This window comes from Neomonachus schauinslandi, chromosome 7, assembly GCF_002201575.2.
Source record: "Neomonachus schauinslandi chromosome 7, ASM220157v2, whole genome shotgun sequence".
Lineage (NCBI taxonomy): Eukaryota > Metazoa > Chordata > Mammalia > Carnivora > Phocidae > Neomonachus > Neomonachus schauinslandi.
This window is the reverse complement of record NC_058409.1, coordinates 89,743,328-89,814,045: the sequence shown is the minus strand read 5'-3', so window position 1 is coordinate 89,814,045 and position 70,718 is coordinate 89,743,328. Positions and strand designations below refer to the sequence as shown.

The window sequence follows — 70,718 nt, the reverse complement described above, 5'->3', positions numbered from 1 at the left end:
CTCTGACCTCCTCCCAGGCCCTGGCAGCCCACACTCTCCATGCCACCTGTCTGCTTGGGCATCCCTTCCATTCAGTAAGCCACTCCTGCTTTCACTCATTCATTCATTCACTCATTCATTCATTCATGCATGCATTCATTCAGTCCTTCACTCATTAGTACTCAGCAACTGCTCTTGGACCATGTCAGGCCCTGTTCAAGTCCTTAACTGTGACGCCTGAGGCCAGAGAGTGGCCTGCACAGGCAGGAGGCCCAGGCCAGGGAGGGCTTCACCACCTGCCCCCAAAGCTGTCTGAGTCCTAGGACGAGCAAGGACCCCAGCTGGGCTGGGTGGGAACCTCACTCTCTTACAGAGTGGCCCAGGGTGGCTGGGATAGGACAGAGGGGTGTCTGGTCCTGGAGCCCCTCCTCTGGGGTGCCGCTCAGGGGCAGCCAGAGACTGGACAGACAGGCGTCTGGAGGCGGGGGAGGCTCCCTGGGCCCTGCCAGGGCAGGCTGAGCAGAAGGTCCTGCTGCACTAACTTCCCGCACGGCGTCCCCAGTCTTCCCCAGTCTTCCAAGGAGGAGAGGCGCACTCTTACCTTATTACCATGGGGAGTACCAGGCAGCCGTATTCAGCTATGGAGACCTCAGGGTCAAGAGCTTTGGGGTTAGAAAGACAGGGGTTAAAATCTCTCAGCTCCGCCACTCACTAACTAGGTAGTCTTGAATGAGTGTCTTGGTTTTGTTCCTCTGAGCTGCCCTTTCCTCGGGTAAGACCTTTGTCATCTGCAGGACCCTGGGCTGCCTCTCAGCTCAAGCCGCGCGGTCCCTTTGCCTGGTGCACCCTGCCGTAACCAGCCACCTGGCTCCCTTCCTGTCCCCCTCACAGATCCCTCCTCAGAAAGGCCTTCCCTGACCGCCTGGCTGGAGAGGCTACCCTCACCCCTCACCCACACACCCTGCTCATTTGTTTTCCCTCATTCCATGCATCACCCTGACATTATATGAGACATCTGATTTCTTATCTGTCTTGCCCACCAGCCTGGACCTTCCTTAGGGCAGTGCCCTCAGCTCCCTCTGAGTGTGTATGTGGGTGTTGGGGGGGCAGTGAGGCGGGGGGACAGAGCTAAGAGTGTCCTACTCTCCTCCCCGAGCTGGGAACCTACCCATTACCTTCACTTTTGGTGGAGGAGGGATCGGGGAAGGAAATTCACTCTGTGGAGGACCCTGAGTCCTGACATCAATATTCTGAGATTGGTACCATTCCTAGTCCTATTTAGCAGACGAAGAAATAAGGCTCAGAGAAGTAAAGAACTTGTCTGAGGTCACATGGCAGTGACGGATCTAGGATGCACACCCAAGCTGGCTGACTCTGAAGCCCTGGTTATTTTCTCTTGGGGAGTATTTGACAAGAGGTAACAAGATGACCAGAATACATGGCCAGCTGCCCACGGTGGAGACTTACAGAGAGCGCAGTTTCACTCTGATCTTTCTGCCACTTTGGCACTGTTTGAACTTTTATCTTTATTATAGCGACTATCTTTTGTATTGACAAGGTCCCAAAGAGAGATGTAAAGGACAGGGTGGCCCCCAGCAGTCTCTGTCCCCAGGCAGAGGGCTAGGTGGCAGGATGGCCTTCCACCTCCCTCCCTGCCCCCCATCTGGCGAGGACGGGGCCAATGTTGCCAGGAGAGCCTGGCAATAGTGGGGGATGGGAGCTGGTGGCAGATGGGCGGGCACAAGGCCTTTTCAAGGCAGCTGCCAGAGTAGGGGGCCTGCTTTGTTGGGTCTTTTCAGGAGCCGTGGCCACACACAAGGGGGGGGCGGGGATGCCCCTTTTCTTTGCTTTCTTCTTTTACACCTGCTCTACCACCTGTTCCTCGAAGGCTCCCCAGCCCTTCGCCTTTTCTTCCTGCCAGCCCCACTGGGCTCTGCTTCCCCAGTCCCTGGGCCTCTTCCTGTTCCTGCTCCCCTTTCCAGGCCTCCAGAGAAACTCTTCAGGGCTCCCTGGCAGGCCAGATACCCACTCTCCTTTCTCCCCGCTAGCCTTCCCAGCATAGATTGGCTTCCAGGCCTTGCCTGAGCTCTTCCTCCCCCAGAGGGCCCTTCCTGCCTCTCTCCACCTGACAGGCCACTCAGAACACCTACGAAAACGGGGTCTTCAAATCTGGGGCTCACGTGGCTCTTACAAGAATTTTGAAAACTACATACAACGCACAAACATTTTTAATTGGCATCTAAATGTTTTTATTGCAAATGTAAACAGCTGCAAAGGATGTAATTTCTAGCACGCTGTACATTGAACAAGGGCTCTAAATAAAATCTCATCAAAACCTCGGAGCTGTAGATTCAGCTTCTTCATCTTTCAGAAAACTCCATCGTGCAAACCCAATGGCACAGCCAACCCTCTCGGCCAAACCATGAAGCCAGGTCGGCCTGACTTCTAGTCAGAAGACTATCTGAGTTTATTTTTCAATTAGGAAATGTGCTAATGGACATGTGAACCCTCTCTTCTAAATGTTATTTCTATTCTGAGACGGATAAGGCAGGTGACTCCTGGGTGGAGAGAGGCTTTGGTGGCTTCTGTGTCCGACTACCACTACCTTGCTTCCCTGCCCTAAGGGTGCTCCCTCAGGAGCTAGACTCTTGCAAACTGCCTTCCCTTCGGTGCCCTGCAAGGCTCTTTTTTCCCCCAACCTTTTTATTGTGAAATATAAAACGGGGAGAGAACACATGGTGTGTGGTTAAAGCTCACATCAAAACTAAAATGTGCAGTTCTATAATTTATCAAAAAGCAAACACCTACGTCAGGAAATAGAACATTTCTAGCCCCTCAGAAGCCCTGGGCCCATCCTACTCGGTACCCCTCCCACCTGTTCAAAGGTGACCGCTCTGCTGATGGTCATTCCTTGCTTTCTCCACAGTTTTATCACTGTGTTGGGACATCATATGAATGGAGTCATATAGTAGGTACTCTCGCAGAATATTATGTTGGTGAGTCACCCAGGTCGGTGTGTGCAGCTCTGCTTTGTCCATTCTCATTACTGTATGGTATTCCATTGTATGAGTATATCCCAGTTTACTGATCCATCCTACTGTTGGTGGACATGTGGGTTGTTCTCAGTTTGGTGCTATGTTGAAGAAAACTGCTCTGAGCCATCACAGTCTCTAGGTTTATGTAAATATGCATTTCTTTGGATGTTTATCTGGGAGAGGTTTGGCTGGATCATGGGAATAGATACATGTTGAACTATAGAAGATACTGCCAAATCCTTTTCCAAAGTGGTGTAGCACACCGTATTCCAATCAGCATTGTCTGCTCCACATCCTTGCTATTTCTTGGTATTGTTAAAATTTTTAATGGTAGCTAATCTGGCTGGGGTGCCCTGTTGTCTCATTGTGATTTTAATTTTTCATTTCTTTGTTGGTTGATGAGATTCAGTACCATTTTATAAATGTATTGTCACTGGAGCATTCTCTTTTTTTTAAAGATTTTATTTATTTATTTGACAAAGAGAGTAAGAGAGCATGAGCAGGGGATGCCGTAGAGGGAGAGCGAGAAGCAGGCCCCCCCGCTGAGCAGGGAGCCCAATTCGGGAGTTGATCCCAGGACCCTGGGATCATGACCTGAGCCGAAGGCAGACGCTTAATCCACTGAGCCACCCAGGTGCTCTAGTCATTGGAACATTCTTGTTGGGAAGTGCCTGTTCTTCTCCATCTTTATATTGAGTTGTTAGTCTTTTTTCATATCAACTTGTAGTTGTGTTTATTCTGGAAACAAGTAAGTCCTTTGTTGGTATATGTGGGCAATATAGCTTTTCCCACTTTGTACCTTCCTTTTTTATTGTCCTCTTTACTGTCTTTCAAAAGACTTTTAATGTAGTTATTTTATCAATCCTTTTTTATGGTCAGCACTTTGTGTGTCTTGTTTAAGAATCTTTCTACCACTCTGAGGTCATGAAGATATTCTCTTATGTTACTTTCCAGAAGTTTAATATTTTGCCTTTTAACATTTAGATCCACAGTCCCCCTAAAACTGATGCTGTGAATGGTGGGAGGTAGGAATCAAGTTTTATTTCTGTTCTATATAAATTTCCAATTGACCCAGCATTAGTCATTGAAAAGATCATCCTTCCCCCACTGCTTGGCAATGTCACATTTGTCATAAAACGTGTGTCCATATATGTCTGGCATCTCTCTTCTAGTCCCTTGATCTATTCATCTATCCTTGCAAAAAATACCACACTGACTTGCCTACCTAGCTTTATAATAGGTATTGTTATCCAGTAAAGCAAATCCTCCCACTTTGCTCTCCTTTTTCAAAAAATGGCTATCCTTCACCCTTTGTGTTTGCACATAGATTTTACAATCTGTTTTCCAAGTTATACTCAATCACTCAATCATACACACACACACACACACACAGGCACACACCTGTGAAGATTGTGATTTGGGTTGTATGCATTGAATCTATAAATCAGTTTGCAGAGAATGGAATTCTGTAACATATTGAGTCCTGTCCATAAATATATGTCCCTCCATTTAGTTTGGCCTTCTTGGATTCCTCTCAATAATGTTTTATAGTTTTCTGAGTATTTTTAGGTGAACCAATTTTTTAAAAACTAGGAAGGGAGTGGAAGTGCAGACAACATTTGGATATGGCAAAATCATGAAGACAGCAACATTCCCAGAATGTTTTCTTTGTACCCCCAGCCAGCTTGGTATCCAAAGTACTTCGAGCTGTGCCTCTCTCTGGGCCCTGCCCCCATACCCACGGCCCGTGCACACTCTGAAGCGGGCCCAACACCAAGGCCTTGTGAATATGGTTGGACTGAAATCTACCTGTCACATTCCCATCCCACAGTGTTCAACTCATTGCTAGAAAATTGATAATCCAATCCATGCCAACATGCCAAGAACAGATCAGGCAGGGTTTCAGCTCCCAGATAAAACTCTGTTCTTGAAAAGTAATTTATTGAATTCTCTCCCCTGAAAGAAGTTTTATACATGTTCAGTAGAGAACATTTAGAAATTGCCAGCAGGTAGACAAAAGAAAAAGCACCACCCATATTCCTATTACTCAAAGATAATCGCTGGTCATATTTTGATGCATTTTCTTTCATCTTATTTCTATACACATTTTGTATTTTCTTATTTTGTTTTTACAAGATTGACATCATTCTGAGTTTACCATTCTGTGATCAGCCTTTCTTACTTAACATTAAAACACCAGCCTGCTCTCCTGGGACTCTATAAACTCTTTGGAAACATCACAGCCAGGAGCTCGGTAAGGTTCTGTTAGTGACACCTAGTTACGAAACACTCCGCTATGGTAGGAGAGATTTGTGACTTTATGCTTGTATACATAGTGTGGAACATCTCTGGGCATTTATTAGCTGGTGTAAATGCCTCAGGCCTGTTAGCTCATTTATCCTCACAACCCTCTTAGGGAGTTTGTATTATTTACCTCATTTTACAGATATAGAACCTGAGGCACAGAGAGGTCACGTGACCAGCCCAAGGTCCCAGCCAGCGAGTGCCCAAGCTGGGGGTTACTGTTGGCTCTTGGAGACACTCACGCCTCCTCTCACTGGCTCCTTCCTTTTAATTGAAGGAGCCTCTTTTTTCTGCAAGTGAGGGGTCAGTGTGATGGAGGACCTAGCCGTAAGGTCCCCAGGATGGGCCCACGTCCCTCATATCCAGCTATGTGACCTCCACAAATCTTTCACTCCTCTGAGCTTCCATTTCTTCATCGTGAAATGGGCAAAAAGGCCATGACAGGGAAATGGCTCTGTGACCTGGAAAGTGCCCTCAGTGTTGGGTATCCACAGAGCGTTCATCTGCATGAGCTCTGGGGGCTAGAGGAGAAAGGAGGCTCCCTCCCAGTCACTACCCCCATGGGCCCAGGACCCAGCTCTTGCGACCTCACCTTGACTGACCAATTCTCTGGAACCAGATGGGGTGCGATGGGCAATCCTTGCTGGCGGCTCAGCGGGAGTGGCTGCTCATCCTGGGGTCCCCAGTGTCTGACACTAGGCCTGGCACAGAACAGGTGCCCCTGCAATGCTCGCAGGATGGAATTTTCAAGAGCCCTCCCGAGATGTCAGGGGTGGCAGAGCAAGCAGGGACTAGGAACTGTCGGGGAGAGGAGGGAGAGAAGAGGACATTGCTCTTTCTACACCTCTGTGGGCACTGATGGCCCTCGCTCATGCAGGGTCCTTGTTTCCCCAGAGTTTGCCCTGTCACTGAGTCCACATTGCTCTGAGACATAAAGGCAAGTAAGACATAAGTCACAGGGCAAGTAGGAGGGAGAATCAGGATTTGAACCTAGGTCTATGTGACCAAAGCCTGGGCTGCCAGCCGGGCCCCACGCATCCGACTGTGGGGTTGAGATACACATAGGTTGGATATCACGATCCCACTCGAATCTCATCTGATCCCCACAACAAGCCTGCAACTCTGATTTATTTCTCTTGGCCATTTTACAGATGAGGAGCCTGAGGCCTGCCTGAGGCCCCTGAGGCCCCGAGCTGATCCTGGGCTTTTCAAATCCCAGTCAGTGCCTGAGCTCCTCTGGGCACAGAACACAGGCATCTCTCCTCGAGCTGCACAGGACAGAAACCTCGAAGCAAAAGCCAGGCCACAGTGAGAAGGTTCCAGCATGGGCAGGGGTGGTTTGTGGATCCCTAAATAGAAGCATAGTCCCTCAGCACAGAAAGCAGACAGAGGCCCCAGCCCTTCTCCTGGGGCAGTAGTGGTGGTTCCTGAAGCTAAAGAGCCACTCTGTGCCAGGCTCCCTGCCAGGCACTGAGGCAACAGAAGGGCCATTTGGCCTCATTTACTTTTCCTATTAACCAGGGACACAGACCCTGCCACTCTTCTCATTTTTCAGGGGAAGAAACAGAAGCTCAGTGAAGAAAGTCTCTTGCCAGAGGCCACATGGCCAAGGAAGAGTAGAGAGGAGGTTTTGAACCCAAGCCATCTAGCCCCAGGGCCCAAAACCATAGCCTGCTGCACCTGCTGTGGCCCCCTGGCTTACATTCTTCCCCCAACTCATCTTGTCCCACTGAGGTCTGCCTCTGTTCTCCGGCCTTGTAATGGTGTCACCAAGCTCCTGGCAATGCCCTGAGAAATGCCGCTGAATCTTGCTTTATGCCACACAAGCATTTGGGAGGAAAGGTGTGCTTTACACTGGATCTTATTCTACACATGAGCCTGTTCTACCCTCAGGCAGCTGGGAAGATGAGGAACCTGAGGCTCAGAGTGGGCACGTGATATGCTGAGGGACCCTTAGCTGGGCAGTAGCAGGCTGTGTAGGCACCTAAGCTGGGGCCCAGAGCGGGAGTCTCCCTCTGCAGCATCCCCTGCCGGAGCTGGAGGAAGCCCTGTGTCTGCCCGCCACCCACCCCCACCTTCCCACAGCCCACCTGAACCCGTCAGTGGTGCAGGGTGCCCTGCCCTCTGAACAAACAGGACCCAGCACATTAAGGTGTGGTTTAGGAGGACACACATGTCCCAGCTGCCCACGACCCCACTCTGCTTCAAATCCTTGCCAACCTGAGCTCCCCAGCTCAGGTTCCTGCTGCCGCTCACACAGCCCTGGGGCCTCTGTGACTCCTTTGATGCTTTGGGCCAGTGCAGGGCTGGCTGAGGGCAATGGAGACTGCCAGAAAGACCACAGGACAATAGGCATCCAAGCATCCCAGTGCACTAGGTGAGACCCGCTCCTCGTATCAACCCCAGGTTGGCACAACCCCCCGGCCCCGGCCCAGCCCAGAGGAGCTGCCCCAAGACATGGAGACACTGCAGTGTTCAGGGCCAAGAGGGGCAGCTTCCCCCACTAGGCCCACCTGAGTCCCCTACTCTAGGAAAATGTGCCTCTTTGCTGAGCAACTGACCTCAGGAATAACAAAAATCAGTAATGAATAATAATGATGACTTACTTTTATTGAGTATTTACCACATGCCAGGCACTGTTCTAAGCTTTGATATGTAAGGATTTAATCCTCAAAACAATCTTATAAGGCTAGTACTATTAGCCCATTTTATGCACGGGTAAAGTGAGGCACAGACAAGTCGAATAAGATGCTCAAGGTCACACAACTAGATAAGAGGGAAGCCAGACAATGAACCCAGCACCCTGATTCCAGGGCCTGAACTCTTGGCCAACACCTCATGATCTGTAAGTGAGACCCAGTTCCTGCCCCTGGGATTGTCCGTCCATTCATTCGTTAAACATTTATTGAGCACCTGTTCGGTGCTAAGGACATTCCAAAGACAATCTCACCGAAAGCTTGTATCACCTATTAGGTTGGCATTATTACCATCCCCACTTTAGAGATCAGGCAACTGATGTTCAGAGAGGTTCAGTAACTACAAAGACACACAGCCAGGCACGTGGGTGGCTCAGTCGGTTAAGCGTCTGCCTTCGGCTCAGGTCATGATCCCAGGGTCCTGGGATCGAGCCCCACATCGGGCTCCCTGCTTGGCGGGTAGTCTGCTTCTCCCTCTGCCTCTCATCCCTGCTTGTGCTCTCTCTCTCTCTAAAATATATAAAGAAAATCTTAAAAAAAAAATACAAAGACACCCAGCCAACAAGATGGGAGGATCAGTGAAACTAGAGGATGCATAGGCCAGGAGGCAGTGGGCCTCGTGTGCCCGGACAGGTCTGGCCGGCTTGCAGATGATCTCTCCATTTTACAGAGAAGGAGGTAAAACTGCAGAGGGATGAAATGACCTGCCTAGAGTTACCCAGGCAGGAAGAAACAGAACCAGGACTAGAACCCAGCCCACTCTGGCCCCATCTGGACCCTCTTTGCAGTGGAAAGGGTTTGGGGCAGAGAAGGGCTGCAACCAGCTTGTGGGCCTGCAGGGGTGAGTCCAGGAGTGGGAGAGCAGAGAAACAGACGAGCCCTTCCCAAGCTCACCTATCCTGACCATTTACTATATGCCAGGCCACTTTGATGGACACATCTACTCTTCTAAATATCCTATGAAATGTGGGCTCTTAGCAGCTCCATTTTACAGACGCAGAAACTGAGGCACAGAGAGGAGATGTAGCCTGTCCAAGGTTGCCCAGGTAGTAAGTAGCCAAGCTAGGATCTGAACCAAGACTCTTAAGCCCTTTACAATCCATTATTCCAGTTTTTCTTTGAAAGTCCACATTCCCCTGGGTGGGTTCTCCACAGCTCCAGGAAGTCAGCGGGGAGCGGTGAGCTCTCCCAGGGTCAGACCAGGGCTGGGTACTGGACTCTGAAAATGGGTCAGCACAGGCCAGCCTGCAGGTTGCTCTTCTTAGGATGGGCTGGGCTCTGCAAACTCTCGGCTACCTGAGGGGCCAAGAGGAGGGGCCCATAGACTCTGAGGTCAGAGCGGGCTGGGTCCCCATCCTGGGTGTGAGGCCTGGGCAAATCACTTCACCTCTCTGAGCTTCCCAGCAGGCCCCATAGAATGGAGATGAAGATTTTAAAAAGCGACCCATACGAATGCTGGGATGCAACACCTTACCCCTTATCTCCCTTCCTAGCTCATAGGGTTGTCGTGAGGATTACATAAATCAGCCTAGTATGTTCAGTCAGACTGCTCTATGCCTGTGTGCTGGTGGTTAAGCTACGTACATTCTATGGGCTTCGGCTTCCCCCTCTGTAAAATGGGCCCATTAATAGTACCACTGCCTAGGGCTATTGTGAGCTTAATACATCTAAAGGACCTAGGACAGCATCTGGCACTCTGAATGTTAGCTCTGTCTGTGTCATAATCAGCACTGTAAGTGCACAGTAAGTGCAAGCTATTGGAATCATAAATTAATTTCCCTTCAGCCACTGCCTCGCTCGTGTGACCTACCCAAAATGATCATGTGTTTCGGAGTGTCTGAGCTCTGTCCCTGTGTCATGAGAAAGCTGAGTTCCAGGCACCTATGCCCCCTGCCTCTCACAGAGCTGCCTCTGCCGGATTCCAGGAAACGGCCAGCCCTTGCTCTTTTCTGACGGCCAGCATGGGAGCCATCCATCAGAACGTCGCTGATTTGTCTTCAGGCAAAGTCAGGAGGAAGGTTCTGCCCATCAGCCTTCCCACACGCCAGGGAAGAGCTCCCCTTTGGCACCTGCTCCAGCGCCAAGTGTGTGTCTGCAAGGGAACAGGACAAGTAAAGCATGGGATAAGCCTCTTTCCCTTTTTGCCTTGGCTGCCGGGTAATGCGCAGTCGATTCCGTTCCACACAAGCATGATTGGTTCGCCGAGTGGCTTCACCGCTCTGAGCCTGTTTCCTCCTCTGTAAAAAGAGAGGACAGAGAACCCTCTGAGTTCTGCCTCCTCCTGGTTGTGTGAACTGGGCAGTTCTTTCCTCTCTCCTTGCTTCCAGTTTCCTCTCCTGCAAGGTGGGAACTGTGTCAATGACCACACTGTTAGATTTCGAGGAGGCTCACTCCCAGGGCACAGCCTGGTGCCCGCTCCCCGGTTGCCGCTTAGTAACCAGGAACTAAAAAATGTTGCTGTTGTGGGTGAAGACTTGCTGGGGCCGGGAATTGAGGGTTTGATAGGCGGAGTTTACTGAAAGGTAGAGCCTTCCTGTAGCAATTTAAAACACCCAGCTTTGTGGTTTGATTGCAACCTGGATTCTGTGTTCTTGAGTGAGTTGCGGGGAGAGGAGTGTAGGCAAATACCCTTCGGTTCCCTGGAAGAAGGGGTCTTTTCACACAACCTACCCCTGAGCTCAGTGTGTGCCCTTTTTACGAGGTGCACCTGACTGCCTGCTATTGCATGGGGCAGCACATGCCAGGGCGTGCCCTGTGGGAGTAATGCCAGTAAACCTGGCCAGGGCCTCCCCTCTATACCCACCGCCCTGGGAGGCCGTGCCAACACTGCACAACCAAGAGAGTCGGCCCCACCCAGGGGCCCCTGCAACCCAAGCACGGGCCCTGGTACTAAAGGAGGGCAGCACAGTCTGTGGGGTTCTGGGTGTGGTTAAGGGAAAGGGTGGGGGGGGCGTGGAATTCAAAGGTGGGAGAGGTTATGACCAGAGGCTGCTGCCCAGGTCCGAGGATGCTTCCCCTGTCCCCTGCTTCTGTTTGCACACCCCCTGTGCCAGGGATCTCTCTCTCCCAAAGCCTCCTTCCCCACCTCTGTGGACCAGCTTTGCCTCGCTTCTCAGGTACGGTGCCCAAAGCATCGTCTCCTCGAATGGCTGGAGCAGCAAGCCCCTGCTTTGTTTTAGAGACTATACTTCTGGGAAGGTGACCCCTATTCTGTTTGTTTCTCCCCACCCATATCACTAGTGATCACACCAGAATCCAAGGCTACTATCAACTAATTCTCATTCCTTCACAGCTCTTTCCTACCCATCCTCCCTCCTGCCCTTCTCTTCTTCCATTTCTTTTTCCAGTTCAGAGCAATACATCTCTGCAATCAGTTTATTCAAAGGTGTACTGACCATCTGTGTACACCAGTCCTGCTCTGAGCACTGGAGATTTATAAATGAATACGACCCGGGTCCTGCCCACAGGAGGCTTAGCATCTGCCAGTGGAGTGAATGGAAGGGTAACAGCTATGGCACCTACCCTGAGGGTATAACTGAGGGACAGGAGAAAGTGCAGACGTACCTCAGAGGGGTGAGCAATGACCATACATGCACAAATATAAGGCAACCCAAGGAAAGGTTAAGAGCAATCCCTTTTCTTCCAATGAGAAGATGCACAATAAAGTTGAATAATATAAACTTTAAAGGGTGGAGATAAAATAGACATCTACTTACAATATTTATTTCTTTAGCGAGACATACAGATTTTAAATAATTTTTACATAAAACATTAATTTGGAAAGACTGCCTTTGTCCACGCTCAAATTTCAAGAAACTGTTTGGCTCAAACTCTTCATGTGTGGCTTTGATGCCAGTGTCCCCATCATCTGGTGTGTGTTGGAGGGTGCTTTTTCAGTTTCCACAGCAGATCTTTTTTTTCTTTTTAAGATTTTATTTATTTATTTGAGGGAGAGAGAGAGAGAGAGCGCATGAGCAGGGGGGAGGGGCAGAGGGAGAGGGAGAAGCAGGCTTCCCGCTGAGCAGGAAGCCCTTTGCAGGGCTCCAGCCCAGGACCCCGGGATCATGACCTGAGCCGAAGGCAGACGCTTAACCGACTGAGCCACCCAGGCGCCCCTCCACAGCGGATGTTATTCACAGGGACCAAGAGGCTAACACACGGCCCTTTTCGATATGTGTCAGTTGGCCACCGAACAGTGTCCCCTCCACAGGCACCATCTGCATAACACTGGGGCAGTTGAGGCTTTATTTGCTGCAGATGTGCATTGTGGTCTGCACAGCACAGCCGCTTACTTGGATGCTCTGAAAGTGATCTTTAAACGGTCTGTTTGTACCAACCTCCCTTGCAGTCACCCTTTGTGACCCTCTCTTTGTGGCCCTTGTAGTCACAAAGTCCCATTTGCACCACATTGCTTTGCATGAGGAAAATTTCCTTGGCTTCTTAGGTGATAATTCTGACCTGTATATGCATCCCAAACTCATATGGATTGAAGGTGTTTTGAACCAATGTACCTTTCTCGAACAGGACTTGTGTTTAAAAATTAAGTAACTGAGAGAGCACCTGTAATAATGAGAAATCAGTAACTCAAATACAAGGCAACCTTATGTGCAGACGTACATGAGTCAGGGTGGGTGGGGTATAGAGAAGCCTTCCCAGAGGTGGAGGCTTTGAGCTAACCTTGAAGAATGAGAACCCTCTGGGATGCATCAGGAATCCTAGGCAGAAGGCACTGGAGAAACAGAGCTGGCGGTTCTGTCCTAGATATCCCTCTTTCATTCACATAGCTCCAGGCCAGCTTTGCCCCTTACCAGCTGGGACATCTTGGGCACCTCTTTTCCGTTCCCTGACCCTCAGTTTCCCTATCTGTGAAGTGGGAGTAATAACACATATTTCATAAAGGATACAAGAGCATGGAAAGTAGAGTTGGAAAAAAAAACTGGTTGAGAGCTGGGTCTTCTCGGGTAAGTCATTGCACCTTCTGAGCCTCAGTGTTCTAATCTGCAAAACAGAGCCCTGTGAAGGCAGGAACTAGCAGGCTTCACTTCCCATTGAGTTTGGTCTGGGTTCTTGTACAGGAAAGAGCTGCTCAGAATACCTGTGGGGTGAATGAGGAATACCTGTTACTCCCTCTGCCAGGAATATGCTCCCCAGCTCTTCCCATGGATGATTCCTTGTTGTTTCTTCAGATGGAGCTGGCATGGCCCCAGGTTCTCCCTGAGCCCCCCAAAGTTACTATAACACAGTTATCTTATTTTCTTGTTGGCTTTGATCATTATATTGTGTGATCTAAATTGCTTGTTATTTTGGGGCGCCTCGGTGGCTCAGTCTCTTGAGCTTCTGACTCTTGATTTCGCCTCAGGTCATGATCTCTGGGTTCTGAGATGGAGCCCGCATTTGGGCTCCCGCTCAGCGGGGATTCCGCTTGAGATTCTCACCGTCTCCCTCTGTCCCTCCCCCTGCTCGCCCTCTCCCTGCTCACTCTCCCTCTCTCTCAAAATAATAAACCTTAAAAAAAAAAAAAACTCTAAAAATAAAATTAAATTAAAAATAAAAATAATAAAGTGCTTGTTATTTGTTTTCACCACTTACATGCCTTGTCTCTACCTACAGTGTCCAGCACAGTGGCTGGCATGCGCTTAATAAATATTCTAATATGTTCCCTCCTCCCAACCTTTGGATACTGCCTAGGTTTCTATTTGTAGGTCCGCGAGCACACCCCCACCACGGTCACCCCGCCCTTTACACTGCCGTAGGCGACCTTCTGCCTGCGTGTACATCCCCACCCCCCCCTTCACCCCGCACCCCTCATTAGTGCACCGTCAGGGTGAGGGCTTGGCCCCCTGGGGCCCAGCGCCTGCAAGAGGGCCTGGCACACACTAGGCCTTAGCGAAGTGTTGGAAGGAATGAATGAAAGGCCTGGCACCCCGAGGACACCCAACCGGCGGCACGTCTTCCTGCCCCGGGCGCGGGAGCGGCGAGAGCGGGAGACTCGGCGGTTCTGCTCCCGCCGCCCGGTCCAAACTTTCAAAAGATGCGGCGGCCGCCGCCCCGCCTGTCCCTGCGCGGTTGGAGGCGGCGGGAGGCGGAGGCGGAGGCGGAGCCGGCGGGCTTGGGCCGGTTGGCTCCGCCTCCTCCTCCGGCTGCCGCCGCCTCCCTCCAGGCGCCCGCCCCAGCTGCCGCCCGCCGGCTCGCCCGTGCAGCCGCGATGCCCCGGGGCCCGACCCTGGCCCGGGTCCCCGGCCCACCGCGTTATTAGCCTCCGTGCACCCGGAGCGCGCCGCCGCCAACGCCGCGCCCCGACGCAGCGATGGGCAACACCGTGCACAGGACCCTGCCAGGTACGCCGGGGAGCCCTGCCCGGGAGGCGGGCGCTGGGGTTCTCCTCTCCCCAGGGGACCCGCTGGGTGACTTCCGGAGAGCCACCCCACCCCCTTGGAGCCCTCGGCGCGCAGCGGGCTGGAGTCTTCGGTGCCTCCTGGACCCGGGCTCCGCGCGCGCCCCTTGGCTGGGCTTTGCGCTCCGGGAGGACGGGTACCGCGTCCTGGTTACCTTGGGGACCCCACTCCTCGTTCTCCCTGCTTGGCCAGATGCGCGAAGGGGCCGCTGGGGCGCTGCCGCTCGCCCCCTCGCCTTTGTTTCAGCCCGAGGGCGCTGAGGAGGGAGCCCGGGGCGCCCTGGGGGGGTGACAGGAGTCGGGCTCCCCAGGGCTTCCGACGGCCAGAACCACCCGTTGTGCCGAGACTGCAGCTGCTGAAAGTGGGGGGGCGCTTGCAGGGGTACCCCAATTTCCAGCCGCCAGCGCCCCCGCGGCACATGCTGCCTTGGTTTGGCCATGTTCCCACGCGCACCCCGGCTGCGCCCCCCTCTGGTGTCCGCTCAACTGGGGGCTTTCTAGTCCCTCGGAGTCACCGCTGCAGAACGCATCGCCCCCTAGTTAACATCACCTTAGAATTTCCGGGGCTAGAGTAAGGGGATGGGGGTGAGGTGGGAAGGTGGGAGTGGGGGGCAGAGGAGGACTTACTAGAGAATACCTGGTGATTTGGGTGACAGATCACTGCACTGGGGGCTCTGTGTCAGGCATTTTGCATACCCCAGGGCCAGGGCGGCATGCAAAGCAGCTTTTTGTGGTAAAGATGTTTATCCCAATTTTACAAATAAAGAAATTGAGGCTCCGAGGAGAAGAAATGACTCACCCAAGGTCATACTGCTAATAGGAGGTGAGTCTGGGTTGGGCCCCCTGTCTGCCTGCCCAGTCGTCCCCCACACCCCAAGTCTTTAGAAAAAGTCTTTATCTTGGCTTAAGGCTGGGCATTGGTAGCATCTTTTAGGCAGAAAGTGAGAGATGTGTGTATTTTTAAAGTACCAAGGCCCAGTTCAGTGGGGAAGCAAGTCGGCTGCAGTGCAGATTTAGTGTGAGGTTTTAGGAGAGAGACCTATCACTGGTCTGTGCTCTAACACTCCCATATAGTCCCCCCTTCTAGGCTTTATATCAAAAAATCATTGTTTCTTCCTCTGGAGGGTCTTAAAATGGATGATGCTGTGCCCAGGATTCCCAAGGCTGGGCTATGCAAGAGGAGCAACTCCTAGTTTATAAGCTTCTGGGCAGCTTTAGGGCCACTGCATTCAAAACCCCCATATTCTCAGACAGGTAAAGTCACCAGGAGAGGGTCATCAGCTAGTCAGAGGGAGAGGTGGGATCTGAACCCAGGTCCACTTATGGGCCAGTGGCCTCCACCTCTTATGAGCAGAGATATTGACTGGGTGGGGATGGAAGGACCCACCCACCCGGTCCGGAGGTGTCCAGGGCTGTTGGCAAATATGGCAGCAGATATTCTCCTAGCCACAGACACCTGGCTGCAGCATGGGCCCCTTTGTAGGATTTCTTAATTAAAAATATTTATGCTGTTCTAGTAAAAAAGCCATTCTGCCACCTGTGGGTCGGCTGTAGGGTGGATGAAGGGACAGACACAGCCAGGCAGGCTAAAAATAGCTGGAGATTTATATATTGTCCATCCCACAGGGCTCTTCCTCTGTGGACTGGGCCACCTGGGCTAGGAGCCGAGGGTTAAGGTTGTTACCCACTGCAGTAACTAAGTGTGAAAATTTAAAATTCTCCACTGGAGCTGAAGCTTGACCTGAGTTTGAGGAAGGGGACAGAGCTGGAGTTCCTGAGACACATCAGGTTGCTGTGCTGAGAATATGAAGGGCCGTTTATTGTTTTCCCACCTGTGTGTAATTAGTTTCTCACACACACTCTGCCGTTTCTTACAACTCTGTGATGCTCGCCACACTTGAAATATCCTTCCTTGTCTAGTCCATTTCTTAAAATTCAGCTTAGTTGTCACCTCCTCCAGGAAGCCTTCCTTGACCACCCACACCAATCCCACCCTTTGCTCTGCTACCTAGATACCTTCTTAAGGCTCGGCTTGTTCATCTGACCACATTGCATTGTCATTACCCCTGTCCAGAACTTGCCTCAGGGCTGCCTGAGGACAGAAACCGTGTCTCAATTATCTTGTATCCCTGGTTGCCCAACCCAGAGCCTAGTGGCTGGCAGGGGCTCAAAAACCAGTCGTAGAGCTCACATGTTGCCTGCATCTTAGGCTGAAAGAACACTTGGCTCAGTCTTGCCCTGTAGAAATCCTTGTGCTTTCGTTCTCAGGAAAAGGACACATGCGTGGGGTTCCTTCTATGGGACTTGAAATAGAGAGCTGGCATTTGCTGAGCACCTGGATTCCATGCCAGGCTTCCTGCATATGTGGCTTCATTTACATGCCAAGCATGCTTCTCCTTAAGGCTCCCGCACTTGCTGATCCTTCTGCCTGGAGCATTCTTCCCCCAGACCTCCACATGGTTTCCCCCTCGCTTCCTTTAGCTCTCCGCTCCAGTGCGGGTCCTGCCATCACCCCTGCCCCCGGCATGCCCCACCTACTCTCCCCCACTTGGTGTTTCTCCTTAGCATGGTCACCATGTGCCACACGATATGTGTAGTTAGCTGTTTAATCACCTGTCTCCCCAGGGAGGATTTTGTCTTTTTATTCACTGCTGTATATTCAGCACCCGGAGCAGTGGCTAGTACACAGATGTTCAGTAAATATTTGTTGAATGAATGAATGAATTTAATGCTTGCAACAGCCCTGCAAGGTAGGGATCATCATCTCCATTTACAGATAAGGAAACCAAGGCTCAGAGAGATAAAATGACTCATTCCAGCTCACATGGCTCATCCAGTTGGTAGAACCAGGATTGGAATCCAGGTTGATTTAGCTCCAAAGTTCTACATTCTTCCTCCGACATGCAGCATCCTCCCAATCCATGGTTCAGACAACATGTGTTGGGTGCCCCAAAGTAAATATGTCATGTTATTGTGTGCAATAATGACATGTCAAAGAAAGGGAGGTCCTTTATGATTGATGTGGGAAGCCCCTTGGCAGTCTTCACAAAGGGCATCAGCAAATTCAGACGAATGCCCTATAAGGAGAACTGTCCAGGAGCCAGCAAGGAAACTCACATTTGCCACGCTCCTACTGTGTGCGTTACCCATTCTCTTTCTAGCTGCAGTTCAATACTGCAAAGTAAGGTGCCATTCCTCTCCATTTTATGGATGAGGAGAATGAGGCACAGAGAGGTTAAAACACTTGACCCAACTCACACAGGTAGGCACTAGCAAAGCTGGGTTTAGAAGACCCTGGTCTGTCTTATTCCTAATACCACATGGTCCTTTTCTCTGGGCCCTGTTTCCCTTAATCTGGGGTTTGTAAGGAAAAAAATAGAAGTGTAAACAAGCGGGGCCGGGAGAGGTTGGAATTCCAGGGCGGCGGGGCTCTTGCCCGTGCTCTCACCAGCACATTGCCACCCTTCCCTCAGCGCGCCTCTCGGGCTCACCCACAGTTCTGGTTGGAGAAGAGACAGAATTCAAACTGCCAGTTGGGTTTAATCATCAAGTTGGTCCATGCTTGACCAAGCCAATGGCCCTTTTTAGTGTTAGTTCAATAGTCAGGCATCCTGGAGCTTGGAGTGAGGGAAGTATGCTGACCTTGGTCTGTGCCAGGCTCTGAGTCAGGGGCTTTACCCATGTTATCTATTTCAAATCCTTGTAACAACCCTTTAGAGGGGCTATATTTAGCCCCATTTTCCAGGCAGGCAACATCTGTCCTTAGGGGCCGTGTGCCCAGGCTGGAGTGACTCCGGGGTCTGTCCTGCCCTACGTTTTCCTGAGTGTGCACCTTCATTCATTTAACGGACATCTTGTGGGCACCTGTCGTGTGCCAGGCCCTGGGGGTTCAGCTGTGAATGGGACGGAAGCCACCGGAGGCCCCCGTGGAGCTGGCCCCTAGTGGAAGAGGAATAGGGTGCAGGAATAGAATAGGACATGTAGCTGGTTAGGTGGTTAAGTGCGGCTGCCCTGTGCCTCAGAGAGGGAGGGGTAGGGGCCCAGGGCCCCAAACAAGGCCTGGACACCAGACCAACTGGTCTGTCTACTGTGGGTCATGCGTGACCAACTTTTAAAAAAAATCCTTAATGACATAGAATAGAATAAAAAAATATACGGTGCATTGAGGTAGTAAGGAGAATTTTTGCTTCATAGACTTTGTTTCAGTTGTGTGTGCATGTGTGTGCGTTGGACTCCATGGGCCCCGGCGATGAAGAGTTGTGGTGAGACCACTCGCTGGTCCACAGCAGCGGGAGGTCTGGTGTTTGGGTCTAGAACACAGATCCTGGAGTCCAGTTGCCTGGCTTCAAATCTCAGCTCAGCCATTGCTCAATAGAGTGACTCTGGGCAAGGTACTTACCTCTGTGTGCCTCAGTTTCCTCACTGTGAAGTGGGGATGATAGGGGGAGCTCCCTGGTGTTTGGGGTGGCAAGAATTAAATGGAATAGGGCAGGTAAACTTAGCACAATGGCTGGGGCTTTCATGGTCATGGTTATTGTTGCCGCTGTGGAAAGAGAGGACTTGAACCTACCCCTGGGGTCCCTGGGTCCCTGGATGGGGACGGATGAGAGGTGCATTTCACTTCCTGCCTTGAAAGCCCAGTCCCAGGTGATCATGAGCCTTGAGCCCAGGACTGGATTGGGAGGCATCCCTTTCATGTGTACCAACAACTGCAATTCCCAAGGCTTCTCCAGCTTTGTCTGGGACACCAGATTTCTGATGAGAAGACTCTTCTTAGCACGTTGCATTTTGCCATTTCCATTTGTTCACCAGACCTCCAGGCTGGGCTCTGTGCTGAGCCTGGGGTCACAGCCTGGGCTTAGGGACTCAAGGTCTAGTGGGAAAGACCAACAAGGACAGGGCAGTTACCATAAGTGGGGGCCCTTGAGAGCCCAGAAAAGGATGCAGGAAGGCTTCCTGGAGGAGGTGCTGTCTGGTGAGACCAGAAAGCAGATAAGTTAGCCAAGAGAGAAAAGCTGTTCAAGACAGAGGGGCTAGATGTGCAGAGGCCTGAGTGGAGGGAGAACAGGGCATACGTGGGGAGCTGTGGCGTTCTGGGGGTCCCAGTGCAAGTGGAGGTGATCCGTGGGGTTCGAGCGGTGGGCAGAGGCCAAGTCAGAGGAGGGGATGGTTTCTTGCAGGCCAGCCCGCAGTCAGGAGGCTTAGATTTCTTAGCTGCCGCGCTCCCTGCTGGGCTGATGGGCCGAGGTTGCCAGCAGGGGCGTAGCATTTTCACGGGCTTGGCCATAAGCACGGTCTAATCTTCCCCGGTTTAATCTTCCCCACTGAGAAGAAGAGTCAGCTCTGCCCTCTTTTGGACCAAAGGGCTTTCTGTACTTCGCGGTGCTCTGTGAGGGCTTAAAATAGAAGCCCAGAAGCCAGGTGTGCGCTTCAAGCGGGGAGGGAAAAGGAAGGAGGCCTGGGTACAGCCCTGTAGGTAGTAGGCGCTTACCTGGCCTACAGTGGAGCGCTCAGAGCTTCTGCATGCTTGCCGCATACCGGGCCCTTTATCTCGTTCGTCCTCTTTAAACCGTCAGGATCAGCCTTCCAGTAGTCTCCCATTCCACAGATAAGGAAACTGAGCTCACAGGGGAAAGGAGACGTGCCCTGAGACAGGCAGCCAGGAAATGGCAGAGTGGAATCTGACCCCATGCCTAGCCAGCTCCAAAGCTCCTTCTCCTCCATCGCCAAAGGGCACGGCGCCCTGTGGCCTCTTGGGGCTACTGCCCCTTGTCCTCATCCTGAGCCCCAGCTCTCAACATGTCCTGCCTGCAGGTGCATCTTCCCACCTTCTCTGTCCTGGGAAGATGAATCACTTCTGTCCACAGCAGCCAGAATGAAGCTGCCCATAGGAAAGGTTCATCCCTCACCCCTCCCGACCTCACCCCAGGCCTGTAGACTTTGAAACTCAAAAGGTAGAGGTGGCCTCTGGGAATCCTGCCCTGGAGAAGGGTGAACTTGAACTCTGTACCCCTTCCTCCTGCGTCTCTCGGGCTCAGGCTCCTGATGTTTCTGCCTGGTGAACACTGGCCAGCTATTCACAGGGCCCTGGGCGCCCAGAGGGCCAGCCAGTGGCCACCATCTGTCAGCGAGGGCACGGGGCTCGGGTGAGAGTCCTTTGTTGTCCACACCCAGGCTTTCCCGCAGGTGAGGAGCGTCCTGGCCCCCTGCTGTGCTGTCATTGTCGGCAGAGCTGGGAACAGCACAGGCTGTGGCCCTTCATGGCTGCATCTTGGTCCTGCCCCTTAGTAGCCGGACAAGCAACTCGACCTGTCTGTGCTCAGTTCTCCCTTCTGCAGAAAGAGGATGATGATGTTACTTCGCAGGCATGTGGAGCGTCTGACAGATAGTAAGGGCTCACACGGGGTGCCTGTTATGATTATGAATTTACTGGGGAAGCAGCCCCTGCTCTGCACTGAGCCCTGTGCTCCTGAGGGAGACAGACCCAGAGAAGAACCACTAACTTGTGTCCCGCAGCCGGTCTGTGCCAGCCACTATTCTGAGCAGGTCCCCGCATTTGACCCTCAGGACAAGCCTCAGGAGACAGCTACTGTTGTTACTCCCTTTTGACTGCTGAGAGAACAGAGAGGCACAGAGAGGGAAAATAACTTGCCCAAGGGCACACAGCTCCGGTAGCGCAACACGATTGCTGCTAGAAGGAGAGGATGTCAGTCTGGGGAGGATGCCTGTCGAGTCAGGGTGGGAGGTCAGGTGGGCACTGTTTCACATTGGCACTGGAAGCCTTCGTGGTATTAAGCAGAAATCTGTAAGTGTCCTGGCAGATTCGGTTTTGGTTGTTTACCTACTTCTTTAGGTGTCTGTCTCACGTCCTGTGTCTGGGCGTGGCAGGGTGGGGACGGTCTCCAAGTGGTCTAGGGGCTCACTGAGGGGACCCCAGCTGATAGTCCCCGAAGCCTGATGTGTAGATCTCCAACCCCCTTTCAAAGCAGCTCAGGGGACAGCTGATGTCTTGAGGGCTTTCTAGACAGCAAAGCGAGGCCCATGTCATCCCCAGGGGAGCAGAGAATCCCTAGCAATATGGCCTGAGAGCTCTCTGCAGATCCCGACGGTCAGAGAGCAGACCTGATGGGGAAGGGCACCGTGGACCAAACACAGACATGACCAGTGCAGGGCCATCATGTGGAGGCAGATTTCAGCTCAAAGGAAGAACTTTCTAACTGTTGAAGCAGTCTGCAGGTGGAACGAGGGCGTGAGGAGGAAGTGCCCTTAGCTGGAGTGGCACTGGTATTTAGCCCGACTGGGACTTGATATGGACATCATAGCGGCAACTGAGGATCAGATGGGTCCAGGATGAATTGTTCATTAAAGTGCTTTTTGACCCTGGGGTCTTAAGGGAATGCTCTCCGGTGTTCATCTGCTGAACACCTACAGGCCCCTTCACAGTCTTTCATTTATAACATCCTCCTGCCAGTTCTTCAAGTTGGAAGCTCTTCGGCCCATTTTAGAGCTCAGGCACTGAGGCACAGAAAGATGCAGCCACCTGCCCTCACCAGGGTCCGGGACAGTCATCCTTGGACATCAGTCCCAGCTCACCCTTGTCCCTTTTTCTCTCTTCATTCTTTTTTTTAAAGATTTTATTTATTTATTTGACAGAGAGAGACACAGTGAGAGAGGGAACACAAGCAGGGGGAGTGGGAGAGGGAGAAGCAGGCTCCCCGCTGAGTAGGGAGCCCAATGTGGGGCTCGATCCCAGGACCCTGGGATCATGACCTGAGCCGAAGGCAGCCGCTTTACAGACTGAGGCACCCAGGCGCCCCTCTCTCTTCATTCTTATTACTGGGACTCAGCTGGCCTCTTGCCTCACCTCTGGGCAGTGGGGAGAAAGTGCTTTTATGAGTAAGCCATTTGGGGAAATGGGTGGGGTGCGGGTGTCCGGGGCAGTACTGGCACTCAGCAGGGTGCCCACAGCTCTTCACAAGTGTATTCTGTTTATATCCTCAACATTACGCGTTGTTTATATTACAATTCTATCCCTTGGGCACGTGTTTTCTTTCCTTTTCCCCCAAGGATGATGGATTTAAGAGATGGGTGGGCACACGCATACCCTGCATCTCCCAAGCCGGGTCTGCTTGGTAACTTTCCACTCCACAGAAGAACTTCCCTTCCCCTCAAGGTTCGGGGCAATTCAAGGTCAGGAGATGGGACAGCGGAATTTCCCTCACTCTGAGGATGGCCGAGGCCTTCATCCCTGCAGACAAGTCCCCCAGGGGCTCTGTTCCTAGGACCAGAGAGTGCTCAGAACCTACCTCCTATCTGGCAGATGGGACACTGGGGACCAGAACTTTGTGCCGGTTCCCAGAACAATTATAGATGAGGTCTTTGGCTGGAATCCCAAGAGAGGTGATGGAAAGAGCACTGGTTTTGGAGGCAGCCTTGAGTTCAAGTAGTTCTACTATATCTAACCTGGGTCACCCTGGGCAAGGCATGTCCTTCTCTGAGCCTCTACTTCCTCATCTTTAAAATGGGGATAATGATGGTACCTCCTTTACAGGGAGGCAGTGAGGTATAAACAGGGAACTCCATGAGAAGTCTGAGCCCAACACAAGACGAGGACTCCAGAAGTCCCCTTGAAGGCAAGGAATCTGTGCTCCTGCAATGGGGGGACTGGGGTGGAGGTGGGAGGAACAAGAAGACCAACAGTCCTGTTCCTCTCAGGTCCCTGTGAGAGATCTAAAGTACCCGCTGGTTGGCTAGAGAAGCAATTCTGAAGAATGCTCAAGGGCATGCATGGATTTCGGATTCACATCAGAGTCCAATCCTGACCCAGCTGTTTACCTGAACCACACAGGCTTCCTGCAGCACCCTCAATCCTCACTCTCTTAGTGGGTGGTCAGCATGATGGAGGAGGCGGAGGGAAACGAGAAAGCTAGGTCTTCAGAGAAGGAAGCGGAGTGGGAGAGGCATCCTGCAGAGTCCCTTCTTTGCAGGCCTCCGAGACAAACATGGCAGGGAAGGAAACATTAGCTGAGGACCTACTGTGTGCCGGGCACTGTGCTCTGATCCTTCCGTGCAGGGATGACTTCTACACTTTGCCTGAAGCAGCCAGAGCATTCTTCTGCCTAGTCTTGTGAACCAGGCTGGTCTGGGTTCAAACGCTAACTCCACTGCGTCCTGGCCGTGTGGCCTTCGGCAGCTCTCCCAACCTCTCGGAGCCTCCCTGTCTCACTGGCAATGGGTCTGGTGGCAGTCACCTCCCCCAGGAGGACCACAGGAGGTCTGGTGAGCGCAGGGCCAGTTGTAGTCTCTGCACTGCCCCCCGGAAAGTCTGTCTCTCTGACTGAGCCCCACCCCCAATTCCTTTTCTGGGCCTTAGGGACGTGAGGCACGGGGGCTCCATCCCTGCCCTGCTGTAATCAGTCACCCGCTTTCCTTTTTTAGATGCTGCTTATTGTTCATCTTGAGTTCCGCCAAACTGTGGCCTTTGAGCAGCTCAAAACAAGCTGACTGATGACATCCACCCCCCCACCCCTCCCCGAGATCAAGCCAGGGCACCCCTCCACCTCTTCTACCAGAAGGTGGCTTAAGCTACTTGGACATAGTCTAGCTTTTTTCTTGCAGGTCAGGAGGCACCCCAAGAGACCTTGGAGTGGAGTGAGGCATAAAACAGGAGAGGTGCAGCCTCTGGAGTCCAACAGGACCAGATGTGAATGCAGACACTGCCCTCACACACCAGGGGGCCTCTGTAAGGGTGTGCAGAGAGGGGCCTCGGTGTCGCCATCTGGAAGCCAGCCGGCAGCGGGTGGTGAGGGGCGAACGGGCCGCACGGCAGGCACATGGCGCACACGTGGTGTGCCGCAGACGCGGGCTCCCCACCCCTCGAGTCCGCAAACGTTGCCCGGCAGTGGGGCTTGCAAAGAATACTGCCTCGGCTCCAGGAGCCAGAACAGTGGAGTTCAAGGAGAGCTTCCTTGTCCAGTGTTGCTTTGGCCCTGAGAAGGACCAGTGGATCCGCTGTTCCAAAGAGTCGGGATGGAGCCCTGCAGGTTAGTGAGCAGTCAGGCTGCTGGGCCCCACCAGGCCAGGGGAGAGGCTACACTGAAGGCGAAGAGAAGGAGAAAGGGGGCAGGCTCAGCCAGCTTATCACCAGGCGGCTGCCAGGGGCTGCCTGGAGGAGAAGCAGGTGCCAAGGGGCAGGACTGGACCAGCAGTTGGAAGCAACATTCAAAACCTGAACTGTTGGGTGCCTGGGTGGCTCAGTCATTAAGCGTCTGCCTTCAGCTCAGGTCATGGTCCCGGGGTCCTGGGATCGAATCCCACATCGGGCTCCCAGCTCAGCGGGAAGCCTGCTTCTCCTTCTCCCACTCCCCCTGCTTGTGTCCCCTCTCTCGCTGTGTCTCTGTCGAATAAATGAATAAAATCTTTAAAAAAACAAAACAACCTGAACTCTTTTTCTTACTCCCGCTATGCTGGGTCATTCTGATAGGCTGAGAAGAGAGAGAGGGACAGTTTCTATGGGAAGAAACTGGGCTTGACTCTCATTCTTTGGAGAGGTGGATCCGCAGGGGTTCCTCCCTGCTCCAAACACTTCAGTGGTCCCCAGTGCCTTCTTGAGGAACTTAACCCCCTTTGCATGGCCTTTAAGACCCTTTGTGATGCAGCCCCGGACTCCGGCTCCAGCTTCCCCTCTCCCTTCTGCCCTACACTCCTTCTAGTTCCTTAAGCGCTATTCCCTCCGCATCAAACACACTTCTCCATCCCTATCATCCTCCTAGCCACTTCTGCCTCAGTCCTGTAGAGGGGCTGCTCTGAGACGTGTCCCCATGGCCCGGGCCCTCCCCACCACCCACCCCGCGCAGTCCTGGTGTCGGTGTCTGTCCCTCTGCTGGTCTCAGCTCACAGGGCAGGGACCGTGTGTGGCTGGTCAGCGTATGGGTCCCTGTAGCAGTGCAGGCCCTGACATGGAGTGCACGCCCCCTGAATGTCAGATGAAGGAGGAAGTGATGTGCTTGAGAAAGAATGAGGGCACATTTCCCTCCACCCTGCCCCACTATGGCAGTGGGGCCCTAACTATGGGAACTGGCACCTGGGAATTTCCTGGGGCAGTTTATCAGGAAGAGACCTCAGTGAAGGGGCCTAGCAGAGGGTCAGAAAGGGCTAGGAAATCTTGACTCCACTAAGCACACTTCGAGGGGGCGTTGGCATGACCTCACCCCCTGGGAACTCGGCGCATCTGAGCCCACTTGAGCCAAGAGGGCTGCCACTTAGGCCTGGAAGGAGTGGGCCTTGCTCCCAACAAGCAGTGTCGCGTGACCTCCGGCCTCCCTCCCCAGCCTCCTCGTAACTGTTGACAGGAGCGCGGGGCCTTCCCGGCTGCACTGGGGTGACCGGGTTTTGTTTGCAAAGAAAAGGGGCGGGGAGGAGCAGGGTGGCAGTTTCCAGTGTGGGCTGGCCCCTTTCCATCCTGGGTGCTGGCCTACCAGGCCTCTAAAGCAGAGAACAAAGTCCCAGTCCCCTGGCGTCTGTCTCCTGGGTGCCCGTCACTGCCCCATTTGGCAGAGGTGAGGGAAGGCTCGTTAGTTTTTTTTCTAGCCCACTTCCAAACCCACCAATGGCAAAGGTACTTCCTGTTGCCAGAGAAGACTGATATTCTTGTCCTGCTTTGGGTGGAGGGAAGCCTTGCCAATACCAGCCTTGCGTTTTCCTCTCTAAAGGACAGGCTCACACGTGCGCGCGCGCACACACACACCATGTTGCTTCCTACTGCCAACAGCATTGATTTGAATTGTGGACCTGGGCAAATGTCACTTGAACCAGCGACTTCTCACCAGAGGTGCACTGTCTGAGGTTAGAGGGTGTGTGAGTCCAGGAAGTCCCTGAAATTGTATGCCAAACTGTGTGCACGGAGTGTGGGTATTTTTCAGGGGAGAAAGGCTTATACAGCTTTTATAGCCCTTAACAAGGGCCACGACCCATGCTCCCAATGGTTACAGGGGGCTGCCTTGGAGAAGGGGTGGGGTGTGGGAGGAAGGGCCCAGGCCTGGCCCTCTGCTGCCACCGCCCAGCTTTGCGACCTTGGTTTCCCCCCCTGGAAAACGAAGGTGGTAAAACCTACCCTTTAGTCTTTGGGACCGAAGACTAAATCGAATAAACAGAGGCACTCACCGGCCCATAAAGGGGCTCAGTAATAGGCTGCGTGTGAAAGGAGGGTACAGAATAGACCGTTCTCCCGGCTGGCGAGTCCCTTTCCCCGTGGAGCGGAACCTGCTGCAAATTTCAGCCAGGATGCCATCTGCTGAATGCCGGCACGCTGGAGGCTGTCATCTCGGCGGCCAGAGAAGCTGGAGCGCTGCTTCCTGCCATCCTCTTGGCCGTGAATGCCATTTGCTCAGGCTCTTTTTATATCAGTGGAGAGCCCGGGCTGGGGCAATGAGTGAGGCACACTTGGGACACTGCTGCGACGTCCTAAAAATGGGCTTCTGTCCTCGGACACTAAGGGAAGGCCACCCCAGGGTTTTCGAGAGGACTTTCCTGGCCAAGGTCACCAGCCCTCTATGGAGAAACATGTCCAGATGTATTTCCCCAGACCTACAAGTAGACGTCTCTGATGTCAAAGGACATCAGAAACCTTCTTGTCAAAGGAACGAAGTAAGGTGACTAATGGGAGAGACCACGTGTTTAGTGAACACCTACTACGTGCCACGCATCGTGTCTGACGGATTTACCTCGCAAATTCAAAACTCCTCACAGTGGTCCTGCAGGGTAGTGAGGACTCCTGCCAGTTTTGTAGCGCTGGATGGGGAGACCCAGAGAAGTTAAGCATGGACCTTAATCACACCGCTATGAGATGACAAAACAGAATTTAAACCCAGATCTGTCTGACTCCAAGCCTATGTTCTCTTTAACTGCCTCCTTTAGGACATGAAACTCTGGGAGGGATGGAGGTGAAGGGCTCACCCAGGAGTTGGATCTGCTGTTCCCACGGGGAAGGAAATGAACGTTTGGTGATCATCTACTATGTGCCAGGATTTCTGCCCGATCTCTCTACGCTCTCCCAGCCTCTTAGCAGCCCGAGACAGGGGTCTAAGGTCACGTGCCATTCCGGATGAAAAACTGCGGTGCTGGGAAGTGACGTGGCTGCCCAGGGCCCCCAGGCAAATGAGCAGCAAAGCACAGGCTCGAACCCAGAGCCCATGAGGTGTGTTCTAAAGCACAGATGCGGGAAAAACACATTAGCCACCACCCGAGCTGCTCTCATGTCCACCTGTCTAACCGAAGGACTTGTCTAAGGGTGGGCAGTGACAACATTTATTTAGTCAGAATAGAGTCCCGTCCTCCCTAACTGTCCACAGCCACTCAGTGCCACCCCCCTCAATCTCTGCCCCTACATTTAGAGTCCAGGCATTGCTTCCTTGACGAAACGCTGGAAAGACCCTCCCCTCTGGTCTTGGCAGGGCTAGAGTAGCCTTTGGTCAGCTGTGACGTTGGGTCAGGAATGTCTCCTGCTCCCTCCTAGGCTACTGCAGAGGTCTCCTGGGCTCCCACCGGACAACACCCCTTCTGCCCTGCCTTGTCCTTAGAGTCCCCAGGTCTGACTCCTAGCCAGAAGAGGAGGGGGCTCCCTGGCCATAGGCGGCACCCTCACAAGGCCAGCGGGTGCTCAGCCTTCGGTGGAAGAAAGGGGCCTGGGGCCTGTTCCCTGACCTGGTGTGGGGGCCTCTTCCTGGCAGAAGGTTTTCTCACCAGTGACAGCGTGCCCGTTTGAATCTGGTGCTGCTGCCAGCAGCTAGGAACCTCTGTGCCCACAGACTTGGCCATTTGGGGGAACAGCTGAAGTGATCCCCAGGAGAGGAACGGTGGGGGACACTGTGGCCCTTGATGGAATATTCTGCAGCCAAGAAACCTAAGCACTGTGAGTGTTCAGGAGCCATGTGGGGAAAATGCTTTTTATGTAATGTTGAGTTAGAAAACAAAAGGCAGGAAGCAAAACTGGATGCGGGCTCTGACTGCAGTGAAGTTGGAAAAGGTGCTGAGGACTACTTAGTACTCAGTACTTCCACACCGCTTGTGGAAAAAGGCTGGGACTGGAGGAAAGGACGCTGGTTTGGGATCAGACATTGCTGGGCTGACATCTCTACACTGCTTCTCGCAGCTGAGGGGGAAGTGTCTCTGCTGCCTGGAGTTTTGTTTCTCGCCTAGAAAATCCTGCAGGTGAAGGATTTTGAGAAGTAGCTACAATCCCATGTCCCAGAAGACCTCTGGCATGAGGCATAGCACACAGGGAGGGCACAGCCAGGGGCTCTTCCATGGATAAGGGCCGCGCAGAGACCATGGAAAATGCCATGTGAGTTAGGCTGTGAAGGTAGGTAAAAAGGAGGGATTTTCCTCCTCCTCACCAAACTATCACGTGACTGTGGTGTTTAAATGTCGGGTTTTCCGTTAACATCTCTGAACTAGGATGTTCTGTGGGGCCCCTGGGGCCCGCATTCACATTTCTCTGTTTCTTGTGGAAGCCACTTTCCCTGAGCCGAGCTAAAAGCAGTTGGTGGTGTACAATTTGGAGATTGCTTATTACTGTTCTTTCATCTTAAGCATTTTCAATTTGTATAAATAACACATACTCTTAGACACTTTCACTCTGGTCTTTCTACCTCATGTCAGGACACTGGCCTCTGAGGGGTAGAAAGAGTGCTTATCCCTCACTCCCTGAAGGAAGTTGGATCGTACAATCAAGATTCAACAAGTATGTAAACTTCGCAGATCACTTGGCTGTGTTTTGTCCTAACATATAGCTGGTTTTATAGGAAGCTTCCCCTTGTAGGAACAAAGCAGTGTGTCTCCCCAGCCAGTGTTCATTTCAACCGCCAGGTCGCTCTGAAAGGATATCTACTTAGGATTCCCAAGCTGTTTGGTAAAGAAATTCTCCAGTTGAGAGAGAAGGATGGGGAAACAGCAGAGATGTCAGGGGGAGAGGAAAGTAATCACATAACCGTGGCTTGTGGGCTTTGGTGCTCAGAAGGGCTTTTGATCTGTGGTCATATTTAATGTTCCCTGGAGAGTGTGTCAGCTGTGGGGACCTTGGGGAGGATTTGGCCTGTGGACACGGGAGGAAGCTGCAGCCCAGAGAAGCTGGGTGGCTTGCACAAGGCTACAGCGTGCATGGAGAACGTGGGCTCTGTGGTCCCTGGGCAGCCTCTCCTGATGGTTTACACCGGGTCGTATTTCCCCTTGTTTGATTTTTGTCCTCCAAAATAGCTCTCCAGTGGGCCCTTGCTCTTATCCTTGTGCTTCTGGAGATGACCCGCAGTGTGGCTCTGGGTCCACCCTCTGCGCTGCCTGGGGGGCCCCTCCCTAGCAGGCAGTGCTGGGCCTGCTCTGCGAAAGCCCTTTGTGGTCCCCTCGCCCCGCTGTCCCGTACAAGGTTCCTACCAATCAAGGCAGTTTGGGCTGCAAAGATCAGAAACCTGGCTCAAGCTGGCTTATAAGCCAAAGAGTGCTCTCCTTATCCTCCTTGGGTGAAAGTAACCTCTGCCCTTCTGCCTCCTGCCTCAGAGGCAGCCTGCCCAGACGCCCACTGACCTTGAAGTTGGCAGGTCCCCATCCCTCTTTGGGCCCATTTCCCCACCTGTAAAATGGGCTTATCAGAGATGATTTCTGAGGTCTGCTCTAGCTCTAAAATAACAGAGGCGGCAGGTGGCTTTTATCAAGTGCCTGGTGTGTGACTGGCCTTTGCTGAGCATGGGAGAATCAAAGATGAAATGGAAAAGCCCCTGCCCTCCAGGATCCAATCCTAGTATCTCCCTATCCCTCCTCACCACCTCTCTGCCTCCCCGTCAAGTATCCGTTACTAGTCTTATTTATTGACTATATTTTAACCATCCAAAGCAAGTACACGGAATGTTTCAGCTCTCATTAAAACCTTAAAACTCCAAATCTCTACTGCCTTCGAAACATATCCAGGATCTGACCCCTTCTCACCACCTTTACAGGTACCGTCCCACCTGCCAATCTCAGCCTTCCTCATCTGTGCCTGGGATAATCCAGTGGCCTTGCCCTAGCCCCCAGCTTCCTCGGCCACCCCCCTGCCAATAGTCCCCTCTCCACACAGCAGCCTGAGCGGTCTCACTACTTCTCAGTCCGAAACCCCCAATAATGTCCCTCTCACGTAGGATAAACTGGCTCAAGAAAAAACAAGCAGCGACCACAGCACCCCCTCCCTCCCTGCCACCCCTCACTGCTCGGGCCCTGCTCTCATTTGCCTCCACCTCCCCCACCTGCTCACACCACCCCAGCTGGCCGCCTTGCTGTTTCTCAGCCACACCAGCTCATTCCCGCCTCAGGGTCTTTGCACGTGTTGTTCCCGTGCCTGGAAAGCTCTACCTCCAGCTACCCTCATGGCTCACTCCCTTCACCTCTGCTCAAAAGTCACCGCTTAAAGAGGCCCTCTGTGAAAATCCTAATACTTCTCTCCCCCCTACTTCCTGACTGCGTTTTTCTCTGTGGTGCCTCCCACCAGGTAGAGTATGTTTTACTTCTTGTCTGACTTTGCCCCCCACCCCAGAATGCCCACTCCTGCAGAGTGGGAACCTTATCCCTCTTGGTGACTGCTGTATTTCCAGTGCCTAGCATGGTGCCTGGCACACACTAGGTGCTCACTAGACATTGTTAAATGAATGAATGATTAAAGTCCCTTAAGTTTGTTTGTTTTTCTTATGCAGGACCTTGGCTTCAGTCCTTGTATTTTGTCTTCTGTGGATCACTGGCTTCTGTTTCGAGAGGGGCCTCCAGCTTCCCAGCATGGCTTTCTACCTCCTAACTGGGGCATCCTCCCCCACGGGCTTGGGGAGGGGAGCCATGGCTTGCCTGCCTCGTCATCACATCTCTCATTTCCCCCTGCCCTCGCTCCCATTAGTCTCAGTATTAATGGAAGCCCAGCAACGTGCCCAGAGCACAGTGAACCCCATGGCTGGGTGTGGGAGGAGTGGTCCCAACAGTGGCCTCTCATTCCCTGAGGTGGCTATTCTTCTGCCACGATTACAGACCACTGTGTGCCAGGGGTCGCCTGCGATTTATAAGCACTTGCCATGAAAATTGTACTCAGCTGCTGTTGTGAATGAGCAGCAGAGACTCGTGCAGTAATGACCCACCCTGCCACCTCCCAGGCTGCCAGAGCCAGAACTGCCCCTGGGATGGAGGAGGACAGGTGGTAATGATGAAGCCCCCACCTCAACACTCAGCCACCTGAGTTTGTGGCCAGCAGCCAGCTCCTTTGAAAAGAGACCCTCCCAAGATTCTCGAGGTCCTTTGGTGCAAAATTCCCTTAGAAACGAACCCTCCAAGGGGCATGTTCTAGAAAAGCCAACCTTGCTTATAAAGAATGCCTTCATTTTCTATGGGTAAATGGGAGGGGAAGTCACAGATCATAGTGACTTTTTTGTGACAGCCTTGGGCAGGCTGGCGGTAGCTGGAAACTTCTCAAAGTTTATTACGGGTCTAATTAAGATGAAATTTAAAATGCAAATGACTATGAAAAGACGAACCTGTTCCCGGAGTTCTGAGGGGCTCTAACCCTCCTGCCTGTCTCTTCCCGCAGACCCGAGCCCGCCGGCTCGCCTCCTGGCCACCCGGCCGTGCTGCGGCCCCGGCCCCGAGCGGCGCCCAATCCTGGGCGAAGCGCCGCGCTTCCACGCACAGGCCAAAGGCAAGAACGTGCGGCTGGATGGCCACTCGCGCCGGGCCACTCGACGCAACAGCTTCTGCAACGGCGTCACGTTCACGCAGCGGCCCATCCGGCTGTACGAGCAGGTGCGGCTGCGCCTGGTGGCCGTGCGCCCGGGCTGGAGCGGCGCGCTGCGCTTCGGCTTCACGGCGCACGACCCATCGCTCATGAGCGCCCAGGACATCCCCAAGTACGCCTGCCCCGACCTTGTCACGCGGCCTGGCTACTGGGCCAAGGCGCTGCCCGAGAACCTGGCGCTGCGCGACACCGTGCTGGCCTACTGGGCGGACCGCCACGGCCGCGTGTTCTACAGCGTCAACGACGGCGAGCCCGTGCTCTTCCACTGCGGCGTGGCCGTGGGCGGCCCGCTCTGGGCGCTCATCGACGTCTACGGCATCACCGACGAGGTGCAGCTCCTCGGTAGGTCGCGCGCCGTCCAGGCACTGGGTCTCTGTGCGCATGGATGTGTTTTTTTTTTAATATTCGCAAACACGAAGGGCTTACTTTGCCAAGCCTTGTTCTAAGCAGTTTACACATTTTAACTCATTATTATTATTATTATTATTTTACCACAACCCGCCATACTCATTTTGCAGGTGAGAAAACTGAGGCATGGAGAGGTTAAATAACTTGTGTTGCAAAGCCAGGACTGGAACCCACAAGGGTTGGGTCCAGAGTCCAGGCCCTGGCTCAGGTTCACTCATACATCAGGTACTTGTGCTCATTCACTCAGTCTTTTGTCCATTCCTTTACTAATTCCTTCACTCTCTTGTTCATTTGCTCATTCACTCACTTATGCATGTGTTTGCTCACTCATTCGTGTATTCAGTCATTCACACAGGTATATTCATTTGCTCATTCATTCATTCACTCACACACCCACTTAACAATCAAATTTATGCCCCAGTCCTCGAGTTATCTACAGTGGCCACCGTTAAGGGGCTCAAGGTCCACTGGGGAGGCAGGCAGACAAGCCAGGCTAGCCCTGGCTCTAACAGAGGAGGCAGCCGCTAATGTTAAAATCCTGGTGGCGAGAACCCTTGGGGAAGAAGCCCTTGAGACCTTTTTTCCCTCTTTTATTACTTTTTAAAATGATTTAAAATTCACATAACTTCAAAGCAACCATTTTAAAGTGTACAATTCAGTGGCATTCAGTTGGAAACAATCACCTCTAGTTCCAAAACATTTTCATCACCCCCAAGGGGAAACCCATACCCATTAAGCCGTCACTCCCCATTCTCCCCTGCCTCCAGCCCCTGGCAACCACTGACCTTTGTATTTGTGGCCTTAGCTCTTGAACTCACAGGTTACATGTGAGCCAGCCCAACCTTGATTTCTGAGGAAGTGAAGGGAGATCAGGTTTCTCAGGGGATCTGGACACAGCCCTACCTGTCACTTACCTTCAGTAAATACACAGTAAATACACAGATTTAAAGTTTTTGTTTTTTAAGTTTGAGTTTGGACGGATTTATACACCAGCCATAACCCAAGAAAGTTCCCCTCTTTCTTGGAGGCAGCCCATGTTCTGATTTTTCACCATGGACTAGTTGCACCTATTCTTGAACTTCATGTAAATGGAATCATACAGTATATATGCATTTCTGTCTGGCTGCTTTATCGCAGCACATTATTTTTGAGATTCATCCATGTTGTTGCTGTGTGAATCAGTGGTTTGTTCCTTTTTAATTGCTGAGTAGTATTCCAAGATATAGATGTACCATAGCTGGTGGATCTGAATGTCTGGGCTGTTTCTGGTTTTTCTGCCTTGCACCTTGAGGGAAAACTCTGGCCCAGGCTCCTTGCTCTCCACTACCACCCACGCCACCATTGGGCAAGGAGGGAAAAGACACGCATCCCAGCTGTGCCCTCCTTCCCCAGAAGAAGGAAGGCAGAACTTCTGAGTGGTTAAGAGTAGAAGGTTGGGAGTCACACAGACCTCTGTTCCACACCTGGCTCTCGACTTGCCAGCTGTGTGGGGTTGGCCAGGTGACTAAACCTCTATGCGTCTCAGTTTCTTCATCTGTAAAATGGATTCACAGTAGCATTACCTCCTGGCATTGTTGGGGGACATGAGGGTATATGAAAGGGACACAGCACAGTACCTGGCACATAGAAGGTACTCAAGAAATAACAGCTAAAAAATCAGAATCTCTGCCCATTTGCATGTGGGGCTAAGCACATGTCTGAATTCCAGGCTTAGGCAGACCAGACTACGAATAGCTACCCACCCTGTTATGCTGGGGCCTTACTTGGGCATTTTAACCACATTGCCCCACACTCGAGTTTTCCATAGAAGGTTTTGCATTTCACCTCCAAGAGATGTAGGTTTCTAAAGCCTCCCAGATCTCCTGTCACTCTGTTTTGGAGCTCTCTTTTCAGAGCAGGGAAACAATCACACCTCATTCACCTGCTCCCTCATATAGCCCATGTGTTGGGGTAACTGCCAAGAAATCATATCCACCCTGTAATCTTGCACAAGTGGGTTAGGGTTTTTTGAAAATACAAACTGGAAGGAACCTTTGATGACTTAATCTGAGGAGTCATGGACTCTTCCCCCGTTCATTTGTTCACTTAGCAAACTTTTACTGAGCCCCCTTTAATGCCCCAAGCCCCTTGGAGGAAAGGGAGAGAACCCCCTGGAATACTGGTGTAACGTGGTAGACGTGATCCTCAGTTTCCTTATCTTCAGGCAGTGCCGGAGATGTGCTGGTTGATAGGAAGCCCTGTGCTACAGGACCAGGTTTACAAGTGAGATTCAAAGGAATTCCATTTCTGAGTGATAGGATTCTAGGTGAATTTCATTTCTTTAGACATCTATGAGTTACTTTACCAAAAAAAAAAAAAATGTGTGAAGAGCTTATAGTGCTTTTACAATGAGAAAGGGCAATAAAGTTATTTTTCTTTCTGAAGGTTACATGAGATAATGGGGAAGTTTCTGGCATGTGATCAAAGCTTAATGTTTCCTTCCCAGGGGAAGAGTAAATTGACATTGGGGACATCTGGGTAAAGGGATTATGGGTGATCCCCACCACTACCACCAAAGTTACTAAGGACTCATGATCAGGAAAAAAAAAAGTTATAATAAAAATAAGAAAGCTAAGCTTTTATGATTTTTCTGGCTTGAGTTCAGGCAACAGATACCCTACTGTTGCTGGCAACAGGGGTGAGGCAACATGAGAACCACAGAAATCCCATCCTAAGTGGGATCTCCCTCTCCCAATTCTTAGAACTGGGCTTTCTAATGATGGTGTCTAAGGTACCAAGTGGATAAATACAAGGCAGCCAGTGTTTGTGCAATCCAGGGCCCTCTGATCTCCTTTTCCTCACAAGGAACAAGGAGGTGACATAGTTCCTTTAGAGATTGTCAGCTGTGAAACTCCAGAATGGAAAACTCCAGAATAGAGACCCCTCACCCCTCCCTCACTTCTCTCAGACCAGTAGATAAAGACTGAAAACCAACAAGCTCAAGTATCATCTAAGTAAGCTTGTCAAATTGAACAAATAAAAATACAGGGCACCTCGTTACATGTGAATTTCAGAAAAAATAATTTTTTAGTACAAGTATGTCCCATATAATATTTGGGCCATACTTATAAAAGCATTTGTTTTTCTGAAATTCGAATGTCACTGGGCATCCCGGATTTTATCTGGCACCCCTCATCTGAGAAACATCCCCCTGTCTTGTGGGACGGGGACCCTTTATTTGTCCTGGAACTTGAGCTAAAGTTAAGTCTCAGAAAGAAAAAGGTTCATAGGCCTCATGTATTTCTTTCACTTGTTGGAATTATGTTCCTAGCCCAGCATCCTCCTGCAGGGGGTCCAGCTGCAGACCCCCATGTCTGGTGTGCCTTCTCTTGTGACCTGCTCATTCTCTCCTCAAGACAGGGGATTTAGCCCCAAGACTTCAGGACTCAGGGAAGGGAAGTGACTTGCCTAAAACCACCAAGTTTGTGAGTGGCAGAGCTAGGATTAGAACCCAGATGCATCTGTCTATCGTCTGTCGTTAGTTCAGTGGTTCTCAGCTGTGGCTGTATCCAAACCAATTCAATCAGAACTTCAGGGAGTGGCCCCCAGGCATCTAGATCTCTCAAGGCTCTTCAGGTGATCCCAGGGCATAGCCAGGCTTGTGACCACAACAGTCACCTTTGCATGGGCGCCTGTTTCTCCTCCCTGCTGGGTGCTGAGCTGAGTTCTTCAGACATGTCAGATCAAGGCATGGGGGTCATCCCTGGACCACAAAAGCCCCTTCTCTCGTTTGACTTTTCTACTTCACCCCCAGCCCCTACTCTAAATTCCCATTCACCCCTTCCCCTGCCCAGATAGGCACCACTCTGGTGTTTAGTATTTAAAAAAAAAAAAAAAAAGAGTTTTACATGCATGGGACTGGGCAAAGAATCACTCCATTGTTCTTTTTTCACTTGCCCCATTTTTAGATCTGTCTGGTTTCTTGTTCCCTAGCAGCTCCTGCACTGACGGACTCAGGCACCACCAGCCCCCCCGCCCAAGCAAACTACATTGCAGGGCACACTCTCCCACAAGGCTGTACTGTGGCTTCTGGGGTTTACCATTCTCTGAGGCACAGACCAGGATGGCCTTGCTGGATCCCGGAGTGGGCCATCTTGAGAACCTGTGATTTCTCTAGATGCTCCTTTGGGCCAAAGAGAAGGGGCTGAGCCCAGGCAAATGACATTCTGTTGAATTAGTAGTTAGAGAGGCAGGTATGGCCAAGTTTCCCCCTCCTCTCCCTGGCTCCTCTGAGAAGCTCTTTCTTGGAGCTCTGGAGTTCAGGCCCCATGTCCTGAGGCACCTCTGTCCCTCTTACAGACAACGCAGTAGTGGTCACTGTCATATAGCCCCTTTGTCCTTCCTTTTCCCAGTGGTAGAAAGCTGGTCAGACCAAATAAGCAACACCAGTCCAAGGCCATAGCATTGTGGGCTATGTTGTCAGAAATCTTTGGTTTTAAGTGTCAAAAACCAGTTCAATCTTGCTTAAGCAAGGAAAAAAAAAATTAATGTCTCATGTGACTGAAAATTCAGGGGAACGACTGCCTGTAAGGCTGGCTTGATGCAGGGGTCCAATGAACAGCACCTGAAATATTGGCCTGCCTTTATTTCTTGCCCTGCTGTCATCTTTATTAGCATCATCCTCAGCTGGGCTCCCTTTTGGAGGTGGGGGGAGGGGGGCCACCAGCAGCTCCATTCCCATGTCTCTCATCCCACCAGATTAACAAATCTAGCAGGACAGCTGCTTTCCTACAAGGTCTAGCTAAAGTTCAAGGTTTAGCCTCATTGCTCTCCATTGCCAGGAGGATGCGATACAGTGACTGGCCAAGTTAAGGCCTCCTCCTCAAGGTAATCAGTGAAATCGGGAGGTGGGTGTGGGGGCAGTTCTCTTAGAAGAAAAGCCGGGTGCTGGGACCTGAAGAAGGGGGAGAGGATGTCATATACCCAGAAACAGTAGCTCTATATAGGCCTTGTAAGGGAGTCATTTGCTCTTTTTGAAAGCCTTGAGCCCCTTCATTAATTTAGTTACCTACTATGCAGCAGGAACTATGCCAGGAACTTTACCTGGGTGATGTTTTCCAGTCCTCACTAGAACACTATGAGGCAGGAAATAGCATCAGCCCCATTTGCAGACCCTGCATGGATGGATAATTTGGCCAAGGTTACCTATCAGTTGGTGGTGCTAGAGTTCATGTTTGTTTTTTATTAGCGTTATGAACAAAGTGTTTGACAAAGACTTGAACTTACGGATCCAGATGCAGGGCCTAGAGGTCAAATGCACCACCCCATGCTTCAAGTGTGGAAACTGAGGCCTAGAGAGAGGCAGGGACTTGCCCAAGGTCACCCAGCTGATAAGTGGTCATGATAAGGGAGGGGGTTGGGCCCAGGACCCTGGGGGTGGGGGTGCCTCAGCATGGGACCTGTGAGCACCCCACATCACACAGGAGGAATGGCTGCAGGTGGCTTCATCCAGAGCCTCAGTGGGCAGCAGCACAGGGAAATTGGCTTTTGCAGTTAATGTATTCTCTCCAGTCTAGGCCAGCACCCAACTCCCTGCCTGATAGTAAGGCATTTGCCTGGCAGGGTGGCCTGAAGGAATGTGGTTTCCCAGGCTCCTGAGAGCCTACTCTGTGCCAGGCACAGTGCCAAGTACATTGTTATTCCACAGATCTGCCATTAACTTTTCCCACAGACCTATGAGACAGGGGTGAAGGTCCTCACATTGTAGAAGGAAACTGAGGTCACATCCAGGACCAGACAGGGTCCAATGGAGGTCTGTCTCCCCTGGTCCAGCCTTCTTTGGTTGGAAAAGCATGGGCTCAGTGGCCCACAGACCTGGCATCTGCATCTTTCCTTCTTAAGCCCCAATACCCCTGCCCTGCTGCAAGCCCTCCTGTGGCCAGGGCTGAAGGAGCTCTGCTCCTGTACCCTCCTGCCTCTTTGGGAGACATTGCTCCTATCATTTGTCCCTTTCTCCACCCTCACTTTCTCCCTCCCCACAAAATCATTCCCATGAGCACACACAAGAGGTCTGGTTTCCATTTAAAAAAAAAAAAATACCCTTAGGGCACCTGCATGGCTCATCTGGTCAAGCTTCTGACTTTTGATCTCTGCTCAAATCATGATCTCAGGGTCATGTGACTGAGCCCCATGTTGGGCTCTGTGCTCAGCATGGAGTCTGCTTGAGATTCTCCCTCCATCCCTCTGGCTCGTGCTCGTTCTCAAATAATATATATATTTTTAAAATGCCATTGGCAATCTCCTCCACCAGCTACTTTCTCATTTCCCTGCTTTCTTCAGAGCAAAAGTTTCTCAAAAATATCTTTGCCACCCTCTCCACCTCCCTCATCCCAATCCTCTTTAGCTCATCCCAGTAATATGTATTTATTTTTAAAAGCTTAATGTGAAATTTAAAATGAAGTCCACTTTCTTTAATGTACAAAGAAGTATGAGTAGAAACAGTAATAAATTATATATCACATATGTTTATACCATTTATATATATGGATATGCGGCCATGTATAATTGGCGGTGCATTTGACCTCCAGGCCCTGCATCTGGATCCGTAAGTTCAAGTCTTTGTCAAACACTTTGTTCTCCACATTAACTCTACTATTCAAACAGTAAAAGTGGATAGCAATTTAGGGAGTGGGAAAGAAACCCCCAAAGACTTTTCTACCATGTTTATTCTACACTGTGTATGGCTGTGTGCTTGTTTCACCACTGCACAGAATTCAGCTGTATATAAAACTGAACCTGTTCAGAAGTTGGAGACAAGAAAGGATGGATCCATAGCCTGGTGCATTGTCATACAATTCAAACAATGATATAACTACCAGCTTGTAATTTTTAGGGACTATAAACAAGGCTTCCTCTCGAAGTTGAACCAAAAACAACTTACGTTCCTTAGGGCTTTGTAATATGTACAGGAAAAAAATGGATACTGAGGAGGTTCAAAATTTGGTCTCTACCAGTTACCAATGCAATTAGCAATGACCCTGTCTGGCAGGACTTGATCTTGATGACTAGTAGCTCTGTCAGCATTTTAGTCCTTCATCTTCTCCTGGGTTAAGTTCACCACCAGGTACTTTGAAGAAAATTGTTCCTAGCTGCAGCAGTGACACATGGAGTAGCTGGAGCTCATGTACCTCCTCACAATGATTTTATCCAATTCCTGCCTCATGCACTGAAATCTGGCTGCTCCCAAGCTGTCCTCATTATCTCACCAGACTTCAGGCTGCCAGATCCAGAGTTCAGCCTCTTCTTCTTACCTGGCCTCTCACTTTTGGCACAGGTGGTCTCTCCCTGCCTCTCTGACCTGCTCATGCCTCCTGGCTTCACAAGCTTCTGGTTTTCCTCTAGCCTCCCTGGCTGCTCCTCCTTGGCTTCTTTTTTGGCTCCTTCCCTGCCTGTCTCCATATGCTGAGAACCCCAGGGTTCTATTGTCAGCTTTCTTCTCTATCATGTAATACAATATGCATGTAGAAAAGTGTACAAAACATCTGTGGAGTTTAACAAGCCATCATAGAGCAAGACCATTTCTCCCTACCCTTTCTCCAGATGATGATCCAAGCCTGTCACCAGGCCTTGAATCCCATCTTTAGGATGTTGGCTCCCAAGTCCATATTCCCAGCCCTCATGGCTCCCTTGAAGTCCAGACGTTCCTCTACCTACTCACATCTCCTCCTACCATCCAAAAAGTATTCCACACTGAACATTCAGGCAGCCATCCCCACTGTCACTGAAGGGCACCACCCACTTAGTTGACTGGTCCAAAACCTCAGGAGTCATTCCTGATTCCTCTTTTCCTTGCCTTACATCCATTCTGCCAGCAAGCCCTGCCCCTTCTGCCTCTAGTGCATATTCTGAATCACCTTTGGAGACAATGAAGTGACTGATGGATGGCCCTTTCTGTCTCTAATTCTTCTAGGCTTCTTTTATCTTCACACAAATATGGTTTCTCTTGAGACATAAATTCTGCTCTACTTCCAGTCCCAGACATATTTGACCTGAGAGAGCTAGGGAAAGGAAAGAAAGGAAAGAATCCAGCTTTCTCCCAGATCCAGAGCCAGGCTCTGGACATGGCCCAGCAAGAGTGGGAGGTTGTGGAGCCAATCCTAGCCACCCCAGTCTCCCCTGTGCCTGGCCTGGGACTGCTATTCAGATGTTTGGGGTGGGGGCAGAATTGTCAGACTCATTCTCTCAGGGGTCAGATTCGTGGGGACTGCAACTGCAAGAGCCATTTGGCTGGAGGTTGAGTCCACGTGCTGGCAGCTCTAAGAGTAGAACAAAGGTGAACTTTGGAGGCAGTACTGCTAGTGGTCAGGGGATCTGGTTTTGGAGTCATATAGCCTGAGAAGGAATCCCATTACTGTCACCCCTGGCTGTGCAACCTTAAATAACTCGCTCCACTTCTCAGAGCCTCGGTTTTCTCCCGCTATGAAAAGTGCCCACTTTACAGAGCTACATGAGATAGTGGTGAGGGCTGATAGAGATAATGTGCGGAACTGCATCTGGTAGGTAGGGTCTCAAAAAAATATCTGTATATACTTTCATCAGGTCTAGAGAGTTTGGAGGCAAATCACAGGTTAGAAGTTAGGAAATCTTGATAAGCTCCCTTGGGGGCCTCTTGGTATTGTGGGATTTCTGGTTCTCCACAGAGAATCTTTTGAGAGGTGGATTCTGAAGTGTCAGGCCTAGGCCAGCACTGTGCTGTCTTGGGCCTGTCTCACTCAGGGACAATGCCTGATGGGGACAAAGCTCCTTGCATAGAGAAAAGTGAGGAGAACCAACCTTTTCTGAGGGGCTGCTGTGTGCCAGGTATCAGGCTAAATGCTGTCACATATGTTGTTACACCAGGCTCGCAGATTAAGCTTTCACTTCAGAAATGCTGTTCCTTCACACAATCTATTCCTTCTGCCTGGAATGGTTATACCCCACTTCCCAGGCACCGCTCTACTCCCTTGGCCTTCAGGTCTTCACTCCATCTTCACTGTCACAAAGACCCGTTGTGGCCTCACTTCTGACCAAGTTCCCCTTTCACACTCAGAGAACTCCAGTTCTGTCACTCTCTGGTTGCGTGACGTGGAGTAACTCACCATGCCTTTCAGAGTCTGAGTTCCCCCACTGAAACATGCTCATTTTAAAGAGCCGTGCAGGACAGTGGCCCTTAGTAGCACTCACCACAGTTTGTACTTACATGGTTTTATGTCCGATGCTTCATTAAAGTCTGTCTCTCCCACTGGAATGGGAGTTCCATGGACACAGGAGCTGTGCCTGCTTGTTCATCTCTCTTCACCCAGCACCCAGCACAGCATTTGGCACATGGCAAGTGCTCTATACATTTTGTTCAAAAAACATTGAAGGAATAATGATAACAACATGATTTGAGCACTTATTTTGTCCCATGTTCTGTGCTACACTATTCATAAAAACATCTCATTTCATCTCTGTAACAACATGAAGGAGGGGGACAAGGATTATTCCATTTTAAGCTGAGGAAGCTGAGGCTCTGAAAGATTAAGTGACTTACCTAAAGTCACATAGCCAGGAAGGGCTGAACCTAGGACTTGAACCATCTCCACAGGCCATGCTCTTAATTAGAATGCTGCACTGAAGGATGGACTCCTATGTAGAGCTGTCTGGGCAAGGAGGAGGAGCACTGGGGTGGGGGACAGAAGCAGACGTTGGCAAGGGCAGAGACCCAGGGTGAGTCACGGCTAGTGCCTTTAGGCTTGGCCTAGCAGGATGTGTAGGACAGAGAGCCCTGGGAGAGTGCATCACACCAGGAGGCTCCACCAGAAGTGGATGCTATACCAGAAACATCCACTTATCTAAAATGTCTTAAAAAAACAAACAGAAAACCTTATTTTAATCTTTTATATGTGCCTTTTTTTTCTGATTACAAAACCAATACATGTTCACTAAAGTGAGAAAATCTAAAAACTGTAAAGCAAATTTCCATCCAGAGATAACCACCCTCACATTGTTATGTATATCCTTCCTGTATTTTTCCTATGCATCCTATACATACATTTCCCACACCATTGGAACCAAATAATATATTGTTTTGTATCTTCTTTTGTTCACTTAATTTATATCATTGGTGTTTTCCCACATTATTAACTAGTAATTGAAAAAGATTTTTTAAAATATTGGGGTTTTCTGATAAGACTTGTAATATACGTATTTATTGTAGAAATACTGGATAATACACCAGTAGGCCAAACAAACAGTTCTGTGAGCCAGGTCAGAATGTGGATGGCCAGTTTACAAAATCTGCCCTGTGGATTTCTGCAGGTGGGGTAGGGAGTAACTTATCAGACTCTCACTAGGAGCTAGGGCATGCTTTTTGAAAAAGCATATTCACTATTATGACTTAATTTTATATTTGGAAAACTAAAGAGGAAGAAATAGTTTTTTCCATGACATAAGTTACAGAATGACAAATCTTAGCTAGAGGAGTCTAGTTAGAGAAGTTTGAAAAACACTTTTTCTTGCTTTACTTATTATGGTTAATGAGAATATTTTTATCACTAAAAAAACTTCACAATACTTTAGTGACTGTTTCTTTCTTTCCCTGATTTGTTACTCAGAGTGGCAGTCTTCTAGAAACCTCATTCATTCATTCATACAATAAAGAATGAAGGTTCTTTGCCCAGAACCCTGCTAAGCCCTGAGAAGGTGGTGGTGAACAGACAGGCAAGGACTCACATTCTAGTTGGGGAGACAATCGACGAGTAATCTACCAAAGTATGAAGACCTGTATTACCTAAATGAAACACTATTTTGTTTTTTTACTTAACTATATAATATGTAGTATCAAGAACATGTTTCCATCCCACTAAAAATTATTCAAAAATATTTTCATGACGGTGACTTAAAACTTAGTTTTCTGTCCTATAAAATGAGGCCATCTCTTGCAGAAAGCTAACATATTCAATGTTTGTGCAGCACTGGGCTCTGTTCTTTCAGATTCAGCACATGTTGAAGAGCCTGGGTTCTTGTTGTGGCTTTGCCAGTTTCTGTGTGACCTTGGTCGAATTCTTTAACCCCTCTGTGCCTCACCTCCCTTCTTTGTTAAATGGCTGGTAATAACAGAACACACCTCACAGGTTGTGTGAGGACTCAGATAACACGCGAAGGGAGCTTAAAATAGCGCCTGTCATATAAGGCCACAAATAAAGAGCAGGATTCACTTATTGGAGCTTATGTTCTAGTTGGGGAGGCCAACAATAAAGGGTTTCCAAATCTTCCAAAGTATGAGAAAACCTCTGGAGTGGGGGAAGGAAGAAGGAGGGAGGAAGGGTGAAGGGAGGGAGCGGAGGGAGGGAGGAAGGAGGGAGCGGAGGGAGGGAGGAAGGAGGGAGGGAGGGAGGGAAGCAGGAAGGAGGGAGGGAGGGAAGAAGGAAGGAAAAACGGAGGAAGGGCCTTATCCGCCCATCCCAAAGAGAAGTGGCTCCAGGATGGAGCATGGTAGAGGACAGGACATAGGCCATGCCCAGCAGGATTGTGCTTATTCAGATTCTGTGCACCTGTGGTTCTTGAATCAATACACACGTGAACTAGAAAAAGTGAGGGGCTGTGGGGAGGGGGCGGGGAGAGTGGCGGGACCGAGGTCGCGGGTGCCGGGGGCTCCCCGCCGGCGGCCCGCACCCTCACGGCCCCCCTTCTGCCCTGGCGCAGAGAGCGCATTCGCCGACACGCTGACGCCCGCGCGCCTCAGCCAGGCCCGCTTCAGCGCCTGCCTGCCGCCCAGCAGCCACGACGCCGCCAACTTCGACAACAACGAGCTCGAGAACAACCAGGTGGTGGCCAAGCTGGGTCACCTGGCGCTGAGCCGCGCCCCGGGCCCGCTGCCGGCCGACGCCTCGGCCGCCGCCATCCCGTGCGGGCCTCGCGAGCGCCCGCGGCCCGCATCGTCGCCGGCGCTGCTCGAGGCTGACCTGCGCTTCCACGCGACGCGCGGACCCGACGTGAGCCTGTCCGCCGACCGCAAAGTGGCCTGCGCGCCGCGGCCCGAAGGCGGCCGCACGCTTGTCTTCTCCGAACGCCCGCTGCGACCCGGCGAAAGCCTCTTCGTGGAGGTGGGCCGCCCGGGGCTGGCGGCGCCCAGCGCGCTGGCCTTCGGCATCACGTCGTGCGACCCGGGCGGGCTCCGACCCGCGGAGCTGCCGGCCGACCCCGACGCGCTGCTCGACCGCAAGGAGTACTGGGTGGTTGCGCGTGCCGGGCCCGTGCCGAGCGGCGGCGACGCACTCAGCTTCACGCTGCGGCCCGGCGGCGACGTGCTCCTGGGCGTCAACGGGCGCCCGCGCGGCCGCCTGCTGTGCGTCGACACCACGCAGGCGCTCTGGGCGTTCTTCGCCGTGCGCGGTGGCGCCGCCGGCCAGCTGCGTCTCCTCGGTGAGTTCCCCGACCGACCGCGCGTGCGCCGGGCCGCCGCTGGGTAGCTCGAGTCGCACCGCTGAAGCCCAGGCCCGCTTCCCAGGCTTGAGCGCGTATTAGCGCCCTTCCGCCTCCACCTTTAGAGTTTCTGATTTAGTAGGGGCGGCCCCGAAATACAGTTCTAACAAGTGTCCCAGGGATGTCCATGTTGCTGCTCCCAAGCCCACACTTTGCCAACGAGGACCTAAGTTCCCACTGGGGTCAGGGCCTGGAAGGCTTTATGCAGTCGGTAAATGGTCAGTGCAGTTTTTATTTCCGTTATGACTTATATCACATTTATTTTTTATATACATGAGGCATATTAAGTTGTAGGAGAAAAAGTAAACACAGCTACACTTAAAAGAGGACATCAGAATAACAGCATCCACAGAAAATGGGATGGAGGCTTGAACCATCTTATTTTGACATGATTTTGCCTTCATTCATGCCACCAATAGACACGGAGCACCCACCAGCTGTGGGCCAGGCCCTGGGCTCCAGGATGGAGCATGGTAGAGGACAGGACATAGGCCATGCCCAGCAGGAACTTACACACCTGAATGGAGAGCTGCACCATGTGATGTGGGCCACTGCAGAGGGGCTTCTCTCCCATTTGGTAGAATGGAGGTGGTGGTCAGGGAAGGTTCCCAGAGAGCACAGCTCCATTTTCATGATTCAGGAAGTCAGTCCAAATGGTAACAGAAAGAATGAACATTTCCTGTTATCTCATTCAATTTTATAGTCCTGATGCCTCTATGAAACTGAAATCATTAATCCATCCACAGATAAGAAAATTGAAGTACATAGAGATTAACTGACTGTCCCAGTCACATAGCTGGTCAGCCATGAAGATGTTGGGCAAATCACAGACCTTCTCTGAGCCTTGGATTCCTTTTGTGTACAGAGGGAGCAATTACCTGCATCCTGGCATTGTCATGAGGATGAAATGATGAGGTGCATATAATGCTTTCAGCAGGTGCCTGCCACCTTCAGCATGTTTAATAGTAGTAACAACAATGACTGCTGTTTGCAGCCAGAGGAGGAACAAGGAAGCAGTGGTATCGTTTGTTGTTTTTTTTTGTTTTTGTTTTTAAGGAATGACCAGACATAGTCACCATTTACCCTGAGATGAGTTGCCTAAGTTCCCCACTGGGGCTTTGGCAAGAACTAAGCCTAGAATCAGTCTTCCTTACCCTCCTCCCCAGCACCTCCAGAGGAACCAGGATGAGTCCTTGAGTGGTCAGGAAGAGAAGGTAGAATAGAAGTGACTTCTTTTGGAGGCCAGGGACTTGCCCTCCTGATTTCTACCTGACAGCAACCCTAGCACTGCATTATCTGTCCATCCATCCTCAAGTAGGGTAAGGGAAGGAACATCTCTCTCACCTAAGAAATAACCCATTATTATCTGAACCAGCAGTGAACATAAGGGAGAAAACTCATTCGTGTTGACTACTGCTAGTCAGGAATCTTGTAGTTGCAAGTGACAAAACCCCAAAGTGCCCTAAACTGAAAGGGAAATGTATGGGTACACATACCTCAAAAGTCTGGGAGTATATTGGATGGATTCAGGAACAGATGGATCGAGGTTTTAAAAGCATGTCCTCAGGATCCCATCCCAAAGCTCACTTTCCCCTATGTTGGCTTCACTCTCAGGCAGGCTCTACAGTGCCAGACCTACCTCCCAATGGATGCGCCCCTTCTTTCCCAACAGTTGTAGTGTTCTCATGAAGACCTCTTTGACCTTCACTGGGTTATGTAGCCTTACCTAAACCATCATTGAGACCAAGGGGTGGAAGTTCTTCTTGGCCTGGCCTGGATCACGTGAGTGAGGGTGAAGTAAGTGCCCCAACAAAAAATCCTGGTACTGTTTCTGAAATAAACAAGACTGGAGGCCGAGCAGGCAAAGAATAGGTGTCCACCACACATGTACAATTCCATCAATCCTTAGCAGAAACCTGGGAGGTAACTCTTATCCCCCCATTAGACAGATGGGGAAGCTAAGGTGCAAAAGAGCGAAGAGCCAGGGACTAGCAGAACAGGACTCACCTTCTACCACCCCTGATGGAGTCTCTTTGGTTTCAGGCACCTTGCAGTCCAGCCCTGCGACCACGTCCCCATCAGGGTCCCTCAGCGGCTCCCAGGATGATAGCGATTCTGATATGGCCTTCAGTGTCAACCAGTCCTCCTCAGCATCTGAGTCATCCCTGGGTAAGGAGGTATAAACCCTAGAGGGGTAGGGGCTGGTGGCTGGCCTGGCTCCTTCAGCTGCGCCACAGCCTTCCTGAGGCTAAGCAAGGATGGCCACCTTTTCCCCCTGCATATTCTCCTTCCTCGGCTGTACAGTCATCTAGAGGGAGGAGAAATCTCCATGTCGTATCCCAAAGGGTGATCATGGTGCTTGATGCTTGGGGGAGGGAGGGTAGGGAAGGGGGCAAAGCCCAGGAGAAAAACCCCAAATTGGTGTCTCTCAAAATTGTTTCCCCACAAGTTCGGCCATAGAAGCTCTGCCTTCTTGGGATTGCCCCAGCAGAACCCACGTGAAAACCACATTATTAAGGTCTGTCTTGTTCTCCCTTTCTGCAGTGACCGCACCCAGCTCCCCGCTGAGCCCCCCCATGTCCCCTGTGTTCTCCCCACCGGAGCCGGCAGGCAGCAAGAATGGCGAGTGCACAGTGTGCTTTGACGGGGAAGTGGACACAGTCATCTACACGTGTGGACATATGTGTCTGTGCCACAGCTGTGGCCTACGGCTCAAGAGGCAGGCCCGTGCCTGCTGCCCCATCTGCCGGCGACCCATCAAGGATGTCATTAAGATCTACAGGCCGTAGCCTGGCCCACCAATGGGCCTTGGCCAGAGCAAGGTCACCTTTCTGAAGGCCCCCTGAGCCAGGCAACTGCTATGGCCACCAGGGAGTCCAAGGGCAGTGGCCATCCCATCTGCCACTCTCCAATGGTGGGCAAGGCGTGACAGTCATGGAGATGAGGCCCTGGGGGTCTGAGCCCAGGCAAGGGCTTCTTCTGGCTCAAAAGTGCTTTGCCCCCAAAAGGCCGTCCCAAAAGCAAGCTCAGGAACTGCCTAGCAGACCACCCTGTCCCTCGGTGACCTCTCGGCTGGGAAACAGCATTCCCTGTGCAATGCTTTTTGCTGGAGTTGGGTTGAGTGTGTGTGAGAGAGGGTGAGGGGAGGGAGTGGCCAGAGAAGAAAGAGAGAATGTGTGTGAGAGAACGAGTGAGAGAGAACGCATAGGTATTTATCCAGGGATCCTGGCTCTGGGAGGTTATTTAACACTAAGGAATGTGCAATCCAGAGCCCAGACGGTAGCGTGACTAGAAATTGTTCACTCTCTGGGGCTGTAACGTCAGCTGGTTTTGAATGTATGAAGCCTGCACCTAAACAGAACTCCCTCGGATGGTATAGAAAAGGGACACTCAGATTTTCTAAGGGAAGGAAAAAATAGCTCATTGTTTACAGCTCCAAAGCAGCAACGCCTTGGGGGGAAGGTGGGTGGAGAACAGAAAAGAACAATTTGCTTTTTTAGTTTCTTCCTCAGTCCTAGAGAGGAGTTTTGATGGGTGCTGCGGCCCACCGAGAGCTCTGGGTGGTGTCATCCCCAGAAGCCTTTTCACCCCTTCAACCCAGATAGCCTAATAAGCATAGTGCACCTTGACTCGGTCCCTCTAGATGCTTTTCGTCTGTCCCATCCCTTGCTGTCCCCAAGAAGAAGGCAAGCAGCAGGTTCTCTTTTCCTGGAGGAAAGAATCCTGGAGGCAGGTGACTCACCTGCAGTTGGAAAGGCCACCCCATCACACAGACGGCTCTTCACATTTCGTGTTGTCAGCCCGGGCCTGGCATTCACCAGCAGCGGTGGGCATCACCAGGACAGCCTGCTGGGGAAGCGGTAGGAGGAAAAGACTTTGCAACTGGTTCTGATTCTCAGCTTCCCTTACGCTGCTGATTACTAAGATGTTAAATGATCATTAAGATGTTAAGAGCTGAGACATTAAAATGCTGACCTTGGGACTCTCCCCCTTCCCAGGGCTATTTACAGGCATTTCCTGGGACCTGGCCCTGTCCCCGACTTCTGCATCCCTGCGGAGGCCCATGTCTGCAGACTCCCAGACCACCCCTGGGCTGATAGGCTGGCCCAGGCCCGCTCTGCCCCCAGTTCAGGGCCTAACCTCTGCCCTATCTTTTGCTGTACTTTTAAGGAAGCCCCTGGGCCTCTCTGATTCTCAGTTCTCAATCTGTCCTTCCTACTCCAGAACCCACGAGGGAACCAGCATAACATCTAAAAAGCCCAAGACACCCTACAAAGAACAGGTAACACTTTTACTACAATTCCTAATCTGTTCCTCTGCTGCACAGATGATGGCAGAGAAAGGAGAACATTCAGAGAGTTTCTGCATTCATAGAACACATGTGTGCTGGGTGTCTGGGGGCCCAGAGCCCAGCTCAGCTGGGCCCTCATCAAATCAAAGCCTGTAAGACCAGGTGGTCTTTGTAATGTTCTAGGTCTTGGACCAACTGCTTCTTCTCTGCCTGGAGTGGTCATAGTGTTCCGACCTGATCTCAACTTCAGAACCCCCACTCTTGCCCCTGCAAAAACCCTGATTGGTTATTGTCCCCCTAGTGAATCTGGGAAACATGCCCACCTTTAAATCTTGTGACGGAAGTTTTTGGGGAGGACAAGAGCTGGAGACGCTGGGTAGCACTCAGTGCCCAGCTGCATTTGGCCAGCAGGAGCCTTCCAATTTCCCCATGTATGGGCCCAGACCATGTGGGAAAGGACTCGTGACCTCCTCCCCACCAGAGCTGGTTCTCCAGGCAGCAGTGCCCACTGACCGGATTGAGCCAGTCACAAGCTCTGGTGGTCCTCGAAGCCAGCAGGAGGCAGCTGGTCTCCCCTGCCTCTTGCTCTTCCTAACTGCCCCCACCCCTGGGTTCCAGCCAGGGTCATGTACAGCCACCACCAGGAAACCAGTGACTGAGGGCCTGGACCTGACGTGGACCGGGCCATGCTCCTGGTGACCTGTTACCTGGATCAAAAGGAGCTGGTGGCCTGTTTAACTTGCTCCGCAGCTGCTATAAATAGCCTCCCTGTTTCCAAGAGGAATTAAGGGGGTGTTTGTCTTCTAAAAACCAGACATTTCCTGATGCTCTAAACTGATTTATTCAGTGCTATAGAGGAGCTGCTCACATGGCCCTCACATGGCGGGAGAAAGAGGAAAGGGAACCCCTCTCTTTCACTTCACGTCATTATGTGCCTCGGCGCTGGGCTGGAGAGGCGTCTCCACGCATTAATCCTGTGAGGCAGGTCTTACCCCACTGAGTCACATCTAAAACACCACTGATTGTAAAATACACCATTTTATGTACCGCTAAGGGAAAAAATGCGAATTTTAACTGTAAGATACCACAGCTATATGATTCATTCTAATCAGAGACTTGAAATGTGAAAAAAAAAAAAAAAAAGCTGTGCTATTTAGAATTGACAAAACGCGGTATTATTCCCGTTTGACAGGTAGGAGAACTGAGGTCCTGTGAGTGAAGTGATAGGATCACATGCAGTAGGTGGTAGGGCTGGGATTCAAACCCAGGAGTGTCTGGTGCTGAATCCCACTCTCTCCGCTGCCTGGCCCCAAGCCCCGGAAAGCTTGAGACTGCCTTGAGTTTTCTTTCTTGAAACTTCTCTGGGCAGCCCCTGGAGAGAGCCTGGGCACCGGCGCCTGTATGGAGGCTTCCAGCCCCAGGCTGTGGTCCCTCTGCCACCCATACCCTAGAAGGACAAGTGTCCTTCCTTTCAGGCTCACCTTCCCGCTGCCTGCCTTCTCCTGGCAGAGCTGAGCTATGTGAGATCCTGAGTCCAACCTGAAGGCCTCCTTTGGTGACACAGGGGTGCACATACGGGGCAACTTCGTGGAGGGGCTGAGGGCGTTGTCCCACCACCTTCCTGGGCCTCAACACTGCCACTCGCTCAGGCAGGGACGCTAGGGCTAAGAAGGGGGTGACCAGAAGATACTCCCTTGTTGTGGTCTTGTGCCTGCTTATTTTGAACCACCAGAGAAATTGGGCTGTTTCCAAGTCAACACAAGCTCCTTTTCCTAGTCCATTCCCAGGACTGGGAGGCTGCTGGGGTTTAGCTGCCCAGGGCAGCTGCCCGTCTATGTGCGGTAACATTTTGCTAAACACCCGCTCATCAGCATGGCCTGGGTTCTGCACACAGTGTTGGGAACTGGGCCTAAAGACAGAGCCGCAGGGAGCAGACAGTCCGGAGCTGGACGGATTTGTAAACTTTTATTTGCTCCCTCCAGCGTTGGGTCCTGTGCTAGCACATAGTAGGTACTCATTAAAGGTTTACGGGAGAAATCCGAAATCAAGTTACGAGGGCTCAGGGGTTTGGTAAAACACATATACATGCACACAAAGTCATTCAACAAGCATCTGCTGCGTGCCTACTAGGTATGGGGTGCTGGGAATGCGGAGCAGAGAGGACAGCACCCTAGCTCTGCCTTCAGAGGTAGAGACATTAGAGGATAATGAGATGCTAGGGACAGAATCCTTTGGGCTTTCTTGGCCATTCTGTTGCCTTTGGGGATCTATTCTGGTGAGTGCCCATGACTGCTTTCCTGACCCAGAGCCTCCTGCCTGCTTTGAGAAGCCTCCTCTGCGTTAGAAATGCCAGATATTTTGTAGTCAGTGAGCTGCTGCCCAAATGGCCTTGGGCAGAACCCTCAAGGGCCCCACCGCTGGATGATTACCCTCAGGTCCCACCAGGGAGACCCGTGGGGAGACGGCTACCTGCTACTTTCAGGCTTGGGAGTGGTTGCTGGAATCAATACCTAGGTCCCCAGAGAGCCCCATCAGTTCCAGTTGAGAATGGGCTTGTGCAAAGTCTTGGAGAACGAGAGGCAGTAACCTCTCCCTGCCCAATCCCATCCCTGCCCCAGTTCTGGCAGAGGGATGCCTGCTCAGGAACATGTGGCATTTCTTGGTATTTAATTGTCTTCCCCAAGCCCCTAATGAAATGACTTGTACACCAATCTGTCTGTGCCTTATGAAAGTGTCTGTGCACTTTTTATCCTTTTTAAAAGCAACTTTAAAAAGTGGGCAGGGGACTAGCATACATAGTAGTATTCTAGAAATATGTGCTCATCACTGAAACCCTTCTGCATTATGTTTTTGATGTAGGAGTGATGAAGTGTACTCTCTCATCCCATCCCCCCACTACCTGTATACAGACCTTTTTAAAAATGTCTCTTTTCTTATTTTTCTGATTCAATACTGTGACTTCTCCAATACAATCTAATCTTTGGGGATCAGTAATAAAGGTTTTAAAACTTGGGGGGAGTGGGTTGGAAAGGGTTTGCACTGGTCCTGTGTGTTGTGCTTTTGTGTGTTGTGTGTTTTGGTTTTTGTCTATTTTTATCTGTTTTATATTAACATAATTTTTCTGTTTAAAAAACAAATACAACTTTGGCTTGTTAAAAAAGAAAGCTTCTTCAGAACTCAATTTTAAAAATCGCAGTTGCACATACTGTTGGGGAGTGAAGGTGAGGGATACAAAACATTGCCGACCTTGAGGGAACGATTTGCAAAATGTCCATAGAATCCTGATAATGTTTGATCCTTTTGCCAAGTAACTTTTGTGAAAATATCACAAGGAAATCGTTCTAATCAAGGATAAGCTCTATATGTAAAGATGTGCATTGCAGCATTATTTATAATGGTAAAGAAAAATTGTATAAGCCACCCTAATGTCCAACAGCAATGGTGAACTTGCCAGAACTCTCGGTTGCAAGTGACAGAAACCAAACTCAAACTGGTTTAAGGGAATTTAAAAGCTCAGCTAACTGCAAAGTCCAGTATCATGAACCCAAGAACCCACTTCAGGTGCAACTGGATCCAGAATCTGAAACGCTGCAACAGGACTCGGTCTCCCCCGCTTCTCGCTCTGTCCTCCTTTGCAGTGACCCATTCCCAGGCAGGTTGTGAAGACAATTGGCCACAGCACAACGCAGGCGCAGGCGCAGCCAACAGCCTCCCTGTGTGGGCCCACCTGGATCACGTGTCCCTTCCTGAGCCAATCGCAGAGACCAGGGAGATACGGGCCTCTGATTGGCCAGACCCAGCATAGGCGCTCAACTCCACCCAATAGCTGCTCTCCTAGAACTGAGAGTAGGAAATCGCAGTCTCCAGTGAAGAACTAGTGCTGGGCAGGCAGGAGCAATGGGCATCTCTAGCTCTCTAAGAAAGGTTGAACGAACTGTGATACAGATGTATACCTAGTTAATAGTATGGCCCGTGAAGCCACAGCCCGGTCCTCACCATGACTGGGAGAGACACTTAACCTCTTTGTGCCTCAGTTTGCTCATCTGCAAAGCAAGAATCGTAAGGTTTCTTGATTTTAGGATGGGTGTGAGCATTATCGAGATCATGCTGGTGACGTGCTAGGCACCGCGTCTGGCACTCAGCAAAGAGTTTGTAACCCGGGAACATGTTTATGTCAAAACATGGTGGGAAAATTAAGATATAAAACTGCACAGACACTCTGATCTCGTGGATGTAAAAACAAGCAAGCAAGCAAACGAATAAACAACAGCCTCCAAACAAGACTGTGTTGGAATAATCAACAGGAAAGAAGCAAAAATCTCCATGGGGGCTGTGTCAGGATAATGGTATTATTGGACTTTTCCCCGTTTTCTAAATTTTCTCTAATGACAAATTATTGCTTTTAACCTTGTTACTTGGAAAAAATATCTCCCGTCTCTGTAAAAACCAATGAAAACAGCTAACGCTTGCTGGAATTCGTCAGGAATTCCCAGGCTGATTGTCTGAGTTTGAGATCCAAATTTAGTCACGGTGGAGATAAAGGCCTGCAAGCTTCCAGTGGAGACCAGGCCAGGCTGACCAGTTTGGTTGGGCTTCCTCCAGACCAGGCTTTAGGACCCAGATTTCTGGGGGTGGAGCCTTGCATGGTGTCAGGAGTAGCAGGCGAAGGGAGAAGGTGGAGCTGCTCAGGCCTGTTTTTCCTGGCTTGCTGAAATAGCCTGGTTTGGGGAGCAATGGGGTAAGAGAAATGAAGTTGCATTTATGAAGCTAAAGAAACCATGATTTTCCTACTTCTCTTGATTCTTCACAACAATGTTGGTCTTATTTTACAGGTAAGGGAGCCAGGGTCCCTTCAAGGTAGAAGAAGGATTGGACCCTAGATGTACCTGTTTCAGAGCTAAGGCAAAATGTGCCTCTGAAAGATATCACTTATCTCTACTAGGCCAGGGGACATTTTCATAGCTATCTTCTGATAATCAAGACTTTTTCTTTTTTAAATAAAGGTGGGGAAAGACCATACTAATCTAGACTCCTTGGGTTTTAAGAGACTGAAACCCAACTCAAGAAAAACAACTTAAGAAACAACTCACACAACTAAACTGGTCAACCCTTGCTTCAGGAATGGCTGGATCCAGGTGCTCACACGACGTCATCAGGCATCTGCCTCTGTCTCAGTTCTGCTTTCCTCTGGGTTGACATCACTCTCAGGCAGGCTCTCCCTTTGTGGTAACCAAGATGGTCCCCAGTGGCACCTTACTCATATCATACCAGCTTAGTGACCCTTTAGAAACCTTTCAGGAAAAGTCCCAGGGCATCTGTCTTTTGACCCCTTGGATCAAAAGCCCAATCTCTAAATCAATTTCTGTCACATACCCACACTTGACACGAAACCAAGGATGACATGGCCCTTGCCCTCAAGGACCAACCAATCTAGAGGGGAAGGCAGACTCATAAACAGACACGTTCAGACCAGTGTGGTCCTGAGGCTGCTAGGACAGATTGGATTCAAGGCATAAAGACTATAGATCATTTGGTGATATAATTTAAACATCCTTCTTTCTCCGGGCTGTTCAGGCTTTCACTAATGCCTGGGTCATGCTTCCTGGTACATCATATTTCTATTCTAGGGCTTCAATGTACAAAGCCTGTGCCCCGACCCTCACCACCCCACCACTGGAAGCACAGCTAGCCTCAGAGGAGTTCTATATGGAGACTTCTCTTTCCCTCATTCCCCGGGTTCCTGCAGGACAAACAATCCTCCGCAAAGATAATAACAAATCACCTACTGAACACTCACCATGTGCTAAGGACATCCATGACATCTCTGACTCCCCACTGTAGCTCTTTGAAGTAGGTCCCATCATTACTTCCATTTTATACGAGGGAAAACCAAGACTCAGATTAAGTACTTTATGCCATTCCATATGGCCTCTCAAAGACCAAAGTAGTTCCCAGGATCTAGACCCAGTGGTTTTCAAGGGCAAATGGTCCCGGAACATACGTACTTGTGATTTCACTGACCCCACCAAGAGTCTGTCAGATAGATATTATAGTCCCATTTTACAGACAAGGGAAGAGAGGCTCAGAGAGGGCAATGACCTGCCCCAAATCACACAGCTGTGAGCTGTGGAGCCGGAATTTGAACCAGGTCTGACTCTTTCCACAGCATCACAGTTTGTCTGTGGGTAAATTATCAGAAGGGGGTTGGGGGGAATGAGCAAGAGGAGGGGGAGGAGAAAAGAGAAGAAATGTGGGGCAAGGAGGGGAGAGAACCAGGCTGTGCACATAGAAGGACAAAGAGAGAAATCTGCCTAGCTGGGTCCCTTACTTACACAAAGGCCAGTTCCAGGGCCAGAGAATCTTCCCCTCTCCCTTCAGGCTCAATTCTCCTGGCTCCTGGAAGCTGGTTTTGGCTCCCACACAGGGAATGTGGAAAACACGAATATTCCAGGCATCCACAGTGGGAACAGAGCCCCCGCCTTGGTTGTTAAATGCACCCAGGGGAAGCTTCCAGAAGCCCAGGGGCAGCTGCATCAACACAAAGTGCCTGGGGCAGCCAGTCAGCTTTCCTCAGCCCCCTCCCCTCCTGGCTTGGCCTGCCCAGGTGTAACCTTTCTCCCTGAGTAGAGCTCCTCAGACTGCCCTCACCTGCCTCCCCCCAGCTGCCCAGGAAAGGCTTGAGCCATCCTCCCAGGGGTCCAAAGGGCCTGATTAGGAGTCCGCAGAACTGACCTGAGTTCACATCCACACTCTTCCCCAACAAGCAGGGGCACTTGGCCTCCCCAAGTGGCCCCCGGGGGTGCTGTTCATCCTGAAGCTTGCATGGATATGGCCTCTGGAGTTGTACAATGGGAAGCCCCCTTCTCTATGCCTCACTACCCTGCTTCTAGGTGGGGCCTGTAGGACCATCCCCTCAAGCCTGCAGGGGGAGGAGGGGATGCCGATTGTAGCAGAAAGAAAATGTCTCCTGGGGACCCTTGCCCAGGGGAGTCTGCATCCTGGCTTTGCAGCTTGGAGCAGCTGTTCCCAGCATGTTGGTGCCTAGCGGGGAGGTGGGTGGCAGAGGTGAGGGGGTGATGAGAGCATAGCAGAGAAGACAGATGAGCCTGGGGGCCAGGCCTGCCTCTGCTGTGGGATCTTAGACAAGTTACTGACCCTCTTTAAGCCTCAGTTTCTGGATCTTTGAGGTCTCAGCCCCCTTTTGTGTCAAGATGAACCAACTGAGTCAGGAAGTGGCTGGCATTCAGGAGGTGCTCAGTAACGGTGGTTATTCTTTTTACCAGTATTATAGGCTGTGCTATATCACTTCCCTCCCTTGTCCCACTACCCACCCCCCCCATCCCAGCTGGGCCTGTCTTCCACGGTCCCCTGGGCCTTCCTTCAGGCTCTGTACTGCCTCAGGAGTTGGCCCTGTGACACTGTTAGCAGCATCTACAGGTGACCAGCACAGGGTCTACCAAATAGGAGAGCCTTGGTATTTACATCCCCTCCCCCCAGGGTGGAATTTCTGGCATTAACACACCTCCTCCCCACAAGGAATGAAAGCAAGGGGCAATCAAATGGCGGGGGCTTGCCAGGCCTCTGAGTCTGCCCCGGCCCCTCGCCCCTTGCTTGTTTTGGCTCCCCATCAAGAATGCTGGACCAGGCCTGGGAGGCTGATTGACCTCAGACTCCAGAGGGAAAGTCACACTTTTGCTCAACTCCCAGGAGCAGCCCTACATTCCAGGAGGGGCGTGGGAAGGGCCAGGCCTTCCCCCAGCTCAACTGAGCAGGGAGCTGCCTACAGCCTGGCCTTGCTCACAGCTTCAGCACTGGCCATGCTCACCTCCACGTCCCCCAGGGAGATCTGCCCCACCAAGGACGGATGGAGCGGGGAGGGGGGTAGGGGTGGAGATAGAAGATGCCCATTGCCAGCACAGGCCAGAAGTGAAAGAAATTTCCCAGTGAGATGTCTCTGGCCTTCCCCATCTAGTCTCCTTGCTAGCTAGTGTTCTTCTCCCTTTCTGGTACCACCCCGCACCTTCAAAAAAACCAGAACACTCTCCGTTATTCTGAGCAATTCTAGTCTCCCTTCAGCCTCTGCCCCCTCTGAGAGGTAGTTCCAGGTAGTTCTAGAGCTGTCCAGATTTGACTCCAGGACCTTCTTTCCTGGGCCAGTTTTCCTGTCTTTCCACCCTTTCGGGAGAAAGGATGGGGAGGGGGGTTTCAGCTGGTGGTGTTCTTAACAGAGGCCTGGGTACGGGTCGAGGTTTCCCTGAGCAAGTCACACAAGAGCTGGGCCTTGGAGGGTGGACAGCAGACGTCCAGCAGAGACTGGCCCAAGCATGCTCTGCAGAAGGGAGCTGTCCCAGCACAGAGGACGCAGGGCAGCCTGCTGGAAGAACAGACCAGGGCCCAGACAGAGGTCCCCAGGAGACTTTTCCTTCTGCTACAACCAGCCTCTCTTCCTCCAAGAGGATCCCAGGACTCTGCTGGCTAGTTGGCTCCTAGGCAGGTTTCCTCCCACAGGCCAGGCTTCCCAAGCTCCGGATAAGAAGGCTCCTGCTAGGGCTCAGGGCAATGGAGTAGCCTGCCCAGGGGTCAGGAGCAGCTTGGCCTTGGGAGGGCCCCATCCCCTTGGAACAACGAGCTCTTCCTTATTCTCACCTTCCAGGCCGTGAACCTGGAAGTCCTGGGGTCCAGAGAAGAGGGTTTTCCTGGCTCCTCCTTGGGAGCGGCTGTTTCTTTGCAGAAGATGGAGCACGGTCGCCCTCTCGTGGTCTTGAGAGAGTGAGCAAAGACTCGAGCAGAAAGAAACTGCTGGACAGGCAGTCAAGGTCCAGGGGCTGGATGAATCCACTGCCCCCACCCCACCCCTAGCAGATCCTGGAGATGTCTCCAGATGACCTGGAATCCCGGCTCCTGTAAATGGCCTTGTGGGTCCAGGGAAGCTTGAGGAGGACAAGTTAGGGTGACACTGGGGCCGGGCTGAGGTTACATCAAAGTCTGGGTTGGGCTGCAGCTTTGTTGGGGAAGGACTGGGGCTAGGACCAGGACAGGTTTCTTCCCCAGACTCTGCAATACTAGGAGGATGCTACCTGGCCCCTAACTCTGGTCCCCACCTCAAGCCACTGATCTGACTGGCTCAGTCCAACCCACACATACAACCCTGTGTCAGGCACATTAAAATTAAACAAGTGGGAAATGCAATAAAAAGAAAACTTCAAGACATGATGCTGAGTGAGATAAGCCAGTCACAAAGAGACAAATACTGTATGATTCCATTTACATGCAGTCTCTAGAGTAGTCAAATTCATAGAGACAGAAGGCTGAAGAGAGGCTACCATGGACTGGGGAAAGCGGGGTGTGGAGTTAGTATTTAACTGGCACAGAGTTTCTGTCTGGGAAGATGAAAAATGTTCTGGGGAAGGATGATAGTGATGGCTGAACAATAAAGATGTACTTAATGTCACTGAGCTGTATGCTTACAAATGGTTAAGATGGGGGGGCGCCTGGGGGGCTCAGTCAGTTAAGCGGCCCACTCTTGATTTCGGCTCAGGTCATGATCTCAGGGTTGTGGGATCAAGCCCCCTCGTCGGGTTCTGTGCTCAGCGTGCAGTCTACTTGAGATTCTCTCTCTCCCTTCTCCCCCTGCACCTCCCCCAGCTCACTCTTGCTCTCTCTTTCAAATAAATAAAATATTTTTAAATGGTTAAGGTGATAAATTTTATGTTATGTGTATTTTACCACTATTTATTTATTTATTTATTTATTTATTTATTTTAAGCTTTTATTTATTTATTTGACAGAGAGACAGAGAGCACAAGCAGGGGGAGAAGCAGAGGGAGAGGGAGAGGCAGACTCCCTGCTGAGCGTGGAGTCCATAGTGGGACTCGATCCCAGCACCCTGAGACCATGACCTGAGCAGAAGGCAGACGCTTAACAATCTGAGCCACCCAGGCACCCCACCACAATTTTGGAAAGAAAAAAAACTGGAAAGGAAAAAAATTCTTCAAATATAGATGAAGGATGGCAGTGCTGCTAAAACTGCTGCTCTGGCCATGGCGGGGGGGGGGGGGGGGGGCTCCCCTACACTCGTGTCCCAGTTTGCCAGGGCCGCCATAACAGAATACCACAGACTGGGTGGTTTAAACCACAGAAACGTTCTGGAGGCTGGAAGTCCAAGGTTAGGGTGCTGGCAGGGTGGTGTGTTGGTGACTCTCTTCCTGTCATCACGGCCCGGCCTGGCCTTTCCTCTGCACGCATGTACAGCAAGAGTGCTCTGGCATCTCTTCCTCTCCTTATGAGGACCCCAGTCCTACTGGACAAGCCCACCCTTCCGACCTCATTTAACCCTCCTGACCTCCCCAAAGGTCCCATCTGCAAAGGCAGTCGCGCTGACGGATCAGGGTTTCAGCATATGAATCCTGGAAATGTCATTATCATTGTTTAATGCCAGAAGGGTATGGACAGTGGGAAAAGAGATCTGACAAAGCAAGGCAGCCGTCTAGAGAGCTGGCCCAGGGGAGCCCAGCCCAAGGAGCAGGTTAATCTAACAGTACACCCTCGACCTCACCAAACTCGCCACCAGGGGGCGGGACAGAAACGGATGCAGATGTCACAGCAGAGCGACCAGGCTAAACCCAGAGGATGTCAGAGCCCTGATCTACCCTGAGAGGGTCAAGGGAGACTTCTGGAAGGAGGCACCTCCCGAGGAGCATCTTGAAGGGGGAGCAGATGGTCTCCAGGTGGAGAAAAGGAAGAAAGGTTTTTTAGGTAGATGGAACAGTGGGTGCAAAAGTCCCAAGGCAGCTTCATTCCAGTCTGGGTGATTTATCAGGCCAATTACAACAACAACAAAAGTATAAGAAGATGGTTTGGAGAGGATTATACTGTACCTTGATGATAGCTTTTGAATATTTCTTTGTAAATAGTCCTTGCTATTTTCCCTTCCTCCTTCACATAAAATAGAAAACACTTAAGCCCTGATTCACCTTTTAAGCCTCTCCCCAGAGCTGTGGTTTTCCTGATAAATTGCAAAATTGCCCAGCTAATGCTAAGCAGTTAAATCAGATTAAATCAGGACAATGAGTGTCCAAGGGCTGTTTATCATTCCCCATTTGTTTGCAAGGGAAACCAGCGTTGTGCCCTGGGTAGGGGCTGAGAAGTGGGCTCTGTCAGCTCCATGACCCCAGCAAAGTGATTGGCACTTGTTTGTTACCCTTGGTTTCTACAGTAACACAAGAGGTAGGTGGTAGCCCCAAACTACCTAGAAGACCTCTCACTGCAGGATCTGGGAAGAGTGAAATTGTGAGACCCCCAGATGGCCTTTAAGAGCCCACCCATTGCTGATGGAGAGAACAGTGACCCTGTCAGGCTCAGGCCACCCCCTCCTTCATGGATAAAAGAGCGAGGATGGGTGGGGTCCACTCCAACTCTTGCCCTCTCTTGCTCCCCTACAGTTCCTATACCCCATCACCCTGACCCTGCACTTTGTTATGCCCTAGCCAGAGTAAGCCAATTTTATGAAAGTGGGAGGCTCTTAGCTTTTAAATATTAACTGAGTCTCCTTGACCCCTGGCACTTCCCTCCCTTACCTGGGGTCTCTCCTCTCCTCCCTTACCTGGGATCTCTCTTCTCCACAGGGCAGAAAGCAAAAAGGGCACAAGGGCTCAGCAGGTAATTGATGCTCTAGGACCAGTCTGGGTCACCGTATGGATGGAATTGAGGATCAGCTCCTGAGTTCTACGTCCACTCCCCATCAACATCTTGGCTTGATACAAGCCCCTGGAACTTGGCCATGACCTTGGGGAAAAGGGAGGGAAACCCAGTGGAATGGGGTCTCAAAGTAGAAATGAAGTTGTGAGGAAAATAAGCTCATTTCATGCATGCCTGGGTTTATGGATTGAGAGTCATACCAATTGTACGCATGCTTCCCTCTCTGCCCCCACTCCAAGTGCATACACTCACACACATTTTACCAGGGTCACTCCTACTCACCTGCTCTCCATTCAAACCTCACAGTTTCCACATGACCTTTTCCAGAAAGCCTTCCCTGGCACCACCCTTCACCCCTGTACCACCGGGCTGGGTTAATCTGTACTAACTTGCTTACTTCTCTGTCTCCTTCGGTAAACCTTTTGTCCTCAAGAGGAGGGATAAGATCTAGTTCACTTTTGGATCTCTGGTGCTCAGAGCAGTGCCCACCTCTTAGTAGGCACCCCCAGATGGCTCTCCACTTGAACAAATGACTACCCGGTAGGTGAGGAAGACAGCGGGTGAAGGTGTCCAAGAGGGAGTTATTTCTGATAGCTGCTGAAATTGGCTTGTCTCTCAGACCAGAAAATGTGGACCACAGCTTTTTAAGCTTGAACAACCCTCGAGAAACCACCATAGAACGTCACTAACTCTTCTTCCATCTCCGCCTGAATCAGCAGCAGGGAAGAGAGATCTCTCCTCCCGGAGTGCACAGCCCTCCATATTTTCTACTTATGTTAGCTCTTCTTTCATTGAGCCTCCACACATCCCAGGCGGAGATGGCCCTTTCCTTCCTTATGCTCTTCACCTCCATAATATTCCTTTTGATACCTTCCATTCTGGTCCCTGACGTGGACAGCTGTTTTTTCCTGCCCAGCCTTCATTCCCCTCCTTTGGGAAACAGCACTTCAATTTTCGCCAGGAGACAAATCCCACCCCACTCCCATGCGTGTGGATGCTGTCAGCTGGTGTCATTCCCCCGGCAGAGGGCTGTGCACATGGCCTGGCCAGTCCAGGCTTCCCACCTCCTCCTGATCTCACCCCACCTTATCTGATGGCCACACAGCGGCTGCAGAGAGTTTCTCAAAACGTAAACCAAATTACATAATTCCTCTGCTTAAAATCCTTCAAGGATTATGTCATCCAGCCCAAAGCTCCACATTAGGGCCTGCAAGGTCTTGCCATGTTAAAGTTTCAGCTTAAATGTCACGTACTCAGAAATACCCTTCCTGACCACACTATGCAGATGTGTGTTCCCGCACCCCGTTTTCTTCATAGCATTTTTAAAAAAGATTTTATTTATCCATTTGTCAGGGAGAGAGAGCACAAGGAGGGAAAATGGCAGGCAGAGGGAGAGGGAGAAGCAGGCTCTCCGCTGAGCAGGGAGCCTGATGTGAGGCTTTATCCCAGGACCCTGGGATCATGACCTGAGCCGAAGGCAGCTGCTTAACTGACTGAACCACCCAGGTGTCCCTCTTCATTGCATTTATCACATTCTGTCGGTTTACTTTCTCTCTCACCCTATCAGAAGCTGGATGGAAGCAGAGACAAGTCTATCTTACTCACTTTTTACCCCCAGCATCTGGCACAAGGTAGGTGCTCAATCAAGCTCTGGAGAAGCTGTGGACAATGACCGGGGGCTGGGAGAGGCCAGACAGACGTGCTGGGCCACCGCAGTGGTCCGGGACAAAGATGGAGGTGGTCTGCACTCAGGGGGTTAGCAGGCCAGATGTGGCCCACGGATCATTTGACCCTGGTAAAATGTGTGTGAGTGTATGCACTTGGAGTGGGGGCAGAGAGGGAAGCATGTGTACAATTGGTATGACTCTCAATCCATAAACCCAGGCATGCATGAAATGAGCTTATTTTCCTCACAACTTCATTTCTACTTTGAGACCCCATTCCACTGGGTTTCCCTCCCTTTTCCCCAAGGTCATGGCCAAGTTCCAGGGGCTTGTATCAAGCCAAGATGTTGATGGGGAGTGGACGCAGAACTCAGGAGCTGATCCTCAATTCCATCCATACGGTGACCCAGACTGGTCCTAGAGCATCAATTACCTGCTGAGCCCTTGTGCCCTTTTTGCAGGCCAGACGTGGCCCACAGGCTCACAGGGCCACTCCCGTGAGCATGTGGACGATGCTGTAGGGAGATCAGCTACAAAAGAAGACATCAGTAATGTGGAAGGGAGGGAAAATCAAATAAGCAAGGCTCCTGAGAAAGCCCAAGGAGACCCAGAGCCCAAAAGGCGAGGTGGCTGTGGTGGGGAGAAGGACACCTGCTGTGTGGCAGGAGAGGGGAGGTGTCCACCATGTGGGAAGGTGGTAGGTTTGGTGGTGCGGAATGTGAGCTTTGCCCCTGGAGACCTCTATTACTCCATGAAGAATAAGTTGAGATCATCAGCTGTGAGTAAGGGAGAAGGAGGGGGCTTGAGAAAAGACAGCCGTGGGGAAGCTGTGTTCTCAGAGTGGGACAGGAAACCTGGAGAGCCACAGGGGGATTGCAGGGTAGTAGTTTCTGAGGATGACAGGTCACTGGTGTGCAGTGGGGCCAGGGGGCTGAGGGGCCGGGGAAGAGAAGGTCACTGGAGGTGGGAGGGCATGAAGCTCAGCATTTGGATCGGCCACTCCTGTGAGCATCCAGGTCCCCCCAAGTGAGCTCCAGTCTTCTGTGATTTGGGGGGGCGTCCAGTGGGGTGGCAGATGGCAGCCATGAGGCAGAAGGGAGGATGGTGTGGCCAGTTGATAGAATCTCAAGGAGAGGGAGCTGGGAATCTGCGGAGCCATCCTTAGCCCCCAGGCACCCAGCGTGAGTTTGGACGCGTCTTCTGCCTCAAATACCTAGAGGGAGCCCGTCCTCAGGGGCAGCCCAGGTAGGAGAGGAGGGGACTGCTCAGAGCAGCAGCTGCTGATCTCAGAGAGAAAGGGGGCGGGGGGCTGCAGGAGTGGGCCTGTGAGTGCAAGTGCAGGAGAATATGAGACCAGGTGTCAGCGTGAGCATGTGCAAATATGTGGGTGAGTGTGCAGATGTGTGGGTGGGAGTGATGTGTATGTAAGTGTGTAGCGGTGGTGTAAGGATGTCTTGAGTGGGAGTGTGGGTGTGAAAGGGTGTGTGCATGTTAGTGTGTGAGTGCATATGAATATATGGTGGCTGAGTGTTCCTATATGTGGGGGGGTGGGTGTGAGTTTCTGGGAGTGTTAAGAGTGTGAATGTGGGCGGGTACACGTGAGTGTGGACATGCGCGAGAGAGGGTGTGAGTGTGTGTGAGTGGACGCGCGAGTGTGTGTTGTGGAAGAGAGAGAGGGCAGGGCAGGGAGGGGAGGAGAAGAGGGAGATGGACAGGATCGGGCCAGCTGAGGGGTTGTACAGGGACTATAGGCCTAAGTGAAAGTCTGGAGGAAGACAGAAGGCCCAGAGGGCTGGGAGGCATGGCAGGATCACCCTGAGAGTCTCCCAGGGACGTGGGCTCCCACCCTGCTCTACTCCTGTGGCCCCGAGGCTTCTTTAGCTGAGCGGTCGCTTCTAGGGCAGCTGCTCCCCAGGGTCCTTACCATGTGTTGGCAGTTTCCGAATTGCTACTGTATATTTTTATCATTAATTCTAAGAATTGCACAGTATTCCATTGATTGCATGATCCATAATGTATTCATCGTTCTCCTACTAATAAACATTTTAATTGTATGCAACATTTTCCAATTACTAACAGCCCTATCATGCAGGTCCTTGAAGCTCTTTTTGCTCATTTCACAATTTCTATAGGATAATTTCTATAGGAATTTCTATAGGAGGAATTCCTTGAAGAGGAAGTGTTAGGTCAAAAAATATGCAAAGATCTAAGACATTAGACCTCTGCTGCTAAACTGCTTTCCAAAAACCCTGAAACAATTTACAACTTCCCCAGCAACGTGGGACTATCTACTTCCCTATAACCTCACAAACTCTGGGTATGATTTATTTTTCATCCTCAATCAATTAGATACTTTAAATATATGGCCTCTCCTTGATGTTGCAATCACTGTGTATTATTATTGGCAACAACTGCATTTTATTGTTTGAGTACTGCCTATCTTGTTGTGAATTACTCTTCCTTGTCCTTTGAGGATTTTTTGGCTAAGTGTTATTCCCAAAGAGTAAGAATGCTAGTAAAAACAATAAGCCTTTGTTGGCCAGATATGTTGAAAGTATTTCTCCTAGTTTCTTATTTGACTTTCAATTTTGCTTAGATGTTTTATACGTAAAGAGAAAAAATGATAATTCAGGTAGCCAAGGCTATCAATCTTTTCCTTGTTTTTTGCCTTTGTGGTGAATCTTTTTTTTTAATTTAACTTTATTATGTTATGGGGTGCCTGGGTGGCTCAGTCGTTAAGCGTCTGCCTTCGGCTCAGGTCATGATCCCGGGGTCCAGGGATCGAGTCCCGCATCGGTCTCCCTGCTCCTTGGGAGCCTGCTTCTCCCTCTGCCTCTCTCTCTCTGTGTCTCTCATGAATAAATAAATAAAATCTTTAAAAAAAATTTTTTTATTATGTTATGTTAGTTACCATACAATACATCATTAGTTTTTGATGTAGTGATCCACGAATCATTGTTTTCGTATAACACCCAGTGCTCCATGCAGTACGTGCCCTCCTTAATACCCATCATCGGGCTAAGCCATCCCCCCACCCTGGGGTGAATCTTTAAAATAACAGAGTCCTGGGATCAAGCCCTGAGTCATCAAGTCATCTCAGGCTCCCTGCTAGCGGGGAGTCTGCTTCTCCTTCTCCCTCTGCCGCTTCCCCTGCTTCTGCACTCTCTCTCTCTAATAAATAAATAAAATCTTAAAACAAAACAAAAATACAAGAAACAAGAAGAATGTACATGGTGGATGGAGCTGAACAGGCTTTTGAGGAAGAAGGCTCAGGCCGGGCAGACAGAAATGCGCCTTCCTGGGCCAGGCGCTGCTAGGTCCAGAAACCCTAGCCCCAGGGATCTTTTCCAGCTCACCCTTCCCTAACCAGCCATTCCTGGTGGACTCTCCTTGGTGCTCAGAACCAGGCCTCGCCTCCTTCACATCCTCATCCTCTCCCTCGCGGTGGCGGCTTCGACGCAGGTGACCCAGAAACCCTCTCACCTGGAGTACTGGGCCTCCCAGCCGTCCACTCCCCGACACCTCCTCCAGGCCTCGCCCCGCAGCTGCGCACTAGCCCTGCGCTTCCTGCAGACGCCAGCACCCGCCCCGCCCCCCCATCAGTTACTTAATACCAATCCATCCAGTAACAACCCCCTGGTCCCCAGCTCGTGTTCTGTCCAGCTGTGCAGTCCTGGGTCTTGGGAGTCATGTGGGACCGCTCTCTCCCTCACGCCCGGACCCCACCATATCTAATCCATCAGCCAAGCCCCACTGATCTGACCTCCTCATGACATGTGGAATGTGTCTCCTCCCCACCAGCACCCCAGTCCACGTGACCACCATCTCGCCTCAGGTGGGCTGCAGCAGCCCCTCCCTGCTCTCCCTGGTTCCATGCCCCTTCAAGCCACCCTCCTCAGAAGCCAGAGTCCTCCTGCCACTGGGATTCGGATCCTGTCGCCCCGCCCCAGAACCCTCCAATAACTAGAACAACAACAACACCCGCCAGCACTCACGGGGCGCTTCCAACCCGCCCCCCCCCAACCCCGTTCCAGGAGTATTACTTGTGCAGACTCATTCCTCACAGGAGCTCTATGAGGGGAGCTCTGTTAAGATCCCAATTGCCCAAGTGAAGAAACTGAGACACAAAGAGCTTCAGCAACTTGCCAGAGGTCACCCAGCTGGCATAAGACAGAGACAGGATTCAAACCCACATGGCCTAGGGCCAGAGCCCACCCCTTGACCATGACACCATCCTGGTGCACCAAGGGGACAAGCAAACTTCCCACGGAGGCTCTGAAGGCCCTGTGAGGTTGGGTCTGACTCCCTTTCTCCCATCACTGTCTCCCTCCCATCTGCCCCACTCAGCCCAGATCCCGCCAGCGCACTCACCAGGCTTCCTCCGCCCTCAGGACCTTTGCACCTGACGAGCCTGCTGCCTAAAACTCTGACAGATACCCACCTCCATCCCCACCTCCTTCTCTTAGCTACTGGAATTCAAGCCTCTTATCTCTAGGCCTTCCTCGCCTTTGCACGCTGACCACTAGAGGGCGCCGTAACCTGAAAAATCGCCCTGCTGACCCTGTCTACACCAAGCCCCAGGCAGAGGATGAAGCCGGGCGCCGGGGGTCTCCTCCTTCCGGGTGAGCGCGGTGGTCTCCCTGAGAAGCATTGAGGGCTACTAGACACTGAAACCCAGTTTGATTCCCTTCCCTGCCATTTCCCAGCTGTGTGCAGAGAGGATGCTCAGCCACGACTAGTATCCCCATCTGTCAAATGGGGTTATTGAACCACCAGCCCCTGCCCCACAGAGCTAGTGCCGCAGAAATCAGAGTGATGGCAAAAATTCTCCCTGCCCCTGTGGGAACCGGAGCCCAAGAACCTCAGGGGAGACACATGCATTGGCTCAGAAACATTTGTGGAAGGAACCAGCCTGGAAAAGGACTTCTGATTGGGAAAGAAAAGCAAATTACTAGTCCCTTACTCTCATGCACCATTCAAACCTCAGCACAACTCTGAGAAGTAGGTATTTTTGTTCTCCATGTTGGTTGATGAGGAAACTGAGGCACAGCTGTACATGGTAGAAAATGGTGACCTCACCCCCACCCCCTGCCTGCTGGCTGGTCACCCCTGCACCTCACATCCTCTACACCTGTGGTTCTCACAGTGTGGTCCTGAAGCAGCTGCAGCATCACCTGGGACCTCCAAATCAGAGATTTGGGATGGGGCTGGCCTTCTGTGTCTAGAGCCCTCCGCAGGACACGGAGCACAATCAAGCCCTTCCTCAGGTCTGTGAAATGTACCTGCCCCTAGGGAAGGAGAGACAAAGGGAGGGAAGCGTGCAGGACCCTGAGGGAGAAGGGGAGTGAGAAGTCAGGCGTTCCTTGGGAGGTGGGCTCTGGCTGATAAGAGCCCTGGGTGGGTAGGGCCCACTGGCTAGAAAAGCCCCACAGGATGAAGTCTTACAGTTTCTACGACAACTGGGAGTCCACCAGATAGCCCTGGTGGCCGCGGAGTGTTGGGAAGCAGAGGTGCTCAAACTCATGGCAGGGAAGGGGGAGGGGGAGATCACTGACAATGCAGGTTACCAGCCCCCACTCCCCTGCATCTCCCAGGTTGGGCCCAGGCAGCTGCCATCGGAACAGGCCCCCTAACATTTGGGAACCTTGGACATGGAAGGCATTGGAGAAGCCACACCTAAGTGTGAATTCTGACTCTGTCCCCCAACATTTCTATGGATCTTATACAAATTCCGTCCCCTCTGACCATCCGATTCCTCCTTTATAAAAGGTGGCCATTATGAAAAAAATGATGGTTTCCAGAAATCAGCAGTGGCTCAATACACTGAAAGCAGGAAAGCTGACTGGGGAGGTGAGGTCAACAGGAGAAAAAGGGCATAGAATGCCATCCTCAGAGCACAGATTTTTGTCCCTGGGGTAAATGGGGAGCCATGGAAGAGGGGTTAGCCCAGGAGAGACACGAATCGATTTGCATTTTCCCAACTGCAGTGGCAGGGGCTGAGCTGGTGAGGAGGCCGCGCCCTTCTGAGTCCCTTGCCCTGCCCACTCCCCACTGCTGCGGGACTTTGGGCGACTGATTTAGCTTGCCAGTAACTCAGTCCCCTCATCTGGCAAAGGAAGATATGAGGATTGTTTATGAGAATGAGTGAGGCACTCAACCCGTGGTGGCCTTTACTGTTAATCAGTGAGATCAATTGGAGTCAATGCGAGTGCATTAGCTAGAGGAGACCAACAGGGATGAAGTCACTGAGGGCCCCTTGGGCATGCCTTGGAAACAGTGTGACCCTGGGGCACATCCTAATGCCAGCCCCTGGCCCTCCCCAGGGGCCCCGGCCAGGTAGGCACTGGCTGCGAGCTGGGAGCTGATGCCTGGATTGGGTACCTGCCCCCGCCCTGTTATGCTGCTGCCCCGCCCCAACCCACCCACATGACCCAGCTTCCTGTTTGTGATGCCAAGGCTGGAGGGAGGAAACCAGTGCCCCCGCCCTGGGACTGGAGGCAGGAATGTGGACCTGTTGACGTCAAAGCCTGTCCCAGTTCTGGGGAAGTCGGCCTGGGAAGGGCTTCCTGCAGGGCTGCCTTTGATCCCAAGCCTGAGCTGGGGGCTTCAGCTAGCATTGAGGGAGTCCAGCCACCCAGAGCTCTCTCTGATGGATGCCTCTGGAAGGTGACTCAGGGTGCTACTGTCTGGGTCCTACCCCAAAAGAGCTGTGTGGCCCTGGGCAAATCACCTCCCCCCTTCCAAGCCTCAATTCCCTCATCTGTAAGGTGGGAATAAAAATGTGCATTTCAGAGCATCATTCATTCATCAGATACATATTTTGAGATGCGCCTGCCCTGGCTCAGTGGGCTCCTTCAGTTAACATTCCCTAGTGGGGGGGGGGGGGGGGAGGGAGAGGAGGCCCTGAGGCAGACAGGCACAAAGCATTTCTGGAGGCAGCTGCGAGGAGGCTTCCCAGCATCAGCACTCCCAGCATGGGCTGGGAGGATGTCCTGAGGAGGGCTCAGAGCAAGGCGTTGGGACAGCATGGGTGCCCTGAGAGTGACTGTGAATGAACCTTCCTGGGAAGGACACCAGGAATAGTTTCTAGAGCCTTCTATGGCCCTCCACTCCACTCCGTTCTCCCATCTTGCCTGCCCACTCTCTCATTCCCTCTCTGCCTTTCTCCAGGACACTGCTCAGCTCCCCTTTGGGGCCAGAGAGACCTGGGTTAGACTTGGCCATTCACTAACTGTGTGACCTTGACCATTCTTTCTGTTTCCTCATCTCTCTGTGTAACATGAGGATAACCCCGGCCACATCACAAGGTTGTTGGAGATTAAGGCAACATGTCTTTAAAGCACCTGGTACAATGTCTGATATAGAGTAATCATGGTTGTTGCTCTTGCTGTTGTTGTTGTTGGCATTTATTTATAAATGCCCAGATGTCAGGAGGGGCTCTTAGGGTGAATGTAGGAGCCCTTTCCCCCCGATGCCCAGTAGGTGGCGACAGAGGCCCCTTGTGCAACAAAATCTTCATTTGCTGATGAGAAACCAGATTTAGAAGTTTCAGGCTTTCTTTTTTAATTCAATTAATTAACATATAGTGTATTATTAGTTTCCGAGGTAGAGCTCAGTGATTCATCAGTTGTATATAACACCCAGTGCTCATTACATCACGTCAGGAGATGCTTCCTAAGCTGAGTGCCCAACAAAGTGCCCAGGCCCAGGGGCAGTGAGAACAAGGTGGGGGGGGTGGGTAGGACGGTGACCTCTGCCCAATAGACGCCTGGGGAAGGAGAGTACTGGCTACTTCAAAAGTAAGCTTGGTTTCTATGTGATAATTTGATTTTTATTGCCTTGAGGAACCTCCATACCGGTTTCCACAGTGGCTGCACCAGTGTGCATTCCCACCAACAGTGTGCAAGGGTTCCAGTTTCTTCACATCCTCACCAACACTTGCTGTCTTTTTTTTTTTTTTTTAAATAATAGCC

At 51.4% G+C, this 70,718-nt stretch overlaps 1 protein-coding gene and 1 pseudogene across 1 annotated transcript; one reads left to right on the top strand and one right to left on the bottom strand.

The window, feature by feature from the left end:
* Nucleotides 1-14,321: 14,321 nt before the first annotated feature.
* Nucleotides 14,322-47,975, top strand: NEURL1B (neuralized E3 ubiquitin protein ligase 1B). The gene is made up of 5 exons (XM_021695684.1): nt 14,322-14,352; nt 31,999-32,544; nt 44,314-45,033; nt 47,137-47,262; nt 47,638-47,975. Exons 1-5 carry the CDS (start codon nt 14,322-14,324, stop codon nt 47,880-47,882), a joined length of 1,668 nt encoding a protein of 555 aa, XP_021551359.1. The 3' UTR covers nt 47,883-47,975.
* LOC110584782 lies at nt 39,363-40,047 on the bottom strand (annotated as a pseudogene).
* Nucleotides 47,976-70,718: the final 22,743 nt, after the last annotated feature.

Bases quoted from the DNA above. Each gene is read 5' to 3' on its own strand.
- NEURL1B (XM_021695684.1), top strand. From the start codon at position 14,322: ATGGGCAACACCGTGCACAGGACCCTGCCAG. The intron at 14,353-31,998 runs GTACGCCGGGGA...CTCTTCCCGCAG, and splicing joins CGTGCACAGGACCCTGCCAG to ACCCGAGCCCGCCGGCTCGC. The intron at 32,545-44,313 runs GTAGGTCGCGCG...GCCCTGGCGCAG, and splicing joins CGACGAGGTGCAGCTCCTCG to AGAGCGCATTCGCCGACACG.